Source organism: Pholcus phalangioides, unplaced genomic scaffold (genome assembly GCF_987345545.1).
Source record: "Pholcus phalangioides strain wild (caught in Gottingen) unplaced genomic scaffold, Ppha-v1.0 ptg000027l_1, whole genome shotgun sequence".
NCBI classification, from domain to species: domain Eukaryota; kingdom Metazoa; phylum Arthropoda; class Arachnida; order Araneae; family Pholcidae; genus Pholcus; species Pholcus phalangioides.
In genome coordinates this window covers 12,839,336-12,911,424 of record NW_028301617.1, presented here as the reverse complement: position 1 = coordinate 12,911,424, position 72,089 = coordinate 12,839,336, and the positions used below count along the sequence as shown (strand labels likewise).

At 37.3% G+C, this 72,089-nt stretch overlaps 3 protein-coding genes across 4 annotated transcripts; 1 reads left to right on the top strand and 2 right to left on the bottom strand.

The window, feature by feature from the left end:
• Positions 1 to 2,052: 2,052 nt before the first annotated feature.
• Positions 2,053 to 11,395, bottom strand: LOC149068467 (uncharacterized). Of its 2 annotated transcripts, none has more exons than XM_089251949.1 (2): positions 11,209 to 11,395; positions 2,053 to 5,004 (listed from the first exon to the last, which is right to left on the bottom strand). In XM_089251949.1, exon 2 carries the CDS (start codon positions 4,307 to 4,309, stop codon positions 3,260 to 3,262), a length of 1,050 nt encoding a protein of 349 aa, XP_089108075.1. In that variant the 5' UTR covers positions 4,310 to 5,004; positions 11,209 to 11,395; the 3' UTR covers positions 2,053 to 3,259. The 2 variants fall into 2 exon arrangements, with proteins under 2 accessions (XP_089108075.1, XP_089108076.1); XM_089251950.1 differs by having other exon boundaries at positions 2,053 to 4,998.
• A 34,586-nt stretch (positions 11,396 to 45,981) lies between these two features.
• LOC149068466 (uncharacterized) lies at positions 45,982 to 54,258 on the bottom strand. The gene is made up of 2 exons (XM_089251951.1): positions 54,054 to 54,258; positions 45,982 to 47,260 (listed from the first exon to the last, which is right to left on the bottom strand). The coding sequence occupies exon 2, from the start codon at positions 47,091 to 47,093 to the stop codon at positions 46,098 to 46,100; it is 996 nt and encodes a 331-aa protein (XP_089108077.1). The 5' UTR covers positions 47,094 to 47,260; positions 54,054 to 54,258; the 3' UTR covers positions 45,982 to 46,097.
• A 289-nt stretch (positions 54,259 to 54,547) lies between these two features.
• LOC149068465 (uncharacterized) lies at positions 54,548 to 63,686 on the top strand. Its single transcript, XM_089251946.1, has 2 exons — positions 54,548 to 54,906; positions 58,945 to 63,686. Exon 2 carries the CDS (start codon positions 58,993 to 58,995, stop codon positions 60,685 to 60,687), a length of 1,695 nt encoding a protein of 564 aa, XP_089108072.1. The 5' UTR covers positions 54,548 to 54,906; positions 58,945 to 58,992; the 3' UTR covers positions 60,688 to 63,686.
• Positions 63,687 to 72,089: the final 8,403 nt, after the last annotated feature.

The following is a 72,089-nucleotide window of genomic DNA, read 5'->3' as shown; positions in this document are numbered from 1 at the left end:
GGCAGGGCAGTGTTTCCTCAAAGTGTGCGTTGTGGCTCCTAGGAGTGTTGCCAACCTTTTGTGAGGGGCGTCACGACGAGCTGGAAATATTGTATTTGTGTGCCTATTTATGCTTTGAAGTGGTTCTTTTATGGATGTACAATATCTATACTAAACTATATTGAGAGCCACAGATGGACTATGAACAGGACAAGGGAGGCACGAGCATGACCCCCACAAGGGTAGAGCTGACGGGGCACCAGCCCTGGGGTCCGTGATGATTCCTAATTCTTGTTTTTTTTCACGCATAAATTCATCATGAGAAGGCCCGTGAAAGTCTGTGCTGGGGGCCTGCAAGAGATCCTAGGCACCCTACTCCAGGATATGGGGGGGGGGGAGGGGGCATGGCCACGAGTGACAAACAAAAGTTTGAGAACCACTGCAGTTGGGTGTGGAAGATGGAATTCGCATTAAATCCAAAACAAATAAAAAATAAAAATTTCTCTTTCAGTTTTACCGATATTTAATTACTTTTTTGACGGAACCATCTTATTTTCTTTGTGTGCGTATGTTTTGCTAGAAAAAATATGAAAAGATCGAACTTCGGTAATCTTAGTTCTAGAAATCATTTGAAATTGTAAGTAAGTTAATTAACAATAACGACAGCGATGCGAAAATACAATAATATTTAGTTGTCTGTTTCGACATCGATTCCTTCAAAATCTAATGGGTCCGATGTACAGTACATCTGAATTTAGTTATTCATTGAGTGTTTCATAAAAAAAATGTCCGAAAATAAAATTTTGTAATGTTTTAATTACAAAAATAATTAAGATTTTCTGATGTATTATAATTAATGTTCTTTTTTTTCTATTGTACTACGAAATGAATTCTTCGATTAATAATCAAACCTATAGCTAGCTGGCAGATGTTTTACTAGTTTCAAACAAAACGAGTCTTTCTCAAAGTTCACCTGAGGTATTTTCATCCTCAATAGTCATTCTTTCATAAGTAACTGTAGTTGTAAAATAATCCTCTTTCTCCGACAAGAACCCCGCGCAGCAGCCGTCAACACTCCGTCACTGTGTCCCACCCACGGAATAAAAGAGAGTGAAATGCCTATCCCCCCTACTTCGACCGGCTCTGGTAGTCTGCATGACGGGCCGGATATAGTAGGGATAGAGTTAATATAACCAAAATACAGCAATCCAATTTAAGAGCATGTATCACGAAAAATATAAATAAACAATACGGCCCATAAAGGATATTATGGTTGTCTTAATTAAAGGGTGGATACCTTCTCAATTTATCCCAAAATGTTTATCGTAAGCCAGATGAACAATCATCTGGAAAACTACAAAACAATGTGCCCACAATCTCGGTAAACATTATTAACCAGTCATTTGGCCAATTAATTTCTCCTTTGCCTTAATTTAAAAAAGTTTGAAGCTAATAAAATATATTTTCCGGATTGAATTTTTTTATAAATACATTAAAACTGACTTCACGTTCTCAACTGCGTTTTTGAATTATCAAAACAAAAAAATCATTATAATTGAAATAAGTACAAATTACTTTTCAAAAATTGAAATAATCAGACCAAAAATCGACACGTCTTATGTCGTCATAGCCAGATGACATGTTAATACGATCCAACTTCAGAAGTGATATACTATCACGTAATCACAGGGAAGCACGCAATTAGCGTAACCCAATTAAAACAGTTTCAAACATGGGGAAATATCCAATTTTTGTGCAACAATAGCAAAGTCTCTCAATAATAATTCTGAAGTCATCAATAGATATCTCAAAAATAACAAATCCTTTTTTTTCCTTGGCCTCCTACGCAAGATTTGCTTCCACTATTGGGGATTTCGACCTGGCTCCGTATGCGAAGTGCTTCCCGTACTGACTATTATTTTTTTTTTCTTCCAGTATAAGTGCATTTCATGCCTTCTGGGGTTATTGTAAATAAATAAATAAAGCCGTACCAAAATTACGGCTATTGGGAACAAACTATGAAGACAGAAACTTTAATATAAAGTACTTACATACATTTTTTTAAATATTTTTTTAATTTTCTCGGGTCACTTGATACAATCACAAACAAAAAACGAATATGATGATTCCAATGAAAAAGTTCATAACATGTTAAGTATCTAGCATTAATGAATTCGAAATGAGACGTTTTGTGTGTCCATATTTTTTGAATATAGAAAAAACAACATTGGTTTCTTTTGTAGCATAGGCGGAGATAGACTTGGAAGTCTGTGGGGGGGGGGGGGCACGATGATGATGTGAATTCATATATGCTATATGCATATATACATTAGATCAGTCAACTTCACCTTTGACGCTGTGAGATACACCCCCCGTATCTCCGCCCATGTTTAGTAATAATGTATTGAGATAATTTAGTTTCCATGTCATATGATAGATTCACAGAAATAAATAAGGGGAAAAAAAGCATTCATTTTATTTTGAAAGTAGATTTTGGAATTCTTAATTGAATTCTTTCATTTACTTATTCTTTCCCAATTCAGAGGTTCTAGATTGTCCTTTCAGCATTTTACATAGAAATCTGTCCCAGAAATCAGTTCATATTAATCGAATGTCTTTTTTGAGCGCTTGCAAAAGGTATGAAATTCGTAATGCAATCAAATAGTGAACCCAAAATGGGTTTTCTTCTCTGTGTCTTAGTAACCTAAACTTCAGTTATAATGAAAAATAATCACTCAGCCAATTGAAAACCATTATATCTTAAATGATTGTATTAACTCATGGAATGCGTTCTATTCAAATATTCAAGTTCTTTAAGAGTTTCAATTACATGTATTGATCGCCCTCAAAGCTGAATATGCCGAAATCTGCAACGTATGTTACAGAACAATCAGTGCTACTGCAGAACAATCTGGAAGAGTTTTAGGAAAACTGTAAAAAAACACTTGGAGATTTTTACAGCTGAACATATATATTTCCAGTCAGCTGAGGGCTTGTTGCAAAACATTCTGATTTGGGGGGTTGATCGTGTGGAAGAGGGGCAGGTTCTTCCACTGAAATAATGTAAGACATACTTTTATGCTTAGCATTTGCTTGACGCTAGCAATCATTTCATTTGAACTCCCTTCAGCATGAATAAAATTGTGCTCTTTCAAATGCGAGAGCTGGTTGAAATTTCTCAGAACAAAAATCGCATTCGGGTGACTCCTCTCCCTTGCAGACTTTTTTGTGTTGGTTAACACTGCAATGGTCCAAAGAAGTTTTACAACAGATATCACACTCATGTGACTTCTCTCCAGGGACCACTCTGCATGGGACTACCCGAGCATGGCCCAGGAGCTTCATGAAAATGAGACCTGGATAAAAAATTTTGAAAGTAAATATGTCTCTTCAGGTTGGGGGACTCAGATAAATCACTTAGCTCAGGGCGCTTAAGATGGTCCTGCTTCTCCCCAGTGTGGATTCTTCTGTGTACGTTTAAATTGCCCACTCGAGAAAATGTATTACCACAGATTTCACACTCATGTGGCTTCTCCCCAGTGTGGACTCTTTTATGCATGTTTAAATCATTTACTCGAGAGAATGCTTTATTGCATACGTCACACTCATGTGGCTTTTCGCCTGTGTGGATTCTTTTGTGCATGTTTACATCACTCATTCGAAAGAATTTTTTACCACATATGTCACATTCGTGTGGCCTCTCTCCCGAGTGGACTCTTTTGTGCGTGTTTAAATAACTTGCGCGAGAGTATGTTTTACCACAGATATCACACTCATGTGGCTTCTCACCCGTGTGGACTCTTTTATGAATATTTAAACTGCAACTTTGAGAAAATGTTTTATGACAGACTTCACACTCGTATGGCTTCTCTCTCGTGTGGACTCTATGGTGCAATTTTAAATGGACCAGTTGAGAAAATGTTTTACCACAGATTTTGCACTCGTGTGGCTTTTCGCCTGTGTGGACCTTTTTATGAATGTTTAAACTGCAAGTTTGAGAAAATGTTTTATGACACACTTCACACTCGTGTGGCTTCTCTCTAGTGTGGACTCTATGGTGCAATTTTAAATGGACCAGTTGCGAAAATGCTTTGCCACAGATTTCACACTGGTGAGGCTTTTCTTTAGTGTGCACTCTTATGTGCACGTTCAAATTGCTGCTGCTAGAAAACATTTTATGACAGACATCACATTCATGGGGCTTCTCTCCGTTATGGACCATGTAGTGTGATTTTAGATCGTCTACTCGAAAAAATGTTTTACCACAGATTTTACACTCCAGTGGTTGCTCTCCCGTGTGCATGTTCAAATCGCTGCTGCTAGAAAACATTTTATTGCAGACATCACACTTGTGTATCTTCTCTCGAGTATGGACTTTTTGTTTTGGTTAGAGAGAATCGGTTTTATCACAATTATCATATGCATACAGCTTCTTGCATGTGTGAATTGTGTGTGCCTGTTTAAAGTATCAATTCAAGAAAACAATCTTCCACAGACACTGCAGTTTCATTTCTGTGTGTCTTTTTTATAATGATTTTAATTGCTGATTTGTGAAAATGGTTTATCGCACATATAACAATAGGTGTTTTTTTAGTATGAACATTTCAGTCCAATATCTTTATAGACACTAGTCATTCTCTTTCATCAATGTTTTTCTGCAGCACTGACTCTTATGTAAGTTTTCTTCACAAAGAAGTCAATCAGGAAGTATGGATTGTGTCTAAATTGAAACAAAACTGGCATTGATATAATCTACATCATCCTTGTTATGCAATCTCACAGATGATTCATCCATACTCCTAAAGATGTGTTTGAATGTAGAGCAGACTACCAAATCTGTTATAATTTCTTTGATTCTTGTGAAGTCTGATGTTTTTCCAAAATACTCTTTTTGGAAAAGAGAGGTCAAAAAGATGCTTGAAATCATCTTTCAAATTATCTTTCCAAAATTATCCTCTTGTGAAGATTTGGTTGTTTTAGCCTGTAGATTATGATGAGAATCTTCCATTATCTCTCTCTCTCTCTCTGCAAAAGAAAAAGTATCGTTATTACGAAGTCTAAATCTATTTCAATCAAGGTGGGCAAGGTTTTAAAGTGTATGATATTTACCACAGTGTTTACAGCACTCTCAAAAACCATACATAAAAATGCTTACCATATTTTATGATTTTTTTAGCTTTAAGTTTGGAAAAAAATTTATTATAGAAGATATTTTTTATTCATCATAGAGAAAATTAAATTTATTTTCATTCTCATCTGATATATCATAATAAGCCATATCAACTAGTTCATTATCATCATTAAAGTCATTCTTATCGTAAATTTCATCATTCTCAGTACCATCCATATTGTTGCTCATGCCGCACTTTTGAAAGGCATTTACAATCATTTCTTTATTCACACGATTTCGCAACTTCTCTTCACCCAACTTAAAACTTTATTAATTGTTGGCTTCCCGACTTTTCTTGTTAATGTTCGGTTGGAGTCAACATCTTGCATTTGCTTCATTCCTTTATCATAAATGTGTCGAAAGGTTTGTTGATACTGGCATCCAGAGATTGAAGTTGCCTTGTAAGGCAAAAAAATATGTTATGGCATATAGTCCACATCAGTTTATCGTTCACAACAATCACATTATCTGCACTAAACACGTGGCTTGTGGTGCTACAAGTAATGAAGATTTGAGTTTCAAGGAATTGAGTAATTTGTTAATATCTGTAATACTATCCATGTTCCATGTATAAGACTCCCCCCCCCCCCATTTTTTACAAAAAAGGAGTTTGGAGGGGTAGATGACTTTGCTTAATACTCAAAAAAATCACTAACGAATAAGGCAAATATCAGGAAATGCTAAAACTCCTTATTCGACACCCATAGTGTGTCAAAATGCATAAGGAGTTTTAGTATTTCTTGGTATTTGCCTTATTCATTGGTGATTTTTTGAGTAAAAAAGGAGTTCCTTATACACTTCAAAATACAGTAATCCAAACATTTATATATGACTGATATCACTTTATTATACAGATTTTATCAGCTCAAAACCATTAACTTGGCAAAAGTGCTAACGAAACATCAAAGAAAAAAATCAAATGGCACTTTCAGAGAATAAAATTTTCTGGTAGATTTTATATCTAGACCAATGATTCTCAATTTGGGGCAATTTGAGTTTTTCTATGAAAGTTTGGACCCTTCCGAACTCCCTTCATTTTTTTTATAGCAGTTAAAATTTTTAATCTTTTAACGATTTTTTGATGACTTCTTGATTTTATTTTTCTATTGCAGTTCAAGGGGTTTGACTAAAGGTTCTTAGTGTCTTGTGTTCCACGGAAATTTGCGCCAGTAAGATAAAATCCACGGATGCCTGGTACCAATAAAATGAAGAAATATGAAGGCCGCAAACTCTTTAAAAAATAATATTCTGTGCATAGTAATGTAGAAACAATGAGTTGTTTTCTTATTCAAGCTTACAGACCTCCTAAAGCCTCTCAGAGGACCCCGATTAAGAATCACTGCTTTTGACTAAGTGAAAGTAGATAGAAATTAGGGGGAAGGGGTGTAAAGGCCCATCGTTTTAAAATTCAAAGAACCAAAGCAAAAAATAATGGTTCTCACAATTTGAAAAAAAAAAAAAAACTTTCTTATGGAACTATGAAGTTTCACCTGGGGGGGGGGGGGGGGTGGGGGGTTCCCTGACAAAAGTACAGTGGACATAAGGATTTCAGAGAATATATGGTGATGCATGGTTTAAAAAAGGTTGGGAACCACTGATCTAGACCAGTTGAGTGCAAATTTTTCAGTCTCCAAACCAGATATGCAGTATTTCTATTGTTCGTGGACCAGCCAAACTTGTATGTATAGTGTGATCATATGACATTTATTTTACGGGACATTTCCTTAAATTTGGAGATCCCAATATTTTATAAAATTTCCTATTTTCTCTGTTATTTCCAAAGAGGCTGACTTGAATTTCTGAAATGAAGAGATTTTTCATGGCTTTGTCATAATTATCGAAACATAGTTTACATCATAATTAATTTCAGTCATACATAAACAAATTCATCTCGCATATTTGTCAAATATATACAACTGGTTAACCACACAAATTTCCCCCCACTGCGTGTTGTAGAATCTCCCTACTTCACGCCATCTGTGATTTTTTCAACAATTTTAGTGATAGTTGGCAACTTTATTTGCCTTTAAAATTTTTTGGCTATAATTAGCAACTTGAATTGCATTTGACAATTTTTTATGATAATTTTGTGTACATGTATGGATCCCAATTTTCTGTTTCTTATATTTTTATGGAGGAAATAAGGTCATCTTAAAAATTTATAGTGTTGTGTTGATTGATACTTTTCTACGAGAAAACCTTTGGTGGGCCATAGTTAATAATCTAGACAGTGTTTCAATCTGTTTCTGGCACCTTTCAAGCCTTTGTATCGAAAAGAAAAGGCCACTGTTTTTATGTCATATTTTGTCAATTTGAGGTTCCGGACACTTTTGGATCCATTATCATCTTCAAAAACTGCTCCAGAGTTTCGACGTTCAAAAAGGATGACATATCATTGTTTCTATTCTCGCTGAACGGCAACTCAAATTGACAAAGGTCCCTGAAGAATTTGAGGCATCCCACCTCATCACAGTTCTGCCGAGTACTGTGGCATAGCTCATCGCAAGAGAATCTGAAGATAAAGCATCTGATTATCAACATGTAAAAGGGGTAATCCTGAAACATTTCCGATTATCTGTCAAAAAATTACACCAACCGTTTGCTACTCACAAGAAATCAAAAGACAGTACTTGGCGTGACTACTATTTTGAGTTCAGGTCATTCTTCGAGAACTGGTTAACTGCATCATAACTTTCCATGGTTTAAAGGATTTGATCATCACAGACCAGATAAAAAAGAAAGTCCCTCTTGAATGCAAAGAGAATATAATGGATGAGTGGACAGACGAAATCTCACCCACTGTTCTCGCCGATAAACTGGATGCCTATGACAATATCAGAAGTGTTTTCAACAGAAACAATTTTTCGAATAAACCTGAACAAGTTCATAAAACTACGCAACCCAAAAAATCTGTACCTTTTCATGACAAATTTTCTATCATTTGCTATGGATGTCGTATGCCAGGGTTCATCAAAGCAAAATGTCCAAATTACTTTCTATTGACTGTGAAATCTGCAAACAGTTATTTTGTACAGCTGTCAACCCACAGAGGTTTGGGTATCACTGCCACTGATGGAAATCGAAGTATGTGAAGGTTGGGTACTGATATGCATTGACACAGGTACGACATGCTCGGTTGCGGGGGAACTATTATACAGGCTTTTCCTAAGAAAAACATACCTATGAACAGTACCGCCACCACCACTATTTCTCTATCTAATGGTACTCAATCTATAAAATGTAAATACCTGTACGCATTGGAAATCAAACTGTCAATACTACCTTTTTGGTGTTACCAGAAGCAAAGGGATCATTGCTGGGATTGGACTTCTTGATGGCAGCAGGCGTCGCTGTGGATCTGAAGAAGAAATGTTGGTTTTTCAGTGACACTCTCCATTGCCAATTCTCACTCCACAAGTTCCAGCGGCTGATTGTGCAGTATCGGAATCAGTGGACATCATGCATCCATACCGATTGCGTGTTGATGAGGGAAGAGATCTGTTTCCCAAACAAAAGCGTCAACTTAGCGCCCTGCTAAGCAAACATCAGGATGTCTTTAAACCAGGGGGAGAGCCTACTCCATTCGTTCAACATTATATCAACACTGGAAATAGCCCACAACAGCTGTTCTTCTGTACAGAATGTCTCCAGCAAAGAAAGAGTTGCTATGGAAAGAGAATTGGATACACTCCTCAATCAAGGTATTAACAAAGAATGTGATTCTCCATTTGCTGCCCCAGTGGTATTGGTCCCAGAGCCTAATGGAAGTGTCTGACTATGCGTTGACTATCGTAAGCTTAATGCGAATACTATCCCAGATAAATACCCTGTCAAGTCTTGTATAGGCTTTTCGGATATTTTTTATAATTATTATTTTTCTGTTCATGTGAGTGGCAACAGTTAGTTTGTCAAGCTGGCAAGACCAGTCCAGTCTTGTTGTGTTCCTTTGAAAAGATGTAAATAAAAACACGTTAAGTTTTTGTCGCTCTTCAAATTAATAATTGAACCCGCGATGCTGGTAGCAGTTAATTTCCCCGGCCAGCACGTTTTCGAACTGAACATACCTATTGCCTAGAATGGACGATCTGCTTCACAGTGCTAAGCATACATCTTTCATGAGTTAATGGACTTGAAGTCTGAATATCATCAGGTTAGTGTGTTCCTACCAGACTGAGATAAAACAGCATTCGTATGTCCATTTGGTATGTACCATTTTTACGCATGCCTTTTGGACTTCAGAATACCCTGGCAACATTCCAACGACTCATTGATATACTTTTCGTCAAGGGCTGTAGGATGTTGATATTCTTGCGTATTTGGACGATATCATTGTTTTATCATCCATATTTGATAATCATCTCAGTGATTTGCAATCTGTTTTTGATCGGCTTAAATCCTTTAAGCCTCCCCCCTCGGGGGAGGCCGAAGTGCTTACGTTGCTTCTTGCGACATAGCCTGGGTGTCTCGCGGTTTCTCCAGTCGTTTCTAGTCTTGCTCTTGGTATCATCGTTTCATTCCAAATTTTGTGGACATGTCAAGACCCTTGAATAACCTCATAAAGAAGAAAGCCATTTGGAAATGATAAGGCTGAAGAACAATTCTCCGAGACCCTCAAAAACTCTCTGGTGACTTCTCCAGTACTGAAGCAAGATGATGAAACTAAGCAGTTCGTTATCTGCACAGATGCCAGCTCCTATGAATTAGCTGCGTGTTACTGCAAGGAGAAGCACAGGGGAAGAACATCCTATTGAATACACAAGTAGATTGTTGAATGCTGCAGAAAAGAACTATTTCACTATCGAGAGGGCAGTTGTATGGGCATTGGGTAAGTTCAGAGGATACATAGAAGACGCCGAGATCCACATTGTTCCAGATCACCAGAACCTAAAGTGGCTAATGAACTTGCCATGTGGTAAACCCGCTAGGTGGGCTTTGCTCATATAGGCTCACAATCTGAAAATAGATTACATACCAGGTAGGACAAATGTACTCATGGAGGTTTGTTAGAATGCAATTGCACTCAAGGGCAACTGGGGATAAAATCTCTACCAACACAGGACCCATTTTTGTTGTGCCAAAATGGAAAAAAACTTCTGTTTCATATTCGAAGGAACAGCAAGATTTTATGTTTATTTCTTTTTGTACTTTCACCTCAGATTTGACTCCTCTTCTAGAGTGTTTCTGGAGTGATAAAGTGCATGGAATCAGGGCCGTAATTGGTTTCTCTGCCGCCTGGGGCAAGCATTATTTTGCCACCCCCACAACTTTAAAATTCAATAACTTTGTAACATGTTCTTTGTTTCTCTTAAAACTGCCACCCCCCCCCCCCCCGTTTCAGCCCTGCATGAAATGCAGGGAAAACATGAAGCGTTAAAGAGTTTTCCTTCATTCTTTTTATTTTCCACAGAACAAAAGAAAAAAAAAGCTGTCCAATAGTGCCTGGAAATGAAAAGAGTTCAAGTGTGTGTGTTTTATCATGACCGAAATCGGTATATATACTGTATGTATATATAGGTTCATTTTCATAAAAAACCGCATATACTTGTAATTTCTTTTCCTTATCTTGGTCATTTCACACATACAGTATTTTGTGCGGTAATTCTTTTTAAATACCAAAAAAAGTTATTTTCTACTAATGCATATCTAACTTTTCAACTTGTTTCGGCACATCCTATTATTTTTTACCCTGTAAAATTGAACAGGCCGCACTGCCCCACGACCACCACTGCCTATACGAATGGATTAGCCAACAGGGGCTTCGAATGCACCAGAAATGGCGGAATAGCTTCGGTATAGGGGACACGCCAAGTTGGCGACTTTTTTTCCGGCGATAAGTTGCCAGCGTTGGCGCGCTCTGGTTTGTTGCTGTTCTGCTGGGTTGTCGTTCCAGAATATTCGAAGAATTCTGCGAGGCAGTGGCGCTGGTGCTTGTTTTTCCGTGTTTCTAGCGCGTCTTATTCTATGTATGTAATATTCTATGTATTAAAAACTTTTAATATTCAGCTGAAGAGAAACCTCCAAAATAATACATTAAAACGGTGCTACACGCATATACTGACCTGCAATTGAACTTCACCCCACGGGTGAATTCGCCCACGGAATTAGTGAATTCAACGAAGAAGGGATCCTAATTATATCCCTTGATGACCGGTAATGGCCGTTTAACGGTCAAAATCAGCGAGAGCACGATCTCAACACTTTAAGTAAACATTGTCCACAGAGATGGGAACAACTCTCGCGACGTAAACAAACTGTGAAGTTCGTAGTAGTTGTCGTTTTAGTGGATTTTTTTTTTTTTAATTACTTTGTCTTTTTTCGAGCATTTCTGACCATGATACACATTTGACATATTTTTTGTCATGACCAACATATTTATGCATCGTGAAATACATTTTTATTCATTAAGCCGGGTTTTCCTAGGAATAGGTTTGTTGCGCAGCGTGAACCGAATTAGACTATTTCGCGCCGACAGAAACGTGTTACATAATCACTCTACGCGTTTGTGTTTTCCTAGCGAGGCGCAGCAGATCAAGGCGGCTATATAAAGTATATGGCTTTGGCATCAGCTATTCTGTCGTCTGCATGCTCCGGTTTGAAGGGAAGGAAAAGAAAACACACAAGAGTGAAGAGAACATCGGCAAAACCGCGGCGCACGACGCATTTGACTCCTCCAGAAGCAGTCGGCCAATCACGCCCGACGTAAAGCGCTGTCGTCAGGCGTATTGCGCTCTGTAGGAAAACAGTCGTGCTGCTTTTCTTACTGGTGAGTGTACGGCGTGTCGCGCTGGGCGAATCACGTTGCGCGCGGCACAGGAAACCTGCTCCTAGGAAAACCCGGCTTTTCTTTCATTATTTCATACTATATATGGTCAGATGACTATGGCAATATATTTAAAAGAGACCATTTACTTTTAAGTTTTGGCAACACTGAAGAAAATATACAAACAAACGCGGAAGCAAGACATGCCTTTATAGTAGTAGTGACTTCATTCAACGTTTGTATTTACGCCCTCATTTATCGCGATATTGTTTTTAATGTGACTGATCAGTCATCGGTGCATTAAATATTGCTCATCGGTGCACATGGTTTCCAGTGACTGATTACAACATGTCAGGTAAGCTGTGCTTTTCCCCGGTAATGAAAGTACGTGTAGCATGGGCAAAGCACTAGTTGCTGCCCCCCCCCCACCCTTTTTAAAAAGGGCCCTTGCTTAGATTTTTTTCACCTTTTTCCCCCCTGCATTGCTCGGAGCTTTTACTGTGTTAAATAGGAACAGCTACAGTATATACATAGCCCCCCCCCAGGGCCGTCTTAAGAGCATCATAGGGCCCCGCCGGGCCAAGTGATTTTTCTGTGGCCCTACCTGGTCAATTTTCAGAAAAGTACTTTTCGTTTTTCTGAGGTCCCTCTTAAGGCCTCAGAGCCGTGCCCGGTTGTTCCCACGTGTTAAGACGATACTGCATGGCCCCCTACAAGGGGTGGGCTGACAAGGCTCCAGCCCTGGGGCCCGGGACGATTTTCATAGTTTTTTTGCTTTTCACGCTATAATTCATCATAAAGGGGCCCGTGAAAGTCTGGTCGAGGGTCCCGCAAAAGATCCCAGCCTAGGGGCCCTGCGACACTGTTCCCCCTCACCTTAGAGCGGGGGCCCCCAGACCAGACTTTTCACTGGCCCCTTTATAGTTAATTTATTGTGTGAAAAAACAAAAAAAAAAAATTATGAGAATCGTGCTGAGCCCTGCCAGCCCCACCATTGTGAAGCCATGAGTATACATACCAGTGTTTCTTGTATTTACCAAGGCCATCCTGCATATTCGGGACATGGACCCTTTGTATTTAATAAATTGATGGCATCCGTAATAAGGTAGTCTTGGACCCCTGGGACTTTCACTGCCCCCATATCCTGGAGCAGCATCCCACAGGCTAGACTAGGGTCCCAGACCAGACTTTTCACTGGCCCCTTTATAGTTAATTTATTGTGTGAAAAAACAAAAAAAAAAAATTATGAGAATCGTGCTGAGCCCTGCCAGCCCCACCATTGTGAAGCCATGAGTATACATACCAGTGTTTCTTGTATTTACCAAGGCCATCCTGCATATTCGGGACATGGACCCTTTGTATTTAATAAATTGATGGCATCCGTAATAAGGTAGTCTTGGACCCCTGGGACTTTCACTGCCCCCATATCCTGGAGCAGCATCCCACAGGCTAGACTAGGGTCCCAGACCAGACTTTTCACTGGTCCCTTTATAGTTAATTTATAGTGTAAAAAAAACAAAAAATGTTGAGAATTTATGTAAAACAAAAAATGTTGAGAAGTTATGTAAAACAAAAAATTTTTCTGGTCCTCAGGACTAGAGCCCTGCTAGCCCCACCCTTGTACAGGCCATGGGGACTTCATTCCTATTTGCCTTAGTGCCCTCCTCAAGGGGCTGACGTGTTTCAGCCCGGGACGATTTTTTTATCATTTTTGTTTTTAATACTATGTATTTACTATAGGGGGGGGGGCTGTGAAGATCTCAGCCTGGGGGGCTCTGGCGGGATGTGTTTGATGCATCAACTTCCCTCTTGGTGGAGAAGGGCTGTGTGTAATTTTCTTTATTGGATTTTAGAATTATTCATGTTTTCTTCCTCGCAAGAACCTGTAGTTTACAAACAACAAATAGGGGTTACAAAGGCAATAAATAGTGATGCAAATACCCTTACCATGTCCATATTTTTGCATGTGGACTCTCAAGAAATGAAGGTAAATGCGTAATTGAAATGGACAGTGAAATATTTGTAAATTCACCGAACAGCAGAATTCTCCACACATATAGGCGATTATCATTATTGAGAAGGGTCAGAAGGGGGGGGGGGATGCCCTGGGCAGCAAATTTCAAATGATAACAAAAACACATAATATTATCAGATTTTGGTGAAAAAGCAGTATAAGCACCCTTATTATTGCTGTGCGGTGGAGGATGGAGAAAAAAGGTGAGTGGTGAGAAAAAACTTCTTTTATTTCCATTTCATGGGATTACATTAGACTCGACACTTGTTTGCACCAAGCAGTGCCAAGTCTAATGTAACCCAGTGAAAGGGAAATAAAAAAGTTTTTTTCTCACCACTCGTATTTTTTTCCCATCCTCCACCGCACAGCAATAATCCCATAGAAATCAGAATGATCCTTAGGGCACAAACATATGAAATAATCAAAAATGCACGTAATAAATTGAAATAATCCCTGCGGAATTGAATGGGTGGTAAACTCATACTGTCAAATTTTAAAAAGAATCACGATAGTAAGAAATTAAAATCACTAAAAAAATAAATTCTGAAGAGTTTGAAGTTACTAAGCCTCGGCCCGACAGAAGCTGTTTAACCGGTTGAGCGGTGAAAGTTTTTTCGATTTCTATTTGAAAAATGGTGTGAGGTTATACGGAAAAATACTTGTAAAGTGGCGAAGCTGCTTTATCTCAAGTAGTGCTATCCCCCTCCCCCATCAAACATGCAGGACAACAGAGAAGGCGTGGTTGGGGGGCTCCATCCAAGTGACAGGTTGGCTACACCTATTCCTAAGTGATCCTATTCTTTACTAATACACACTCAACTTCAGTACCTGTTCTTTTGTTACAGTATTGGCTATTTTTTTTCTCCCTGTCGTGGTCACAGAACATATTTAGAAGTTCATTTTTCCTATTGCTGTGGAACCTCGTTAAAATGACACTTGATATAACGATATTTTTCAAGCATTGTTCTGAAATGTCTATACTCTAATGTTAATCGGCTGCCTCTCGATATAGTGATAATCCCTCTACAGCAATATTTTTTCTTAGTCTGCAGACTATCGTTATATCGATGTTTCACTAATTTATTGGCAAAAAGAAGCATTTATATTCTCTAAATGCACAGCAACACTATAACGGGGTATTAGGGATTACGCAACAAAGTTTTTCTTTTTTATTTAAAAAAATATTTAAGCCCGTTCTGAGTCTACGTAGAGTTTCACAGCGTTACAATACTTCATAATCGCACTTCCTTGTAATTTTTTCGTTGCTCTTTCGCTAACGTTGCATGCGACTTATCATTTTGTCATTTTGTGGTATCACTAAAGTATCTTAGCACATTTTATCTGAGCAGTGTGATGCACTTTTCCAATGCATACTCTTCAGTTTAATAGAATAGCTTTTTTACAAGGGAAAAAGCTGCACAGTTTTAAACAGTATGGGAAATGTATGAAAGCAACACACATTATGTGTGATAATGCACAAAAATATACATATATGGTGTACCTTGAATTTCCTAGAAAGTTGAAAATAACAGTAGTCAATGATTTTAATTACATAAACATCAATATTATATCTTATGAGTAAATTTGAAATATGCAATGAATTGGAAAATACCTTCGTTTTTATTTAATCTATTTATACAACACAAAATGATTTATACTTCTCATATAAAAAACTAACTGACTATAAAATATATCAGTTTTATGGAAGGAAGCAATATTATGATGTATGTAATACATGTCATTAATAATTTAAGACACGTTATAAATGCAAATGTTTTAAAAGCCTATTTGAGCCTCGTTTCGCTGGGTGGCATGTTCAGCAACGCGATATATCTTACAGAATTTTTTTTTTCTTTTGATGAAATTTACTTTTTTTGATGATATACTGACCAAACAAAAATAAAAGGTAACAAAAGAAATGGAATATTTGTCAAAATTTTAATTGAATTAATGATAACAACTGCTTTTCAGTGTTTATCGCAATGTAATGTCACATTCAGTTGGTCACATATAATTAAATTTTTAGCCTACGCTTCGCATAAATTACATATGTTATCATGGGATTCTATAAACACATTTGAAGGAAAAAACCAGCATACATACACACATACACGGTTGTACCCGCTAAAACGAAGTTAGAAAAAACAGCGCGAATTCAATATACGCGAATTTCATTATATCTGTACCAGCTTGGAAAATTTATTTTTATTATATTTATATAATATTATAGATGCGATTAAGCGAATAACACATTTTGCACGAGCAATACACATTTTTCAGTAATCTGAACATTCTTAAAATGAATAGATTAAAATAATGTATTTTAATAAAGATTAAAAATTTAAGTGATGACATAATAACATTCCATATGAATAAATATGTCCCGATTATTACTTTTCGTGATATGATTGCAAATGCCAAACGTATTGCATTTAAATCATTTTTGCCAAATAAGCGTGCACAAAATATGTCTTTTATTTTAGTAAGTGCATAAACACCAAACAATTTTTGGTCTATTTTTTTTTTTTTTAATCATTCAAAGAGAATGAAAGAATTATAAAAAAAGGAATTATATTATCAAATCCGGACCACAATCATCCCATTCTTTTTTGCATGCATTGTATGTATTACGAAAGTTACTATATATATCGAGTAGCTTTGTGTATCAAAAGTATACTAAATACAGCATAAGCATTCTCAGGATTTTCTCAAGAATGGGGGAGGGGGGAAATCAATTTTTTTTTTTCTGAAGGGGGGGGGGGAAGTGAAATTGTTACTGAAAAATAACACTATAATCTCGGCCAAAGCTTGAACCCCAAACCCCCTTCTCCCCTTTTCATACACCAACAAAACATTCTGTATTTGGGGGGGATCGTTTCATGCCTTGACGCTGCTCAGAAAACATGTCAATTTCAATATTATTTTTGACAAACCGACATCTATGATTTTTTTCTTTCAAATTTCACATAAAAGAATTATTGCGTAATAAAAGAAATTAAGATGTCGGATAAAACAGTAGATTTTGCTTTTGAAGACAAATTAAACATACAGCACAATGTTTCAAAAAGGCCACATCATGTACGTTTTAAAATAAAGGTCTTGGTTTTGACGTATACAGCGTATGAGCTATTTCTTTATAAAATTTAGTTTCTTTGGTAGGGTGCAATTCACATAGACTATTATTGTTTTCAAAAGAGAAAAAAAAGTCTTTCTGATTGGTATATCGATCTCTAAGATATTGATATACTGATACCTTTGATCGTCAGAGTTGCTGTCGCTAACCATAATTATAAATGGTCACAATTATCACCAAACACTATGCCAACGGGGTGATGACCCTTAATCATAGGAATCGATACATGAGGGCCGGTCAAAGCACAAAATTTGGACATTGGCTGGCCAAACTGCCCAATTTCGGGCTTCACCACTATTATGCAGGGTCGCAACTAGATGCTTGGTCACCCAGGGCAAGTGCGTATTTTGGCGCCCCCTTGTAATGTTGAAGGTAAGGTTTGAGAATGAAATTTGCGCCCCCTCCCCTTTGGTCCAGCGGCCAGGGCACGAGACCCGCCTGCTCCCCCCCTAGTTGCGGTCCTGCTATTATGTGTCGTTATATCAAGAGGCAGCAATTTAACATTAGAGTAGTGACATTTCCGCACAAAACTTGAAAAATATCATTGTTGAAGGATTTATCACTTATCGTTGTAGCGGGGTTTCACTGTATTTAAAAAATTCGTAAAATATAATTAAAACATGGAAAAAAAATACAGCCAGTGTGCATTAACAAATAGCATGAAATATTACGCAAGTCTCAAGTTAAATCTATATACATATAACTTAGAATAAATTCTAAAAAAATAAATAAATTCTGGAAAAAAATTTATTTTTAATTTCATCTTCCAGTCAATAAACCTTTTGTTGGATTTTAGTGGATTGCATATGCTTATTTATGTGTGATTTATTACAGTGAAATCTTGTTACAATGACACTCGATACAACGATAAATCCTACTACAAAGATATTTTTTCGTCTTATTTAGCAATGCCTATAGCCTAATATTAAAGTGCTGCCTCTCGATATAGCAATAATCCTTCTACAACGATATTTTTCATGGTCCCGAGAATATCGTTATATTGAGATTTCACTGAAAAATTAAAATTAAAAAAAAACAATATTTTTCAGAAAAATTTTGACGTACAGCTTCACATGTTGTGAATATAAGTGAGGAAAAAACATAGCTCCTCTTTGGAAAGATAAACAGTTTCTCTCTCTCTTTCTCTGTACTACCCCTCCCTAATTCCATTCTAACAATCTAGCATTTTTACTTTCAAGATACCAGTAAAAAAGCCACACCTTGTTCTGTACAGACGGTATTTATTGTGATGGTCTATAACAGGGTTTAAGCTGGATAAAAAAATCCTTTCGCAAAAAAGCGAAAATTGGGGGAAAAGCTTTAGCAAAATGCTGCAATTCTGATGTAATGTTTGATGGTTGGACGTCTTGTTGCATACCTCCTGTACGCATTTTTGCGAAAGTGGCTGCTACTTTTTGCGCATTCTACGATTTTCTTTCGCATTTTGCGAAAAATGCAAAAGAATAAAATAAATGAAAGAAAAATAGCTTAAACCCTGGTCTATAACCAATTCATTGTACTCTTCAACCGAGCGCTTCATTCATTTGAAGGATTAGGAGGCGTTGACGGTGTCAGTCAAGGTACAATAGGTTAAGGGGGAAGGAACAGGTCTTCCATGACACATATATTCGTCACCACTGCTCAAGGATTGGAAACATTATGACCCATATATTCGTCATTGCCACTTGACTGGTTAACACAGTGAAGAATTAAAAAAAAAAAAATTGGTGCTGAAAAGCGATTGTGTGAGCAGAATGTCCTGCAACAGTGCACGATGGAAGTGAAATGACACGTAGTTCAACAATACATTAGTGCAGAAAACGTTTTGTCCAGTCGCTGACATAGGTGCATGCAAATATGCAAATCACTGGCTGCACCTGTAGACGGAACTTTGTTCGGCACGGGCCTGTGGCCCCTCAAACGTCTTCGCTCCTCCTGCCATTAAAGGGGGCCCTGCCCCCAGACTGAAATTATCAACTCTGTTTTCACCACAACCAGAAACATGGCAATATTATTTCACTAAGCAGGATTAAAGCCCTAGCAGACTGAGAAGGCAATATAATCCAGTTGAAGCAGAATGTAAACAAACATTACTGAGTTGCCACAGTTGGCGACTTTCTGCAGGGGTCTAAATTGCATCCCACCCAAAAGTGGATTTTTTTAAAGTTATAAATTGTATCATGAATCGAAGTTCCTCCTTAACAATAATCAGAAATATAGAAACCATCTGGAAACAAGAAACATCAATAGATATTGTATAAGTTTACTCATATATATTATGATTATCGACCATTTTCAACATCGCCAGAGAGTGTAGCATAGTGCCGATAATGGATGGGAGTATTGCTGCAACACATTCATATATATATATACATTCTGGAAACTATACTTATCCCAATATTGGCATATGTCTGAAGATGATCTTCAGACTTTCCGCTATTACTATGAAGATTTTGACAGCTGGCTGATGCGCATATAAATCCAGGAAAGAAATTATCATTTCTTTCCTGTATCATTTCTTTCTTCTATATTTATCATCTTCACATCAAGCCCCAAAGCAGAATGTTTAGCACTGTTCTGCGACGAGTCCTCAGCTGACTGGAAATGTTCTGCAGTAAAAATCCCCATACATGTAATAATGTTTTTTTGCACTTTTTCTTAAAATTCTTCCAAATTGTTCTGCAACGTACATCGCAGATTATAGCACATTCTGCTTTGGGGACATCAACCAGCTATCATCAAACCTTCATAGTAATAGCGGAGAGTGACACCCTCTTTGTATAAGTCGCCATCTGATGGCAATGCCAGGAATTGTGAGCTGTGGCTTGAGTTAGGTCTGGCTGTCCATATACGGCATTGTTCAGTGTACATGAGCTCTAAGGAAAAAAAGATTCATTGGCTTTAAAATCTAGTGGTCTAAGGTGCTTGCATGGCAAGTGAGAGGACGTGGATTTGTTTTCACACAGGGCCAGTTGAGTTTTCTTTCGTGGATTTATCTTTATATAGGATTTACACTGGATTATACTGGATTTTCTTATTTATTTATCAGCCAGCTGTTGAAACCTTTGTATTGGCAGATATGTTTAACAATGGCTCCATGCTGAGGGAGAAATATTCAGATCGGTTGAACCCATGGTTTGGAAAGGGCTGGAGATTTTCCTTTGGCCACACAGCAATAATTTTGTGCATGTATCAAACAAATGTGTGTGTTTATTGAATTTCTCATCATTTTTTGGTGGTATATTCTTTTTTTCCTTCCATAAGAAGATATAGAGATGATCGACTGCTTTTAAGAAAACTATCCCAGAATGCTCCCGAAGCATTAGAAATTCCCTGGAAGAAAATGCAGGGTTAAAAAAATTCCAAGCGAGTAAAAAATCAGTATTTATGCCTGAAATGTTTTTTTACAAATGCGATTGCTAAATCAGTCTAAGGATGACATAAAATTTTCTGATTTCATACTATTGTGCCTTCCAACATGGGAAGAAGTCATTAAGTTCCCGGCAAAAGTCAAAAACATGTTATTTATGACTTCTTTTCCCCTGCAAAGAAATCATGCTTGACTGCTACTTCACCGCACACAACTTCCAGTGATATCACCGTATGGCAATTTCCAACCGATGGAGTTGAGTGGGAAATGAAGCTGCCATCTATATCGATGTTCAACCCAGAGTTAGTAGGTAAAGAATTTGTTTTCTATATCCCCCCCCCTCCCCCGGATCAAACCTGTGGACCCTGGCAGTAACCTTCATGGTGAAAGAAGAACATCTTACCACTATACTGCTAAACCACACACACTTCCTCCACATTCCTCTGCAGAATTTCTAACAAATTGGTATATGAAGAGATGGTATTTTTTCAGGCTGAAATAATGACTCCACTCAGCGCTTCACACTACTAATGCGTATTATAAGGAATTGAAAAGTGTGTGTCTGGTGTATTGGTTAGCGCACTTGCTCAGTATGCAAGGGGACTCGTGTTTGATTCCCGGAGGAGACAAATCACTTTTCTTTCCAAATATCAGTTTCGGCATAGCATCCATTCAGCTTCTCAAAATTCTCAAATTCAGTTTCTTAAATTGGTACATGTTGGAATGTGTGTAAACATGTTGTGAACCTAACATGAAGTTTGTTACTGTGTAATGCTTGTTATGTGTAGTTCTGCCATTAACTTTTTCTAGCTATGAAAGAAGTGCAATGATTGATTAATGGTAACACTGTAGGCCTGTTGCTCTCTACGGCGAGACTTTTAAAGCAGGAGATTGCCTCAAGCATTTTTACCACTGCACAATTCTGGCACTGTAGGAAATTTGGCTGGTGCCTAAGCCTACTTTTGATTTGTCAAGCCCTGGGAATGTGCACAAGATCCATGGTTTTGTAATATTTATACTGTTTTATGTGATCACATCGGGACTCTGGAGTTTCTGATGATAATAATCGAACTATATCTGAAAGAAACCCAAAAGCAAATACAATGAGTCATAGGTGGGGATAGACTTGAAAGTCTGGGGGGGGGGGCGGCATGGTGGTGATGATGTCAATTCATTTATACATATATGCATTAGATCAGTCTACTTCACCCTTGATGCTGGCGGGGGCAATGCCCCCCCCCCAGTATCTCCGCCCTTGAAATGAGTATATGGCTCGTTTCATGGGGGGAAATGTTGGACAGCTTAATTTTTTTTCCTATGTAAGAACTCCATAATAATCATGTTGGAGATCGATATGAAACTGTGAGCAAAAATGACAGTCACCATACAATCCTTGGGATTCAATTTCATAATTATTGGAAACTTTTTCCTTCTTTAATGACCCTTCTTCTAACAGCTTCTATGGCCCCTTCTCAAAACCATTGCTGATCAAATAAATAATTCTTACTTGATTATCACTGAATAATCGTTATTGTTGCAGGGATAATCCCTTGACTGTGCTTTGAATGTGTATGTATTTTTCACAGAAGATTGCTTAACCCATACTGTGTTTCAGTTGGGCAGTTGGGGTGCCTACAGCTGCGTAGCTTTTATATAGAAATCAATTTTTACCCCAAAAGCACCCTTTGTATGCATTATGAAACATGTGGATGAAGGTTAAAAAAAATCATTATTCACTTAAACTGCAGTTTGAAATTGAAGATTTCTGATTTCATTCGGTTGAGTAGTTTTACCCACTTGTCTGGTTTTTCATTGTAACCTAGACAGGACTGCAAAATATTACTTTTTCGTACAATATCCAAGCTTTGACTGTAAATTATTTGTTTCTGTATTGAATAGTTTTTTATCGGTTAAAAAGACATTTTTTTTAAATCGCATTTGGGGATTTAAATAAATCATTATTTCAAAATCTGGCAATTTAGTGCCACAATTTCTTGCTGCTTATAACTCAAACACTATCCAGCAATCAAGTTCCTTATAATGGCCTGTGGGCAGCATGGCTAGTTTCAACATTTCAGTGTTTCAAGTAAAGATTTTCCAAAACTCTATGAAAAATTTTAGTTTATTCTAATTTGTGTAGAAAAAAGGTATTTTTTTTTTTTCATTTTTCTCCATAGATGTTCCAGACGGATATTGTTTGTAAAATTCAGCAGTGATCATAGCCAAAATCTGATCTCTCCTGTTTCTGATGTAAAACTGTGAAAGTGAAAATCCTTCGCTTCTTCCAATTCTTTTGCAGCATTTAAAGCTGTAAGTAATTATATTTAGGTACCAAAGAGAAATTGACCTAACCCATAGGTTCAATGAGGATTTCGTAACGAGAAATCTGGGTGATATAAACAAAAATAGTAGTGTAGGCTAGTCGTTGAAAACAATTTACAAGTCATCATTTTAAGCTATAAAAAAAAAATAAGGCAACTGGATGCGATAGAATAATACCTAAAATGTTTAAAATAATTTCCAAATATCATCTTCATGTAATGAGAATATTATCAAACCATCAATATTACATGGTTTTTTTATCCCACATTAAAATATGCTATTGCCCATCCTATCTTTAAAATGGGTGATGTGAATGATTTGGAAACTACAGACCCATTTCAATTCCTTCAGTCTTTTCAAAAGTTATAGAAAAGTGCATGAAAAAGCAGTTAATCAGCTATCGTACTCATCAAAAAATTTTGTCATTAACCAATATGGTTTTCAAAAAGAAATAAAAATACAAATATGGCCATAATTGAATTAAATGATTGCATGAATATAAAGGATTCAACAACAGTAAATTATTTATAAGTCTTCCTGGATTTGAGAAGAGCCTTTGATTTTGTGGACTTGGATATTCTAACTAGAAAATTATCAATAGCAGGAATAAGAGACAGTATGTTGAAATGGTTTGTAAGCTATAATAGACAACAGGCCATTGAAATTAATGAAAAAATAATCACATTTCACAGGAAGTCAAAAAAGCTTACCACAAGGGTCTGTTCTAGGGCCATTATTGTTTTTAATGTACATTAATGATTTTTGGAAATTAAAGCTAAATGGCAAGTTGATATCTTTGATGATGCTATTGTAGATGATTTTTTTCATCCACATGTTTTATACGCTGATGCTACAGTACTATATGTTAAGGACACTGAAATAGAAAATCTTGTCAAAAAAAGGTAGAAGATTTGATTAAAATTAATTTATGGCTGGTCACATAAACTAAAATTAAGCATACAAAAAACTTAATACCTATGTTTAAAACCAGAAACATAAATGCTACTACAGAGAGAGACATCAGCATTAAAATTCATAACCACCATTATCAAATAATTAATCTGTGTGACTTTCAAGAAATAAATAGTGTCCCGATATGATTATTTGGGCATAATAATACGCGATGATTTGAAATGGACATTATATGTATATATATATATATATATATATATATATATATATATATACACACACAATGTGAGAAAACAATTTTTAATAAAATGGGAATTTTTACAGCTGTTATATATAAACGTAAATATATTGTCAATAAAAAATTCCTCAAAGATGTGTTTTATGCATGGATGCATTCAACTATGAATTATGGAATTTGTGCTTAGGAGGGAATATGGGATAGGCACATAAATGATTTAAACAATGCATACAATAAAATAAGATCCCAAATGAAATAATACATACTTCTAACCCAAATAAATAAAATGTCATTGACAAAATTACGTGTACATGATTGTAAAATTCACCAAAATAGAAATTCAGCTAGACATATAAAAATGTATTATGTCTCAAGAACAAGTAGAACACTTTTTTTAAAAAAAGTTATCCCTACGCAGCGCCAAAAATTTTGAGCTATTGTCATAGCGTTAATGATAGTGTTACAAAGATTAAGTGTAGCACGATTTGTGGAATTAGCGATTATTGTCCCTCGGGACAATAATCTTCTGTTGCCAAACGGGAATGTGAAGATGCTTGAAGCTTCTGGATTGATCTAGAAAATCTCGTATAACCTCAAGACGGTGGTGCAGACAGTTGTGAACTATGGTAGGCTTTTCTCAAAAATTTGATGCGTGTATAACACGATGCTACAGAGAGAATAGTGGTAGTCAGTGTTGTTGGACTTTAAGCTCAGTGCGAGATTCTTATTTGTCAATCGCATTCTATCTGCTTGTAAATACGTGTAAAATAGTTGTTTTCTGTGAATAAAGCTGTGTCGTCCTGCAAATTGTTTCATTCTCTGCTTATTTCAAGAACTTGTGAAAAGTTATCTGGAACTATACGAACAGTATAGCAAATTCCACATTTCAAATAAAAAATTTGAATTATGAAGCTATAATGCAATGAGATAAATTCATTGTTTAAAAAAATTAAGCTTACATAAAACAGAAACTTATTCTCCGATCTCTCGCTATTACGCATTAATGTTTTTCTTTTTTTTATGATTAAGGAATGCAATATCATAACTAATTATAAAATAATGTCATATGGTGTTGAATTTTAACACAACTGCAAATTATGTATCTCATCTAGACGATGGAAGAATTGTAATAAAATCCTTTCAAGTTATACAAAGTGTATATTTATTTTTCTTTTTATTGTGTTCTTGTAGCGTTTTGTATTTTTTTGTTCACCATGTCTTTGTATTTTTGCTTGATTGTGTGTGAATGTATAATAAAAAAATAAAAAAATCGATCTATCTTTGATTTATATTTTAGGACATTGCAGTTTTGAAAACATTTAGGCAATTTTTTTGTATTGTTTCATTTACTGGTGGTTTTTATAGTATATTGGTATGAAACAAGGAAATTTCATTATGCCTACCTTTCTGAAATGCAGCCTGTGTTTGGTCAGTTGGCTATTTCAAAAACGTATTCACTTTCAACGATTGAATTGATAACGATAATGTAGGAAATAATCGAGAAGCATTCCATTTTTTTAATTGATGGCAACCGTGTTTTTTATTGGCATTGTATAAAAAAAGTTGTCCTTTTTGGTTTTTCATAATTATAGCTTCATTTGTTCCAATTCTTCATTATTATTTTTATTTTGGGTTGTTGTAATTATAAATGACATTCACAGTTGTCTATCAGCAACCTCTGTTGGAAATTTACCTGTTGTGTCCTTGATTTTGTATTTTTGTGTATTAGCTTACAAAAGAAAGTCTTTAGATACAGAGTACTATCATATAAGATAGGCCTAAATACCCATTCACGGGTAAAAAAACATAAGTGATCGATGGTGGATCTCTAAAGTGCTCAAAACTCCCTGAAACCTCAAAGTAGCAAAACATGGCATAAAATATGTCATGGAGTTCCCTCCTTAAATTTGTGCTCTGTCCTCACCAGTCAAAAAGTAGACAAATACATGGTCCCTTAAGTGCTTCAGTTCCTATAAGTTCTCAATGAGGCTGAGCCATTTTTAGATAGAAGCTTTACATCTCGTTCAGGTTTGTATTTACAAAGATTCCCACAGTAGGACTAGATACTGTCACCAAAAAATGAACAGCTGCACCTCTACCAGAATTGGCATAATATCGCTGCATATATGCACCAACACCATGATGTAGGATGGTTCTCTCTGGATCGCTATACACTTTTCCTTGTCTCCGAGCGTGGGATGATGATACTCTGTCTAGAAATCGCTAAAGGAGAAAGGTGTCACCATTGTATTTTTCCATGGCAACCAACAATGAAACTTTTGGCAGGAGAAGTCTACTTGAGACATCACCATCTTCGGGCAAAATTTTTAGCATTTACCTTGAACGAAAATCAGTTAATCCTGTAAAAGAAAGTATTTTTATTGCCAGCTGCCAGCAGTAACGAGAATTGCAGTTGATGTCAATGGCGTGTGTGTTGCATGAATTTTTCAAAAAGTCCTAAAAAGAAAAACCAAGGGATCTGCTCAGTCACGTTTAACAAACTGATAAAATGAACAAAATTAACGGCAGGAAGGACACTTTCCATATTTTCATGGAGTTTCCAATGGTGTGTTGGTAGTGCCTTGTCTCGGAAAGCAGATGGTGAAACACATCTTTTCTACAGCAAAAGCAATATTGAACTTTGCATCTTTCTCAGTCACGGAAATCGCCACCCTAACGTGGCAACAATAAACACTTTCAAGTATCGACAAAATTATCTCCATGATGTGCGTCATTTTTCCCTTTTATCTTGTTTTATTCTCATTTTATACACAATTTTTATACCGTTAATACAGCAGAGTTTAAACCTATCTGACATTAATTTTTCAATACTTCTGGCATTTAATATTTGCATTTCGGTTTGTATTGTTTGTTTTGCAATAATTTTTTTTGTGTCATAGCTTGGTGGCGGTCGTATACATCCAAGCATTTATTCTCTGAGTAAACATCGCTTCTCATGTATTGAGCGTGATAGATCAGATTGATAGATACTCTCCCAAAGTACCAAAGGATGTTTAGAGGTGTCGTGAGTTTGATACCCGGTACGTCCTTGTCAGAAACTTCCCTGACACAGGGGTACAACAGAAACAGCGGCATGGCTACAGAAAAAGATTGCTACTGCAAGGAGTCCTACATCGAGGTTTTATTGACAACCTCTTTTTAGTGCCAACCTCTCAGTGAATATAAAAAAAGGAAAAATTTCGAACGCTGCCGTTCGGAAGCAGCAATAAATTGTAGGTCCCGGTCTAATTAGCCCTTGTGAGCAAAAAATGACTGTGATGCGATGAAAATGATTAATGATGAATGACCCTTATGTTTAATAAAACACAACTTTTAATTGTACTCTATCAACTAGGCCCACTCAATCTATGCATTCATTTTCATTCTTTCCTTTTCCCTATTTCCAGATAGAATCACTCCTCAAGTAATGCTATACCACTTGTTATTGTGTTATGACAAAACAATAATGTTTTCTTTTCTGATGCAAATACTTGAAAGAAATCACAAAAAGATTAAAACAACGTGTGAATTTAAAATGTGACAGAAACATTTTAATGTCTGAAAGCGTCATTTGATTTTTGAATTTAGTGCATTGTTAGTGCTTCTGTCTAGTTGATGGTTTTATGCTGATAAAATCTGTATAATAAAGTAATACAAGTCGTACAACTGTTTGTGTCAAGTATTTCCAATTTCGTAATATTTTATTTGGTTGTATCTTTATTTTGATTTTCCCGTATGGGATTATTGAGACCAGTACTTTAGTCAGTATGATAAATACGGGCTTTTTTACCACACTGTTCAAAACCTTGCCAACCTTGATTGAAATAGATTTACACTTTGTGATGATGGTATACTTTTTCTTTTGCAGATAATTGAACATTCCCTTCACATTTTGAAAGATGAAAGTCGCACCTTTACAACAGAGTATACTGAGAAAAGTTTTTTAAAGCCAAGAATTAGGAAGAGAACTTTACAAGAGTCATACAAACCACAACAGATTTGGTTGTCTGCTTGAAACACATCTTTAACAGTGTAGGTTACTCATCTGCTAGATCACATAACAAAGATGGTGTAGAGTAGATGAAGGCAATGACATGTTCCAGATTCCAATTTCGACACTATCTACAGTTTCTGATCAATTTGAAACTAAAGAAAACTCACATGAGTGTCAGTACTCCAGAAGGACACTTGGAATTGATAAAATGGAATGAATAATAGTAGTTTCTGCAAAAACATCGAACTGAAATGACCCTGTACAAAACGCACATCAGTGTGAAATCGTTGATAACATATGTACCAAATCAACAATTTAAATCTATACAGAAAAGACGCCCACGAAAAAGAAGCCGTGGGAATAAGATTTTGTCAAATCGAGACCTTAAACAGGCACTCATAAAATCACACTAAGAAAGAGTCACATGAGTGCAAATTTTGTTTGGAGAACTGTTTTTGAAGACATTTAAATATGCACAAAACATTTCACACAGGAGAGGAACCATATGAGTGTGATTATTGTGATAATCATTTTCTGACAGATTTGAACAGACAATAGAATCCGCACAAGTGCAATATCTTCAGTTGCATGTTTACTAGCCGCAACAATTTGAATATGTACAAAAGAGTCCACACAGAAGAGAAGTCACATGAGTGTGAAATCTGTGGCAAAACATTTTCTCGAATAGGTGATTTAAATTCACACAACAGGGTCCACATTGGAGAGAGGCCACATGAATGTGATATCTGTAGTAAAGCATTTCTAAACCGTAGCAATTTGAATATACACAAAAGAGTGCACACAGGAGAGAAGCCATTTGACTGTGATATCTGTGGTAAGACATTTTCTAGCTGCAGTAATTTGACTCGACACAAAAGAGTCCATTCTGGAGAGAAGCCACATGAGTGTGATATCTGTAGTAAATTATTTTCTGACCATAGCAGTTTTAATCGACACAAAAGAGTCCACACTGGGGAAAAGCCACATGAGTGTGAAATCTGTGGTAAAACATTTTCTTGCCATAGCAGTTTTAACCAGCACAAAAGAGTGCATACGAAAGAGAAGCCACACCAATGCGATTTTTGTTACCGGAAGTTTTCAACCAGTTCTTATCTTAAGAAGCACAAGCTGATTCATTCTGAAGGGAGATCAAATGAAATCACTAGCATCAAGCAAATTGCTTAGCAACACACATAATGGCATGTCTTACAAAGATATTTCATCAGGGAAGAACTTACACCTTTTCCAAGTTATGGAGAGGGCATTAAAAGGAAAGAATAAAGAAACGAAGCAATGCCTTGGCTGCAGGAATAGCTTGACAAAAGCTGTTTTTAATGTGGCTGAATAAAAATAAAATGCCAGTTAACTTTTGTGAAAGATAAATGGAAATCAAACTCATACGTTGAAAATACAGTAATAACTTGGCTAACGAAGATACATCAGCAATAAACTTCGCAAGCCGGGCATCACTGTGCAGTGAAACTTAACGAAGACAGACCCTTTGTGAGACAGAAACCGGTCTTCAACAGAATCAAAAAAAAAATTCTTTTCATTGATTAATGCTTTTATGTGTGTGTGTGCGTTTTTATAAAATAAAAATCTAAAATGGAATATTATTTCTGCATCTTTCCGTGTTGTACAGGTTTCATTGTATAATACAATAAAAAACAAAAAGCTGTGATCCAGACAGATATGACCATCCCGAAGGTGTGATACAGAGAATCGGATAACCTACAATCACCAACAAAATAGTGATTGGGAGTAGGCAGGCACTTTACCACTATTCAATAATGTACAATCATCCCAAACAGTACAAGCAAACCTGTTGGAAAACAGAAAAATAATTTTAAAAAAAAACCAAAACTGCTATTTATGCATATGCCATATATACGTGATTTTAAGAACTTTGTGTTACAAAATTTCTTTGGAAAATATATCCAGTTCATCTAGTGATAATATGGAGCATGCTGCTACGCTAATCTTTCCTGGATGCGGGAGACGCTGAAGGTTAAAAAGAACTCTTGGGAAATTAATTAAGGAAAAGAAAGGGAATATATATATATATAGTTTTTTTTTCTGTGTACGTGTGAGAAGTTAGCATGAGTTTTTGCCAATCGACAAAATCATGTAGTATTCTATGGATCTTTTATCCATTTACATGAGAACTTAATTATCGATGGAACTTTCTCAATGCATACATTGAAGGATGAAATTGTAGGGCCAGGGGTGAAAAGGCTATTAAAAAAAGTATGTAGCTTTATGTCCTTTCCTGCTCGTTGGCGAAACATTTCTAGTCACTAAATGTTGGTAGGATCTCCAATTATTTCACACTATAACCAGATGAATATCAAAACGTCTTTATTTTACTTCGCACCTCCTAAAACAAACTTCCAGTGCTGAAGCCATATTCCAACTCACGCTCTGTCCTCTGGCAGAAGATAGTTTTCTTCCCTCCTCGCGTTATCAACACATAAGCAAATCATGTTATGTGGTCTAAGGCCTCGGACAGTTATTTGTAAAAATGCCCATACTTAAATAAAATAAATTTGTTACAAGTAAAAAAAAAAATTTCAGTTTTTTTCAGATGTGACGAATACAAAGATAAACAGTTGCAAAAACTGAGGCGACTTTAATTTTCTTGCGTCACTCATCTTGTTTGCATATACCCTTATGGCTGAGCATGATTTCTGGGAGCACCTCGAATAATTCGATGTGGTGTCTTCCACGAAGCCGATTCATAAAGATTGGAAAAGGCTATCTCTTACAGAAAGAGGTAAGATACCCGTTTTAACCCTTTCTGGTGCTGTGTCCCCACATATGTTTACATTGTTTTCTGTGGTTTTGAAAATACAGTAGACTCTGTAACCCGACACCCCAAAAGTATCACAAAAATGTCGACTTAAGCGGACGTCAAGCAGGGTTCCCAGCGACCTGGAAATTCGGAATCGGAAAACGGTCAGGGAAAATGTGAAATATTTGTCAAAAGTCGGAAAATTCTAAATACTTGGGAAAAGTCAGGGAAAATCTTAAGGGGAAAAAGAAAAAACTCAAAGAGGATAAATCTACATTCAAGTGGTTTACCTTCACTTCTCCATTTGAAGATTATTTTTCAAATCCCCAGGGAGAGAAAAAAAAATCCTTATCAGCATTTTCCTCCAGTTGAAGGGTGGGATTTTACATATTGGAAAACAATGTTGGCCAAGGAACAATCTGCCCTCTGAGTAAATAGATGATGGGATCTGAAGTGGGAGACCCTCCTTTCTCCATTGTTGAAAACAAAGCCAACACCAGCTCTTAACTTCTTTTCTATCTCTTCTGAAAAAACATTTTATCCTCTCACTTTTTTTTCCCTGCCTGTGAGTATAGAACCTTTATATGTTGAAGAATGATTTGAATTCAATTATCTCTGTGTGAGATTTCCAAGGAAACTGGTATTGTGTGCAAGATCATATACACAATTTGATTTTGTAAGGGGTGGTGGTGGCAAAATATTAACATTCTGTCTGTAATGTGCTTTTCAATCGTATATTACCGCGAAATGATATACAGTCGCCCCTGTATTTGCGGTTTTTTTCCCGCAATCGTCATTCACGTATTTTGTTTACAAAATTTGAGTTGTGCGTGTTTAGGGTGGCTCATTTGTCTAGTGCTACTGATAATGCTCTGAAAAGACAAAAATAAAAATGATGTGTGGTGAGATTCGATTTGTATTTTATCTCACAGATGGCGGCACTTGTAAAGCCGACGCCATTGGATTGTCGCGCGGGAAATCGCGAGAGAAGCGATCAAACCATCAAGAGCTTAACATGTCGCTCCGTAGATTTTTTATTTCGTCTTATGTTTCGTGTTGTAAATAAATAATTATTTTAAGAAATTAATCAATTATCCTGATCCATCATTTTATCCAAATCACGCAACCTCATAACCCAAAGTATGGTGACCGCGGACTTCAAACAAGTTCCAGTTTCTTCACTGCAGCACGAGGCAATCTACTGGCGTTTCCCGTGAGTGAACTTTCGCTTTCCGGAACTTGACATCACTTTTCCTGGATTTTCATCATGGAAGTGCCGTTCAGGTACCACTTTTTAACCACCATGATCCAGCGCTGTGGTTTATCATGTGTGAAAGCACTTTCGCTCTCGCTGTTCCGAAACCGATAACCGAATCTGTCACAAAGTACAACTATGTTGTCGCGAATCTGCCTCCGGAAAGTGCGGCTCTTGTCCGGGACATTCTCGTTAATCCGCCGGCCACGGATCCGTATGAAAGGCTGAAATCGGAACTGATTAAACGGTCGAGCGAGTCGTCGTCCACTCAACTTCGAAAGCTCTTAACATGCGGGTCATTGGGAGATCGGAAACCATCCGACATTCTCCGCGAATTGCGACGACGAGCGGAATCGCATTCTGTCTCCGACGAATTGCTGATGGAACTTTTTCTCCAACACCTACCGGCATCAACTCAGTCCATTCTCGCTGCTGTCACTCCACTCGTTCTCGAGAAAGCTGCTCAACTCGCCGACAAAATTCATGAAGTGAACCCTCAGCATGTTGACGCAGTTGAGAAACCGCAACAGCCGGATTCCGTCGCGCAACTTCGGGACGAAGTGGCTCAGTTACGCCGCGAGTTGAAAAACGTCCTGCGTTCGCGCAGCAACTCTCGCCAACGTACCTCACGTGCGCGCAGTCCGCATCCACGATCGGAAAACTGCTGGTATCACAAGAAATTCGGCAACAACGCCAAAAAGTGCGTGTCGCCGTGCAAGTTTCAAAAAAACGGGGCGGGCGAGGAGTAATCGCGACATGCTCCTTGCCACAGGCATCTCGTCGCCTTTTTACCATGGACAGAAATTCCAAAATTCGATTCCTGATTGACACTGGATCCGATGTTTCTATCCTTCCGGCATCACCATCACAACGACGCCGCGACGCCACTATGAAGCTCTCTGCTGCTAATGCTTCATCCATTAGTGTTTATGGTCAAAAGAGGGTGACATTAGATTTCAATCTCCGTCGTAATTTCACTTGGACTTTCCTACTGGCTAATGTTTCCACACCCATCATTGGGGCAGACTTTCTGTTCAACTTTGATCTTGTTCCGGATCTCCGACGACGATGTTTGCTGGATAGGACAACAAAACTCAATACTGACTGTGATCTTCACATTGCAGAAGTTCACTCAATCAAACTCATCGAAGGTGACACCATCTACCACAGCCTTCTCAGCAAGTTTCCCGACATCATCAAACCACCACAACCAGGACAACCTGTGAAACACTCTGTCGTGCATCATATCGAGACTGTTGGTCCACCTGTGCATGCCAAACCAAGACGTCTACCTCCTGATCGATTGAAAATCGTGAAGCAAGAATTTCAGCAGATGCTTGACCTCGGCCATTTACGACCATCTAACAGCTGCTATGCATCACCTCTGCACTTGGTCCCGAAAAAGGACAGTGATGAATGGCGTCCAGTTGGTGATTACCGAGCTTTAAATGCACAGACTGTGAAAGACCGGTACAGTGTTCCAAATGTTCTGGACTTTACATCTGAATTGCATGGTAGTAAAATCTTTTCCCATATAGATCTCATTAGGGCCTATCATCAGATTCCTATACATCCGGAAGATGTCCATAAAAGTGCTATTATCACACCGTTTGGGTTATTCGAGAGCACTCGAATGCAATTTGGCCTTTGCAACGCTGCAGCCACATTCCAAAGGTTTATTGACGAGGTCACTCGTGGACTTCCATTTGTATATGCCTTTGTTGATGACATACTGGTAGCCTCGAAATCACCAGAGGAGCACATCGAACATCTAAGGTTGTTATTCGAACGTCTGCAAATATATGGCCTCAGCATCAAGCCCTCTAAATGTGTATTTGGTGTTTCATCAATTGAATTTTTGGGTTACCAAGTTTCTGGATCCGGCATCGAGCCTTTAACAGATCGTGTTGATTGCATCCTGAACTTTCCTAAGCCAAACACCATCACTCAATTACGACGTTTTCTTGGTCTCTTCAACTTTTATCGTCGTTTTGTGCCCAGAGCTGCACACATCTTAACACCTCTACACAAGTTTTTGGAGGGAATAAAAAACAAAAAGAAATCCAAAAGAGCCACTCAAACCAAGCCAGCTGATATCCTTCAGTGGACTGATCCAGCCGAGCAAGCATTCATCGATGCGAAGCAAGCTTTAGCGGGTGCAACATTACTTCACCATCCAATTCCTGGTGCCAAGCTAAGTCTATGGGTTGACGCCAGTGATTTAGCAGTCGGTGGTTCGCTAATGCAATCAAATGGAAAAGGATGGGAACCCATTGCATTCCTGTCCATGAAACTGACAAAGAGTCAACAGAAGTTCTCCACTTACGACCGAGAACTGTTAGCAATGTACACTGCTGTCAAAAGATTCCGGCACATGCTAGACGGCCGTGAGTTCATAATTTTCACCGATCAGAAACCTCTCGTCTTCGCCTTCAAGCAAAATCCTGATAAATGCAGCCCACGTCAATGGCGACACCTCGACTTCATCTCGCAATTCAGCACTGATGTTCGTCATACTAAAGGTGCAGATAATGTGGTAGCTGACGCTCTTTCAAGAATAGAAATCAACTCGATTTCCAAATCACCATTCCTGGATTTTGACCTTTTTGCAACTGCTCAACGAGAGGATCCAGAATTAAAACAGTTACAGCAAGACAACTCTAGTTCACTGACTTTCAAGTCAATGCCAAGTCCATTTACCGCAACAGAACTCGTGTGTGATGTGTCTACAGGCTCACCAAGACCATTTGTTCCAGCGAGCTTCCGCAAGACTATTTTTCATCATTTCCACAATCTTGCTCATGCAGGTGTAACATCATCTACTCAGCTAATATCTGCAAGATACGTTTGGCCTAACATGAGAAGGAACATCAAAGATTGGGTAAAGTGTTGCAATGAGTGCCAACGCTCAAAGGTTCATAAGCATACCAAAACACCTTTAGGCACCTTTGCAACACCCGATGCAAGATTTTCTCATATTCATATCGATCTGGTTGGACCTCTGCCTCCTTCAGAAGGAAAGACATACTGCTTAACAGTAATTGATCGCTACACCAGATGGCCGGAAGTCATACCTGTAGCAGACATCACAGCAGACACAGTTTGTCGTGCCTTGTTCGATGGTTGGATTTGCCGTTATGGATGTCCATCAACCATAACAACCGATCAAGGACGGCAGTTCGAATCATCGCTCTTCAGAGAACTGATCAACCTGCTTGGCACTAGCAGGATTCGTACCACTGCTTACCATCCACAGGCCAATGGCATGGTCGAACGGTTCCACCGTGTCTTAAAAAGCTCATTGAAGGCACATGAGAATCCAAAGTGGACCGTCACATTGCCAGCCATCTTACTTGGTCTCAGGGCAGCCGTCAAGCCGGATATCAAAGCCTCTAGTGCAGAGTTAGTTTTTGGTACATCTTTGAGATTACCTGCAGATCTCTGCATGGATACACCCGGTCAGCTCTCATCAACATACACATATGTACAACAGCTCAGAGAGCGTATGAATAGCATCAAACCATGCAAAACATCAGCTCATGGTCAATCCAAAATTTATGTGCATCCTCAACTGCAAACTTGCTCACATGTGTTTCTTCGAATTGACAAGATCACACCACCTTTGACACAACCATATACTGGACCCCATGAAGTGATTTCTCGTAATGAAAAAAATATCACTTTAAATGTAAATGGGAGAAAGACCTGTGTTTCACTTGACAGAGTGAAACCCGCATTTATCTTTAACGATGTCTGTGTGGAACTTGACAAAAACAAGCTCGAAGAAAAGAAAAATGACACTGTGCCAGTACAACCATATGTCACTAGGTCTGGCAGAAAAGTCAAATTCAGTCCTAGGCTGATAACCGAAATTAATTTTGTTTCGAATTGTGCATCATAATATTTTTTTGCATCTTGTATTTCATGCATCTCATTTATATTATGCATCCGATATATATTTTGTACAGCTTATTGAATTTTCTGCATTTAATTGTACATTTTGTATCACATTTTCATTTTGTATCTCATTTATCGTTCTCTCACCATGTTCCTTCACTGGGGGGAAACTCATGTGGTGAGATTCGATTTGTATTTTATCTCACAGATGGCGGCACTTGTAAAGCCGACGCCATTGGATTGTCGCGCGGGAAATCGCGAGAGAAGCGATCAAACCATCAAGAGCTTAACATGTCGCTCCGTAGATTTTTTATTTCGTCTTATGTTTCGTGTTGTAAATAAATAATTATTTTAAGAAATTAATCAATTATCCTGATCCATCATTTTATCCAAATCACGCAACCTCATAACCCAAAGATGTATTGGCTATGCTCTTGGCGAAAGTAAGTCAATTGCTGCGGTGGCTCACCATTACGGAATCAACGAATCTATGGTGATATATATATCAAGAAAAAGGAATCTGAAATTCGATCAGCTGTAGCTGCACCTGTGGCAGCGAAAACTTTGCATCGCCTACGGAATCCATGTGTTTATCACCGAAAATGCAGGGTTTTTTTTGTGGGTACAAGACTGCTACAAAGAAGGTAGTCCAATTGATTGTAATATATAATTTACTCTTCTATAAAGAGAAGGGCTAGTGAAACGTCTGTTTCATCAGAATTTTATGCAAGTAAAAGTTGATTTCATAGGGTTAAGAAACGATTTGGATTACGCAATGTAAAAATTACTCGCTAACAAGCCGCTGCCGCGGGGAGGCGGCTATTTCCAAAGACTTCGCAGAAAATTATTGAACAGAAGAGTTATCCATCTCAGCAGGTGTTTAACGTTGACGAAACCACTATTTTGGAAGAAAATGTCGCAGAGAACATTTATCATCCAAGAAGAAAAGCGAGCCCCTGTTTTTAAGGCAAGTTAAGGTTAACTTACTATGTTTGTGCAAATCCGTATGGGTACATGGTAAAGCCCACTGTCATTTTCAAATCTAGGATCCGTGAGCATTGAAGGGAAAGGATAAGTCAAAGTTCCCGCACAGTATTTTGGATGAATAATAGAAAAGCTTGCACTAAATATAACACTTTTCCTGGATTGGTTTTAAGTTTAAACGATGTGTCGTTCCAAAAGTCGAGAAGTACCTTAAGAGGGAAGACATGCCATTCAAAGTTCTTTTGATACTCTTACTCTTAGACACCCTGATGTCAAGGAGTTCAAAGCTGATGGTGTGGAAGTATACAACATCTATCATTCAGCCCCCCGATCAGGGGGGGGGGGGGCTAATGCGAGCATTCAAGGCCACTATACATGCCACTCAATGAAGATGATTGTGCATGCAATAGAAGATGTAAATGCAGAAAATATGTTGAAGCAAGGGCGTAGCGAGGGGGGGGGGAACTTGGGAGTCTGGTCCCCCCCCCCCGAAATGTGAGAAAATGACCGAAAAAAGGGAAAAAGAGGGCCAAATCCATTGTTCTGTCACTTTGGCCCCCCCCCGAACGAAATTTCTGGCTACGCCACTGTGTTGAAGGTATGGAAGAATTAAACTATCGCTAATGCCGTTACTGTCATGACTAGAACCATGGAAGCTCTTAAGAGAGAAACGGTCAACTCGGGTTGGATCGCGCTTTGGCCACAATGTGAGCTCCAGGACACAACTATTTTTACAGAGCCAACTGAAGAGATTATAAAAGACATTGTCACGTTAGCGAAACGGTTGGGTGGAGAAGGGTTCAATAATATGGATATAGAAGAGAAGAGAACAGCTAATTAATAGCAATTCAGAGGCATTGACCGAGGAGAAATTAATAAAACAAGCGGTACCAGACGATGATCAAAATAAAGTAGTGGAAGACAAGTTCACCATGAGTAACATAGCAGAAGAGCTTCACAAGTGTATCAAATCAGCAATAGATTATTTTCATGATATAGATCCCTCTATGGTACATTCTTCACACGTAGAAAAATTTGTAGAGGAAGTCTTGTCAACATACTTGATGATATGAAGAAGTAACGGCAAACAGAAATCACAATGTTCTTTCAGAAAATATCACCAACAATCAATTGCTGTAACCTCTTTTACATTCCCTTATACCTTTGCGTCACCCTGCTCTTCTCATGATGTTCAATAAACTGAGATAAACAAAAAAAAATTATGGTTTCGATTATTCACAGATTTCCCGTATTTTCCCCCACCCCCAGAACGTAACCTCCACGAATACGGAAGGCGACGGTAATTTAGAGCAGCTGTTCTCAACCTTTTTTGACACGGAGCCGTTTCTGGTATATAATTTCTATGGCGGAGCCCCTTAGTCCTATTCTTTATTCATTCGTCAAAGTTACTAACTTATTTTCATTGCTCAAAAAAAAAAAAAATTTCGAATTTACTGGTTTTTTTTTTATTTTTCTCGAGGGGTCGTGAGAAAGGAGTTTACACGGAGCCCTTAGGGATCCGCGGAGCACCGGTTGAGAACCTCTGATTTATACTAATACAACGCCACAACAGGCAAAATGCCCAACGAGGTGGCTGAGAAAAAGATGCCCATAAAAATATGGATGTCATATATTTAGAAAATATAGCAACCCAATTAAAAATGCAATTAACAAAAATTGTAAACAATATATACACATGATAAAATATTATACAATGCCCATAAAGAATACTTATGATTGTCTTATTCTAAGTATGGATAGCTTCTCGATTTACCCCAACATGTTTATCGTATTTCTTTTTAAACGTGTCAATTGTGTTACAATTTACTACCTCCGGGGGTAAGCTATTCCATTTATTAACAACTCTATTAGAGAAAAATTCCCTGCGACACCATAGCCTTGCATTGTCCCTCACCTATCGATACTGGTGTCCCCTTGTGAAAGCAGTCGATTGGCGGTTACTAAAAGTTCATGGTCCATCCTATCCATCCCATTGAAAATTTTGAACACTTCGATCATATCTCCTCGACACCTGCGTTCATCCAATGTAAACATATTCAAAAAATGAAGTCTCTCTTCATAACTCAAGCCCCGTGTGCCAATAAGGACACGCGTAGCTCTTCTCTGCACCCCTTCAACCAAGTCTATGTCCCTCTGTAGGTATGATCTCCAGAACATTACAGCATACTCCAGTCCATGACGAACTAAGCCTCGAAAAAGCGGAAGAATAACTTTAGGAGAACGCGAAGAGACCTTTTTGAAAAAGAGACCAAGCTTTCTATTCGAATTTTTGACCACCGCTGAACAATGTTCAGAAAACCTAAGCCGCTCGTCAATGAGAATTCCCAAATCGGTGACCCTGCTTGCATCCGGGATAGTGACACCATTCAACTCGTAAGAGAACCGTGGGTTGTTCGAACAAAAATGAGCGACCATGCACTTATCAACGCTAAACGTCATGCTCCATTCATTTGCCCATTCTGCAATTCTGTTTAAGTTCGTCTGGAGCAACTCCCCATCTCTTTGATTCCCGATTAGCCCCATTAGCTTCACATCATCTGCGAATTTGCTAGTAATCCCAACGATACCCTAATCAAGTTTATCGATAAAAAGTGAAAAAAGTATGGGTCCAAGGACACTTCCTTGAGGAACTCCAGTTGTGACGCCTGTCCAACCAGAGAATTCTGTTCACCATAACTCGTTGCGACCTACCTCTTAACCACGATTCTATCCAATTCAGCAAGTTGCCCCCAATTCCAATCTCATGTAAACGCTTCAAGAGTTTACCATATTGGACCCGATCAAATGCCTTCTGGAAATCAAGGTAAACAACATCTACATTTTTGCTCTTACCCAAAGCCTTAGTCACGTGATCATAGAAGCAAAGGAGGTTAGTTACACACGACTTCCCCTTCCGGAACCCATGCTGATTATCCGACAATACATTGTTCTCGTCTATCCACTTCACAAACTGCCTTTTTTTATGATAATTTCCAAAATTTTCGAGATGGAGCTCGTCAAACTCACTGGACGGTAATTGGACACTGCTTCTCTGCTACCTTTCTTAAATATCAGAACAACATTAGCAAGTTTCCAATCCCTTGGGACGATACCGTCAGCAACATTACTCCTGTATATCTGTGCGACTGGCTCCAACAATTCATTAGCACATTCCTTGACCCTGGGATAGATATCATCTGGTCCTGGTGCTTTGCTTGCACATACATTTCTTAGAAGATTTAGGACCTCCACGTCTTCTACTTGAATATCGTTGAGGGTTTTATTACCCCATGCAACACCCGTATATCGAATATCATTATCTCCATTAAAAACCGACGCGAAAAAGTCATTGAAAGCACTACACATGCCTACATTGCTCTCTAACCTAGAGCCTCCTATCGAGAGGGGGCCAACTGTCCCCTTACATCCATTATTGACGTATCGAAAAAATGATTTTGGGTCAGAGCCAATGTTATCTGCCAACCTAGATTCAACTTCCTTTTTACTATCCCTTATTGTTTTCTTCAACATTCTTCTTTTATCAGTAAACAATGATATGTCACCACATCCACTTTTATACTCTCTGAAAGCTCTTTCTTTTGAAGATAAAGGTTACGCACGCTATCCGTAAACCATAGAGGGCACGATGTACAAACACGCTTTTTTCGAACAAAGGGTATGACGTCGTGCAAAACAGAGGACAGCTTCGTACTAAATTCTTCCCATTGACTTATCACCCCTACTGATTCCTATCGGCCTTCTAGCAAACTAACTTTTTCCCGTAGAGCTTCGATCTCGAGTTCCAGCCTTGCCCTATCCAAGCACCCTTTACAATTGAAACTATCAGCTACTGTACCCCTAGATCAGGGAAACCTCCCGTCGCAAGCTCTACACAACACTAGTCGAGGCATACTAACACTATTGCTAAAGCTAGATAATAATAATTAAAAATAGGAAAAGGAGAAACTTTAACAGGAAATTAAAATAATGTAAAATACATTACTATGCGAAATATTCGTAAGAGATTGTACGAAAAAATTACGTAGAATAGAATGCTCAACACTAAATCACGAAGAAGAAAATATATATGTATATAAAGAATACAACACACTCTAAAAAAAAGTATTAAGCTACAAAGTACAATTTGTACTTATTAGAATTAGCTAAAAATCTCAAATCACTGACACTATAACAATAGGCCCAAGTGGAAGGAAAAACAGTTATTGAGGGTACCCGGGAAAAAGTATACACTGTTGGCTAACAGTAACGTCCAAAAAACTTACGAATTTATATCACAGAAGCGAGAAAACACAAACCTGGCGAAAATACAATGAAAATGAAATGCGGACGAGAAAAATAAATTTAAGTCGATCGAAAATACACAACGAAAATTAAAAAAAACGAGAGCAATATAATAAAAGAAACCACTTATCTCGCAATCCAACGTGTGCTAGAAAAAAAAAGGAAAACACTGCAGAATATGGCCCAAAAATAAACAACACGCTAAGTAAACCTCACGAACGAAGAAAAACACAAAGAAAGACACAAAAATAGCGCACTGACGTGAAGGATAATCCTTCGGTAACGGTTTCGGATAAAACTGCTGCTGGTCGGTGAGCGGAGCGCGATAAAAACACGTCCGTTCCCAACAATCATCGAAGACGAGAATGATGAATTAGAGTGATATTGGATGGTGTAGAATTATACATGTGCGTGACAGTGTACGCCATAGCTGCCAAGTCTCCCGAATTTTTCGGGAATCTCCCGAATTTTAGCTTCATCGCTCGACCTCCCGAAAAGTTCTTAAATCTCCCGAATTTTTACGAAAATCACAAAAATCCCTAATTGTCCCTAAAAATTCCCTACTTCGTTAAAAAAAATCCCCGTTCATGAAAACAATCCCTAAGGAATTTCTTGTGGGGCATGAAGCCTCTTTTTTTCCCTTTCGAAATGACGTCACACGTCGTAAATGGGGAAATTCCCTTTTTAAGGAAGTTTTACAAACCCTCTGATGGTAACAAGAAAGTTGTTTGCCTTATCGTGCAGGGAAATGGCTTAGCAGCCAATAGTCCTGGATAATAATTGAAGATTCTAGTGACGCGCATGTGGTCAAAATTTCTTTTGTTGAAGTTACGTACGTGCGATATAACAAAGCATGAATAATGATAAGCAAAAACATATTTAATCAATTTTAAAGATACTTATTCCGATGAATTTCCTTTCATCAAACGTTCCAGAAGAGGGCCTACTTTTCCTTTTTGTACAAGTTGTGTTACGGACATAAGCATCGGTCATGGAAAGACTGCCATCATCACTCATGTGAAATGAAAAAAAAAACCATCGAGCAAGTGTCACAAAAAGTCAGTGTTCTTCAAAAATTGACGGTGTTTTCCTTCATCTTCCGATGATTTTGGGGTCATTCGCGAAGATTCTGATTGTGTTCACAGCGTTTCTGATTGAACACAATATTTATTTTTACATCATTGAAGTTTTGGCCTCCAATTTCACTTGTTTTTTGCGTAGGAATTTCACATACCCAAGGGTTTTACTTCCATGTGTGTAAAATCCCTATTTTAATTTGACTTCAGTTATTGAGTAGGGATTTTATTCCCTACGCTTTAACTTTTATGTTTTAAAAATCCCTATTTTATTTGGAAAAATCCCTATTGTATTTATTAGGGAGTGGTTTAGCATAAAATACGGGTTTGCGCGAAAATCTCCCGAATTTTAATTTTCAAAAGTTGGCAGCTATGGTGTACGCCCTTTTGGTCAGCGAAATGATCAAGCAGAATTTGCTGGTAACCCTGTCAAGTTAACGCTGTTTCACTCTAAATTTCTGTCCGATCGTTTTGTGTACGTAATTATATACATTCGAACAATTTCATTAAATAGAATTCTAATTCTCATTAATTTTAATTCGGAGTTGCTTCATAATAGAATCAAAACATATAAAAAAAATTAACCTCATGAAAAATAAATCTGTCTTATCATAGTTAAATACATCTGCATCTTTATGCCCTTCTATCATTAGTTTAAGAATATCATTCTTCTAATTTTCAACAGTTTCTTGCGATGCAGATACCCTCTGTCCACAAACTTTCCTAAAAACAATGCCATGGTGCTCTTAAATCGGGTCAACCATCCACTGCTCGCAGTGAAATCACATTGATTAATACTTTTTTGGAGAAATCTTTTTCTCTTGAATTATTGGTCCTGATAATGAGATTGAACCGTAGGCGAAAATAGACTTTATAAGTCTGGGGGACATGATGATGATGTCCATTCATATATACATTAGATCAGTCGACTCCACCTTCGACGCTGGAGGGGGGAGGGGCAATGAATTATAAGCCGTCCAACAGGTTTCAAACATTCATTCTTCACATGCAGCCCCCTCCTCACCGAACGAAAAAAAGGGACTCTTATAGAGAACAAAGAAACAAGGGATTGTCGAAATACCCATGAACAATGTTGAGAAATTCTTAGAACTATTAATACAGGAGCAATTGTAGAAACCAGTCGTGGTAAAGGAACAAAAACCGTAGTCGACTTAAGCGGAGTTAAGCCAAATATTTGTCGAGGTAGAGAGTTTTTCCTACATTGAAATTAGTATTGTGCCAACCAAGGAAATAATAGATGTCGAATTATCGAAATCCCACTGTAGCTGCCCTTTAATGGGTTAAAAAAAAGTAGAATAATTTTTCTAAGATAATGATTAAGAATTTCTTGGTGAACAGCGAATTTTATTCTGGGTTTACTACGTATAAGGACAATTTTGCCGTTTCCTTTAGCAGATTGGCAGAGGAGCATAGCGATCATGTGAACAAAAAAAAAAGTTAACGTACAAACGTTTCACTACAAATGTCCACATTCATAGACACCGGAATCTGGGAGAAGAAAAAAAATGGAATTCTACATAAAATTGAATACGTGAACAAAAATATACTCATCGTTACTAGACCAGTGCACACAAGCTCCAAGGAAAGATTGATATTTGTTGCCTCTGTTGTCTAGTGCGTTCACCCGCAAAGTGAAAGGACGTGGATTCAATTCCTCGCAGGGGCAGTTGAATTTTCTCTTTTCAAAATATATCTTCGCATCAGACAGGATTTGCCTAATAAGTATGCCAAATGTGAAGTCTTTTCTTTTAGTAGAGCCTTGGTTAGTACCACATATGCATAGTATATCAGAAAACCTAAAAGCGGCTTGGGTTTTCTGAACATTGTTCAACGGTGGTCAAAAAAGCTAATAGAATGCTCGGTTTCATTTTCAAAAAGGTCTTCTCGCGTTCTCCTAAAGTCATTCTTCCGCATTTCTGAGGCTTAGTTCACCCTGGACTGGAGTATGCTGTAAGGTTTTAGGGACCATACCTACAGTGGAACATACCTTCAAATGGAATAGCTTACCCCCGGAGGTATTAAATTCTAACACAATTGACACGTTTAAAATGAAATATGATAAGCATTGTTGGGGTAAACCGAGAAACTATCCATACTTGAAATAAGACAACTATAAGTATTCTTTGTGGGTATTGTATAATATTTTATCATGTATACATATTGTTTGTAATTGCATTTTTAATTGGGTTTCTGTATTTTTGAAATATATGACATCCATATTTGTTATGGCCACCCTCGTTGGACATTTTGCCTGTTGTGGCGTTATACTTGTATTTCCTTCTCACTTTTTTTCGAACAATATAAGAGCTGTCTCCGTATTAGTGTGAGCGCCTTCTCTGAATCTCTTAGGGTGTGAAGATAGTGCGTTCGTATTTCCGATTCTGGAAACCCGCGTCGTCTCCGATTGGTTAAAAACCCGAATTTAAACTTTTTTAGCTTTTAAAAGCGGTTGACTAGCGGGAAAAATTTCTTGATGTTTCCAATTCCGGCAATCGGTAGCGATCGGACCAATCGGAATAAGAAAACGCTCTGTTCATTTGCTGCGAAAAGCAGAAAATTCCTTTCCGGTTGAAGATTCCGCTCGTGTTGGACTTAATATTTGAGCTAAATTGTGAGCGATAGAAGATACTGATTTATTGATTAAAAATAAAATATTTGTCAATTTTCTTTCGAAAACTCAAACTTGGTACTCTCGTAAATTTGAAAATATTAAGAGAATCGTTTGACATCAGTTAGTAATTGGGGGAAAAAAAAGATGACGGCATTCACCACGTTTTTTTTGTGTTTGGTTAAGAAGAACTTAATCAAAATATTTCTAATAGTTATAAAATAATTATTCCAGGCCTATATTTGGTTTTTCCAAGGCAGTAAGAACCCGTCAAAGGTAAATACCATACCAACCCTATAGTTGACATGCATCAATGTTGTGATCTGAAGGGATTTTCAATCCTCCAAATCCATCCAACAGATTGATTATTAATTATAAATATTATTATTTAACGAATAAAAGAAGTGTTTAAATTTTCATTATTTACTTGAACCTCTTCCCGAGGTGATTTTACTGAGCTCAAAGTAAGTGGAAAAAATAATCGAGATCTCTCCCCACTTTCATACTTTATGGCAGGGGTAGCCAGCTGTTGGCCACCCCTGTTTGGGTCACCCGCAGGCTGCACACGCACGTTAAAGAATACGACCCCCCACCCCTGCATACACTCTTTTCCTCTAGAATAAGTTAGTCATACCCAATAACACTAAAAATGATATTATAGGGGCTTTAAACTGAAAGCCTCCTTTCAAAATCATTAATAGTTTAATGGGGAAAAAAAATTAAATTTTAATCAAAAATTTCCAAAACATCTGCTGAGAAAGGAAAGGGTGACTTTTGGAAAAATTGCCCCTGAAACGTTGCGGCCCGGTACGATAGCACCTTTCGCACCCCTCTAAGCCGGCCCTGCCCCTCACCAACCCAACGTAATTCCTTCTACGGAAACGGTTTTTTAGTGAAAGAAAAGCTGACGTCATTTCCGTTTCACTTTTTCTGACATGAATTTGAAAATTCACGACCTCCCTAAAGAAGTTTCACTTCAAAAATTAGATACCATCTGAAACAAATTAAGAAATACCATATGACAGAGAATTAAGCGAAGAACTAGAAAAACATGAAAATTACAACCAGAATGCTCTAAATTTTTTTTTTTTTAAATTATAAAGTCTCGGACATGTACACTTTTTTGGAATGACACCTCAAAAATACACACCCAGAAAAAAGATATGATTTTATTATGGTTGATGAAATAATTTAACATTATGTTCTTCGAATGCATTACCGACATTTTTCATGAAAACTTCGATTTGATCCATGATACGTAAATTGGACATCTATGGCTTCTCTCCATTATGACCTCTTTTGTGTTTATTTAAATAACCGATTCGAGAAAACGCTTTACCACAAACATCGCACTCATATGGCTTCTCTTCAGAGTGAACTTTTTTGTGGTTATTTAAATCACCGATTCGAGAAAACGTTTTACCACAAACATCGCACTCGTGTGGCTTTTCTCCGGTATGAATTATTTTGTGTTTATTTAAATCACCGATTCGAGAAGACGTTTTACCACAAACATCGCACTCATATGGCTTTTCTCCAGTGTGAACTCTTCTGTGGTTAATTAAAGTACCGATTTCTGAAAACGTTTTACCACAAACAGCGCACTCATGTGGCTTCTCTCCGGTGTGAGTTCTTTTGTGTACGTTTAAAGCGTCCTTTCGAGAAAACACCTTACTACAAATAGGGCACTCATATGGCTTCTCTCCGGTGTGAATTCTTTTGTGTTTATTTAAATCACCGATTCGAGAAAACGTTTTACCACAATAATAGCACTCATATGGCTTCTCTCCAGTGTGAACTCTTTTGTGTTCATTCAAATCACCGATTCGAGAAAGTGTTTTACCACAATAATCGCACTCATATGGCTTCTCTCCAGTGTGAACTCTTTTGTGTTCTATTAAATGCCCGATTCGAGAAAACATTTTGCCACAAACATCACATTTATGTGGCTTCTCACGAGTGTGAACTCTTTTGTGTTTGTTTAAAGTGCCAATTTCAGAAAATGTTTTACCACAATAATCGCATTCATGTGGCTCCTCTCCAGTGTGAACACTTTTGTGAACGTTCAACTCGGAGCTCTTCAAAAAAGTTTTTCCGCAGCACTCACACTTATGCGGTGAATCTTGAGTACCGAAGTGATCATGAGAAACAGGTTCGGAATGCCTCTTACTGGATGTTGCCGAGATTGGAACGCACCTAGAATTGTCTTCATCTTTGCCTTCAATTTTATCATGTCCGTTATATAATTTAATAGAAGATTCATTCATTTCAAAAGAAAAGAATGATGAAGATTTGTTAAATCTTATAGCAGAACCTTTGTAATTCACCAATTTTCCCTTTTGGTTCAATATTGCTACGAATACTGTCGTTGCTTGAAGACTTGTACAGAATTAGAAGTTTTCTCTTTCAGAGTTTGATAATGATCTTCAATTACCTGGAAAAAGATAGTTTTATCATATTCTCTTCTATAAGTAAACCTATATTCTGTCCAAGATATTGAAATTATGCCCTCAACATATTCAAATACAAGCAATCTAATTAAGAATATTGTACACTAAAATTTCTCTTTTGCGGGCACCGGTGGGACAAAAATATTCGTCCATCAAAGAGGGGTAAGTCTATTTTGGTGGTTTGAAAAACATAGTTTTGTTGTTTACAGGGAAATTATTAGTCGAATCCCGTTTTAACAAATACCGTTATAGTGAAAAAAAAATTTCGTTTTAATGAGCACTTTTCTAATCCCCGAGATAAGTTTACATAAGAACAGTACAAAAACCTGGACTTCCTTTATAGCGACATTTCATTATAACGAAGTAATTCCTCCGGTCTCTTGGAGTTTGTTGTTGCGGAATTCAACTGTATTCGACAGTAAAAGAGGGGTGTCTGTTAAGAGAGGTTTTACTGTATATGAGTCTATAAATTTTTCACATTTCGAGCTAGAAAGTATGTCTGAGAGTGTTTTCTCTAGAAAAGTGTATAACGCTTTCAATTGGGCTCGTTCAAATTAGGTCCGAAACTGCAGGTGGGAAAAAGAAGTAATCCCGGACGCATATTTCGCAAATGCACCGCTATTCCACGGTTACACGATTTTTTTCGGGATTTTTTCCACACAGCCAATCACGTTGCTTCAGTCTCTACGAAATTAGTTAGATTCTAGAGTTAATTCCTTTAACTCTAGGATATTTCCATTTTCGTATCTGATCGCCGAACAGTGGTGCAAACAATGTGAGATATTTTCACCACTGTGTTCCGCGAAAATGTGATAGAAAATCCTTGTTTTTCCTTGATACAAAATTTCTCAAATTTATCAGTGCATTTTTCGATAGCAAATCGACTAAAAATAAACAGATAAATTATCTATCAAAAAATATATCGTACATGTTAATAATCGTAAACAGCTATAAAATGTTTAAACATCTATCTAAATATCAGAACTTCAAAAGAGAAAAAGATGCTAAAAGGAATTACATTTTTTAGAACATTACTATTGGTATTATTAAATTTTTCTACATGTTTTTGTTATACTATTCAATTAATTGATTTATTATAAAATAAAATTTTAAGAGTCGGCAAAATATATTGCAATGTATTGTATCAGCGAAGAAAAATAAAAAGATTTAAATCATTTTCGGACGAGGAGTGAAAAAAAATCAAATGAATGAGCTGAATATTTGAACCTGAGGGGTCGGGGTTCATAGTCTGACACCCTATCACCCACACTAACTCAGTTATCTGATCAGTGCCTGAGACTGCTAACTACCTAAAGCATAGAATTTTAGTGAAGTCCACTGAAGTGTAAAAATTTTGCCTTTTCGAAATGTATTTACTACCTTCATCACTCGCTACCATTAACCACGGCAATTTCATTTTTGCCTTACGCGCGTTAAAGTCAATAATGTTTGTATGGCATACAGCGTGTTAATCGAAGTTATAATGTTAATAACGAAGCCTTGTGACCGAAAGCGCAACAAATCGTACGATATTACAAAAGTGGGAATTATCGTAAACCGAGAAGAGGCGTGATTGGCTGGATAAGGCTCTTCACTGAAAAAAATCGTGTAATCTCGGTGCATTTGCGAAATATGCGCCCCGGTCAGCAAATTTTGGAAGAGAAGAAAAAAGGGCAGCAAAATCATGTTTCACACCCTCCCCTCCACAAAAATTTTAGTTACGATCCTGTTCCGAATAATCAATCAAATGATCGTGATTAAAATTTTAGTTGCGTTGATAGATTCAATCAATATGATTAAAATTCATTATAATTTTATTAAAAATTTCCAACATTTTTTTTTTTTGAATAATCGTAAACTTTGCTTTTTCCAATGAGGCGAAACGACGAAGTATAGCCGGATAATATTAAAAAAAAAAAAAAAAAAAACCACCAATAATTATGTCTTCTGCAAAAGGGTTAATACGGACACTCAATCCTTAGCGGAAAATTAAGTTTAAGCTGGGTTTTCCTAGGAGTAGAACTTAAGCGCCGTGTGCAGCGTGAAAACGCTGATTGGTTAAAACCTGAAATTCAGGTTTTTTGGCCAATCAGCGTTTTCACGCTGCGCGCGCTGTAGAAACCTGCTCCTAGGAAAACCTGACTTTAAGCCGGGTTTTCCTAGGAGCAGGTTATTTGCACCGCGTGCAGCGTGGAAGCGCTGATTAGTTTAAATCAATCCCCTCCTTCATGCTACACACGACACAGAAATCCTACTCCTAGGAAAACCCGACTTTACAAAAAAAAGTTAAACAAATGGGACGTGTCAAACATCTTATGATTTGACCAAAAAGAGGGGAAAAAAAGCATAAAAAACTTTTTTCTGTTTCCATGTACGTACGAAAGATTTCCTCAGGGAAGGGGAGTTCATCGGTTTTTTTCTTCTGAGAGTTTTTTTTACATTTCCCCTTCAAAATAACACCATAGTTTCGGCTAGCGGGTGGGGTTTAGAGTTTACAACCCAAAACAATTCCCAACTCCCGAATACGCCAACACGTGTTACTATATACTATACTTACACCATAGATAACAAGCCTAGCATAAATACTGTAATGATGAGTCAGCAAGAAGGGTCGGGGGCAATTTCTTATGAAATACCGCTGAACAAGTGCATGCGTCCAACAGACCCGGAAAGAAAACTAGGGTCAAAAAGCGTTGAGGACATAGATATAATATAACGATAGATCGCGCATGCGGGGCTGCTTTTCGTCTTCTATATTCTTCATATGTTCTAGAAACCCTGGCTTTCCGTTTATTGCATCTACCCGCGTGACGAGTGGATAGTTTCACGAATGACAAGAAGAAATTCCTTGTTATTCCAATGGCCACTCCTTCGGTAGACACAGGTGAGTGTTTAAAAAATCGCTCGATATGCTGAAATCCTGCTGTGCTTTTGGCTGCAATGAAACATTCATTAAAGGTAGCAAGATTGCTTTTCACAGGTGAGTTAAATTTCCTTTTCTTTTTTGTTTAATATTATTTTGTATAATTAATTGCATATTTTGTTCCACGGAGTGCCGAACTGATAGAGGATTGGCGCACAATTTCATTTCTGATAAAGCTTTTTTTGCTTTGTTATGCGTTAAAATACATTATTTTGATAAATAAGAATGTTTATTGTCATCGTATATTCATTTAACCTGAATATATATTGTGATTAACATTTTTGAAATTAATAATTTTGGGTCTTCGAATGAGAAATATGTTTGGCATTCAAAGTTGGAGAGATTTTGACAATTTGTCAGATGTGTACATTTTGCGTATGAAATGTCCATGAAAATTAAATTTTCAGCTCTTTTGGCTAATTCATAGCCGTAGCTTATCTATTTATTTTCTTGAAGTTTTGGTCATGGCCCAGAATAATTCACATTTTTGGTTTTTCACACTTAAAAATCACAAAACAGGGTCTCGTGAAAAATCTGGCCCAGGGGCGTAAGCAAGGGTTCATTCCTTCCCTCCCCCACAAGCCAACCAAAAATTAGAAAAAATAAATTAATATTTCGGTTAATAAATTTGAAACATTGAAAAAAAAAGTGCTACTTTAACCATTTCCTGTTAATTTAAATGCATTTTGAAGGGTAGTAACTCTCTCTCAAAATTTCTAGGGAATAAAATTTTTGTATCCCTTCCAAAGGTCGATCCTGCGCACGCCCCTGTTAGGGCCCACCATAAATCCCGGCCTAGGAGCCTTGCTGCAGGAGGTATCAGCCATGGTTCTGGCTTTAAGAAGATCTAATTAATTCCCACGATGGAAAATTTTAGATATTTCTTTTTAATCCATCAAAAAGATATATTTTGTGCTAAAAAATAATGTCTACATGCACAATCCTTTACTTTTATGTTGATTTTTTTTTTAGTTCTTGAATGTTACTTTTGGTTTACATGAAGTTTCGGTGTGTAATTACTAATACTTAATTTTGGTACAGCAGGATAATTTTTCTTCAGCAAAATACCATGCTTCGCTCCTAAGGAATTGGGCTGGCACCTAAATATTTTTCGATTTGTCAAGCCCTATGATACAGTAACATTTGTTATAAGCTGTTGCTTGTATTTATGTTTTTCCTTCTTCTTTCAAATTGCTGAATAAGTTTCATGAAAAATGGGACTAATGAAATCATTATTGATTGCAATAGTTATCTTCTAGATTTCCCAAAGACAAAAGTAGAAAAGAATTGTGGGAGAAAGCTCTATGAAGAGAAGATCTTCTGGCAAAGGACAATACATTCATATGCTCCAAGCATTTCGATGATAACAGTTTCGACAAAACCAAATTGGGTGGAACATGGTTAAAAAAGAGTGCAGTAACAATTTTAAATTATTTTGGATTCGTATGAAATGTGTTCAAACAAATGACATTTTAAGAAAGGAAAAAAAAAAGACTTTTTCCGTACGGAAATTTGCTTATTTAATTAAAAGAGAATCAAACTCTGTGTAGATTATATTTTTAACTTATTGGTGGTGTTATCCTTTTTGAAATCAAGAGACTAAGCTTTGAATCTAAAAAAATTGTGTCAAGAGTATTTTTCATATAAAAAGTTCTGTTGAGAGACAAGGAGATAATAAAAAGATCTATACATATATATTTTCAATCATGTATTATCAAAGGCGCATTTAGGAAAAGTTGCAGGGGGCCCCATGCCCTCCTCCCCACAAGATGATCTTAATTTATGTTAATTTAAAAAAAAGCTTTTGAAGGTCATTAACTGAAAATTCTCTGGAAGAAATTAGCTGTGGCCCTTTCACATTTGGTTTGCCCCTCCAAAAATCAATCCTGCATATGCCCTGTGTATTATGAACCAGGAAAAAAAGTGAAAAATGAGAGGGAAAATAAGAAATTTATAACACAAAAATAGAATTTCATCAGTGAAAAGGTAGGCACCGTAGACCTACTGCTCTTGTGAAATAAAATGTGTTTTTTTCCGCATTTAAATAAAGCCCTGAATAATGTGAATCTAAATTTTCTTTACTCTTCATGCACTACAAGGAATGTGTTGCCAAGAATGAAGATAGCGTCAAGTTATGGATACTATGGTCTTGTTATTAAACTCGTCACATTGGGTGTGCATGCTTCAAAAAAGGAGTGGACTGGACAATAGGATGATCAGTCTAGTTAATCTTATGTCTACAGTTGAGGCGGTACAGTTTTAACAGAAGATATTTATCTATTCATTTCTTTCCATGCTGTCATTTATCATGTGGCAACCTGGACCAGAAGACCTATTATGGTTGGCTCCAATCTCTACTTTAGCAACAACAAATTGACTTTTTTCTTCTCTCTTATTTATCATTGCCTGTCAATGAAAGGAGAACGTGATGATTTACAAAATGATTCCATGATGGCCCTCTGAGGAATTTTTACAACTATCTTAGCCATAATTATTTGAATTTAATGAGTTCAAAATTTTTGCTTTCATAAAATTGACAGTGAATGTGAAATATGCTATTGGGTTCATTACACTATTTACAAGCACAAGGAAACTTTGAAAAAATTGCAAAAAATCTTGAGAATTCATAAATTTGTGTTTTGCAAATAGTCAGCTGAGGAGAACCTCCCTTTCCTGAAAAAGAATGCTTGGGCTCCCACATAAGTTAAAACATCTCTACATACGTAGGGCTCCCACTTGTCCTACTTTTTGGTAAAATGTCCTACTTTTTGGTAAAATGTCCTACTTTTCCTACTTTTTACCAAATCCTATCAACAAAATTTGTGTAATTGATTTTGATTAAGGAGGGAATCAGCGATATATTGCCAAATATCACAAATGTTGTAGATCGCAATTAATGATTCTGCCAAAGCAGAAATTGTATCGTTCTTAGGGTTATTTTTTTAAGGGTTGTATGTGGATCATTTGATACATTAATTTTTCTTTTGCTTAGTTTGAGGGTTCAAGAAGTAGAACAGCAGTCATTAAAAACTTCTGTCTGGATGGAAAAATAATTTTGTATTTCCTACTTCGTGATCTTCAACAGTAACTAGCATTAATCATTCAAAGTTATGTCTACATTTTATTTATAGGTGAAACAACAGTTTGCATAACAAAGCAGTTGGGCACATAGGCCTATTCTAGGTTTTGCGATTCTGATGATACCCAGCATTCAATTTTCTGTATTTTCAGGGCATGCAGATGCATAATCAATATTTACGATGCTCAGCAAAGAACTAGAAATGAAAGTGCTGCATTTTTCAAAAACAAGTTACACTGGCATTGAACAGTAAAATTTGAACAAATCCCTTCAATAAAAGGATGGACACTGCAGTAAAACTATCTGATCCACCTTGACTTATTTATGATACCTTGTAATTTACACATTTTGCACTGTGCTTTTGAAAGTGGTCTCAAAAGAGTGTCATTCTTAAAAATAAAAACTTAGATGTCTTCCTAATTTGCTGTGTGCATTGTTGAAGAGAGTTGACAGAGTGGACTGTAGAATACGGAAAAAAAAAAAAAAAAAGAGAATGTAGTATATATTGTGTGGAGAGACAGAAAGGAATTATCTGTGGTTGCTAGTACCGTTTTGGCCAAAAATTGTTTACCAAGTAATTTGTGCATTTTGCGCATTTGGCTCAAGTCAATCTTAAAGGATATTCAAATAGTGTGTTACGAAAAAAAAAATTAAAATTTCTTAAAAATAATTTTTAAGGGATTTTTTTTTTTATTATGCTATATGATTATGTTGCCTTAGGGGTACCCTCCTACGTCCTAATTTTTTGAGTGGGAGCCCTGATACATCTACTGACCTGTTATTGAATATGAACTTGACCACGAATCAATCCGTCCACGGAATTAGTGAATTCAAGCAAGGTGGAATAATAATTATATCCCATGAAAATCAGTTATGACCATTTCTATGATCCCTTAGCGATCAGAATCAGCGAGATCACGATCTCAACAGCTATGCACTACTTCTTCTTTATGCCTGTCAGGTAAACATGTAAACATCGTCGACCGTGACCAAGAACTCTCGAATAAACAAAGGACAAACTTCGTAGTGGTTGTTGTTTTCTTAATTTTCATCTTCATTACGCTTTCTTTAAAATTATTTTCAATAAAATAAATCTAATTCAATTTCCTCAAAGTTTTTATTTTTTTTTTTATTTCCAGACCATCATTCCTTCCAGTATTTTAATTTGATTCACCGACACAAACGCCAACGTTCAAGAAACCGAAAAGCAAACTGAGTTTCATATATAATTGAAGATATTCTTTTGGCAACACTAGCTCAGTGCAGTCACGGTCGACAATCTTTATTGACCAGGCATGGCCAGTTGTTGACTACAGGTTGTTTTTCTCTGTTGATGCCGAGACTGGTTTCTGTATTGCACTTCTTTGTTGTGCACAGTTCTGTCCTTCCTGATCTCCTTGGCAACATTGCCAAGCATTGCCATTTGCACAACATTGCACTTTGAGGACATGAACTAAAGCAGTCCTGGAGCCCTACGCTAACGTCCTAGAGGACGTTAATCTGCATCTGAGGCTCCTATTTAGCAGCCGTTGAATGAGGATACGTATTGGTCAATTGTTCTCGATGCACGTGAACGTTAGGCTTCACTGATATTGCTTTGCCTTCGCTATTGCTACCCTGCAAAATTGGTTCGTTATTTTTCTACTTTTGAGATTGGTCAATTAAAATTAATACATTATGCACCCATATATTAACTGTAGTGATTTCTTGCGAAAGTATCTCAGAATTCTTTCTTAAAATACTAAGCTCAAAAAGTGTCAAGGGCTAATGCCCAATATACGATATATTTGTGGTTTTTTTTTTAATCGCCAAACCAGCTTTGGTGCTATGCTTTACGATTACTGCCGGAACATCCAAAAACAATTAAAAACTCATGGAAATTTAGAAAAAAAAAAAAAAAATCCCTTTCCTTTTCATAGGCGGAGATATACGTGGAAGTCTGGGGGGGGGGGCAAGATGATGATGATAATTCATATATACGTATATACATTAGATCAGTCGACTTCACCTTTGACTCTGGGGGGGGGGGGGCTGGCGCGCATCTCTGCCCATGTCCCTTTTCCATCTTATCATGAAAAATAGGTATATGTATGCAAATTGCTAGCCTTTTTAAAAAAAAAATGCAGGGTGTGTCCGTATGACTGAGAACCCCCCCCCCCCTGGTGTGGTGTTGACATGGTGTCCCTATGACAGCAATGGTCCATACAATATTGCTTGGCCGACGCCTATACAAGGGAATGCGATGGCGAAGTCTATGTTTGTTCCATTTCATCTTCATGAAGAGGCAGGGGAACAGCTGTCGTATGGTCCGCCACTTGGCGATTATTTGGCGCCACACATGTCTGATGGCCCGACGAAGAGTCGCCAAGGCCGTCAGACACTACGGACGCCGAAAAAAAACCCATCAGCGTGCAAAACATAATAGAAACCACCAAGCATAAAAATCGAAAAAAATATCAGTTAAAAAAAATTACACCTGGCCCATTTTTTTAATAATAAAAAGATCGGGGCATAAGGAATTCCGGGCATAAATATTCTATGTATTAAAACTAAAACCCGGACCCATTTTTTTAAATAAACGGATCCGGGCATGTTGAATAAATAAATATTCTATGCATTAAAACTAAAACCCAGACCCTTTTTTTTAAATAAACGGATCCGGGCATGTTGAATAAATAAATATTCTATGCATTAAAACTAAAACCCAGACCCTTTTTTTTAAATAAACGGATCCGGGCATGTTGAATAAATAAATATTCTATGCATTAAAACTAAAACCCAGACCCTTTTTTTAATAAACATCCGGGCATGAAAAATTCTGTAGGTTCACGTTAAATAATAAACCGATAAAACGGAAGGCATGGCAATGGATGAATAACTAATAAATACAACTAAATAATAAAACGGGTATGATAGAACCTGAGCAGTAGATAATAATCCACAATGACGTAAGCTACAGAAGGAAGGAATAATAATCAAAGAGAGAGACGCGCTGGAAATGGAACAACGGCTGCTTAGAATTTTTGAAAAAACGCGGTGAACAAAAGAAAAAAAAAAAAAAAAATCCTGTTTGGCGAAGCTAGCGCCATCTAGTATCGCCCAACGAAACCGGAAAAGTGTAAAAAAAATACAACAACCCAGAGAAGCATTATGATGATCTTGGCGACTTATCGCGAGAAAAAAGTCGCCAAAGTCGTGGCGGACCATACTGCATCTGTTCCTTTGAGACAAAAATATGATTTCCATGTAATGGGTAAATAATATTTTAGTGGCTTATATGAAACTACCACTAAACCAGACATGCACCGCATACATATTTCTCTGTGGAACTTCTAACAAATTAAATTGGCATATGTTGGAATGTGCATAATGTGTTGTGAACCTGACATGAAGCTTGTTTCTGTGTGTGCTGGTTATGCATGGTGCTGCCATCAGTTTTTCTAACTATGACAAGTATTATGATTGAATAATTGTATCATTGTAGGCCTGTTGCTCTCTGTGGTGAGACTTTTTAATGAAGAGATTGGCCTGCATTTGTGCTTTGAAGGCACTATTTCACGAAAACACCAACTCTGGCCATATCACTATATTGAGATTTACTGCCTGAACAAAGTTCAGCCTACAGGTGCAGCCACTGATTTGCATATTCGCATGCACCTATGTTAGAGATTGGATGAAACGTTTTCTGTGCTAATGCATTGTTGAACTACCCGTAATTTCACTTCCATCACGCGTTGTTGCAGGATGTTCTGCTTACAGTCGCGTTTCAGCACCGATTTTTTAAATTCTTGACGGTGTTAAAAAGCTTCTGTTGGGCCGATGTCTAGTAACTTCACTCTTCTGAATTTATTTTTCTAGTGAATTTAACTTCTTGTTGTTGTGATTCTTTTTAAAATTCTGTAGTATGAGTTTACTGCCCATTCAATTCCGCGTGGATTATTTAAATTTATTACGTGCATTTTGGATTATTTCATATGTGTGTGCCCTAAGGATTATCTCACGTGTTTGTGCCTTAAGGATTATTCCAATTTCTATGGGATTATTGCTGTGCGGTGGAGGATGTAAAAAAAAAAACAGGTGAGCGGGAAAAAATGGTTTTTTTATTTCCCTTTCGCAGGGTTACATTAGACTCGGCACTGCTTGGTGCCAAAGCAGTGCCAAGAAGGGTGCTTATACTGCTTTTTCACCAACTTCAATTTTCAAGTGGGAATTTTATTCCCTATGCTTTAACTTTTATGTGAGTGGAAAATCCCTTTTGTATTTATTAGGGAATTGTTTTACTATAAAATACGGATTCACATGAAAATCTCCTTAATTTTTCATTTTTAAAAGTTGGCAGCTATGATCTTACCACCATGCCACTTGGGTGCCTGTGCTTTGAAGCTGGGAACCACTGAAAACCAACTTCAGCCAACCACCACTGTTTCGCTGGTGGGTGAATATTTGTTACTAAACCACACACCCCTCGTTCATAATCCTCTGCAGAACTTTTAACTAGTTGGTACATGTTGAGACTCAGTGACTCGTTCATTTCTTCAACTTTCGCATTCAAAGATAGTTGAAGATATTTTGAGTAGCTTCCATGAATATAATGTCAATGCTCTAAATATTTTTGTGTGTTGGGAGTCCATAGCATTCTTTTGTTCACATATGTTTTCAAAATATTTTTTTGTAGAAACTCATTTCCCTCCACAATTATAATTAAAAAGTCTTTCAAGTTTCATAATTTGGCTCTGTGTAGAAATGAGGTGGTCCTCGACAAAAACAATCACCTTAACTACAATGGACACATTGCATGCCAAAGGAAAATAATGGATGAAAAAACAAACAGTTTATTGTTTTATTTAGCCCTCTTATATCCATGATTAACAGCCAATCCCCCACCCCGAATTTGATGTTCGAATATAACAGCCTGTAATAATTCTCGCACGTGCACTAACTGAGTTACATAAAATAATAACCCATGAGACTGCAACAAAATGCGCCCATGAATCCATGAATTTCTTTGCTTTAATAACCGTGAAATCAATATTCACTAATGCAATAGTTGTCACACTGTAATTTCCTGGTGCCGTTCGTAGAAGAACATTCCAAAATATTTCATGGTTCACAATCACATTGATAAAATTTTATGTTTCCTCCGTTCAAGGTGGAATTCACTATAATTTTGAGAGCGCTGTTTAGGCCTTTATATTAAATTTCCTGTGTGTATAAGAATAACAACATCACATTTCAATAAATAACAACTATGTCAATTTTGAAAATAATATCTGAGAAAGAATTTAAAAAAAACCATTTCTTATATACGAGAGAGGACATCTGGGGTTCGTGGAGTTTCGGCGACAATACACTAATGTAAACAAATGGAATGAGAAAATATTTGAGTAAAGTTATTTCTGTAAAAAAAAGGTATAATATAACGGTTGTAGAGGGAACAGTGGTAAGTAGGTATACTTCTGTGTAAAAAAAACCCATTTTTTTTAGTATGTTCTGTGAATTCTTTTCGCATTTGTTGTGAAGTTGCCTGAATTCAGTCTCTTCAGTTTTTTTTATATCAATATTGTGCGCTGGTAGGTAACAGGGAATAAAATTCAAGTTTTCTGTAGCATAAAAATGTGTTCTGTTCAGAGGATACCAATATTAATGTTCTTTTTTTTACCCCCTAGGTACCAGGTGAGTTTCAACAAAACTGTTTTATTCGATACAACATTTGAATGAAGTGGCTTAACACATCTTGTCCAAGTATAAACATCATATTTAATCTTGAAATATATATATTTTTAAGGATTCTGTTGAACATTGAAGATTTGATTCTCGGGCTTTGTGTAATATTAACTTTTCGGATTTCACACTCAGTAACTTGTGTCGAACTAGATAAAGACTCTGCGAACAGTATCCCATTCATGACAACATGGATTTCACCAAATGAAGAATTAACAGCTACAGAGAAACAAAGCACAAACAATACAACCATGAATTCAATCACTCGCAAGGACCTCGGTAGCGAAAACTCCTGTGAAAGTAATGTCTACAATGTTACTCAAAAGTCGCATTCAAAAACAAAAACTTCAAAAAAGCATGATAGTGGTGTTCCAGTGCAGAGCATTTCTTCTTGCTCTACATCACGAAACCGCAAAGTCATTTCATCGGTTCCTTTAAAAAAGGACGTGGGTGTTCAAACCGAGAAAAGACGCAAAGGTGTTCAATCAATTTTTCGAATTAAAAATTCAGATGGTGTTCATACTCAGGGAAAGCAATATGAATGTGACTCAAGCAGTAGAAGTTCTTCTACTTCTAATTTAAATGCACATAAAAGGGTCCACAATTGGGAGAAGCCACATGAGTGTGATTATTCAATTACTCATGTGGACCCTGATGATCCATACGAAAGTAACAGTCACGGCGAGGATGCAACTCAACTAACACATTCAGCTGTGCACGAATATGTTGCTTCCATACACAACTACTGTCTACCATTTACATCAAGCTCTCTCAAAAGCAATGAGAGCATTTCGTGTAGAAAAATGAGCAGGGACGTTCATTCGCAACTTTCAATCAAAAATGCAGAAACTGTAAGAAAAGAAAAAAATGGACATGCAATGTGTAATGGGCATGGATGTATATGTAAAGGATATGAATGTAAAATATGCAGTAAACGATTTCTGAGATATGATAAATTAAAAATTCACAGAAAATCCCATGCTGGGGAAAAGATACATGAGTGTGATATCTGCTGTAAAAAATTTTACAGAACCTCACATTTGAAAAATCACGAAAGAATTCACACCGGGGAAAAGCCGTATCAGTGCGACAGTTGTGGTAAAACTTTTTCTGATTCAAGTGCTTTGTCCAAGCACAAAAGAATCCACACCGGGCACAAGCGATATGAGTGCCGTGATTGTGGTAAAACTTTTTCTTGTGCGAGTTCTTTAGGAGTTCACATAAGAATCCACACAGGCGAAAGACTACATGAGTGTGAAATCTGTCATAAAATGTTTGCCCAAGCTGGGGCTCTAAAAAGTCACAAAAGAGTACACACTGGTGAAAAGCCATATGAGTGCAGTTACTGTGGTAAGAAATTTACTGTTTCATGTTCTTTAGCCAATCACAAAAGAATCCACACCGGGGAAAAGCCATATCAGTGCAATTTTTGTGGTAAATCATTTTCTGCCATTGGTGACTTAGCTAAGCACAAAAGAATACATACAGGGGAAAAAAGATTTTTGTGCGACGTTTGTGGTAAAAAAGTTGCTGATAAAAGTGCTTTACTTAGTCACAAAAGAGTCCACACCGGCGAAAGGCCATATGAGTGCGAGTTCTGCCATAAAAAGTTTTCTCATGCATGCACTTTGAGAAATCATATTAAAAGAATCCACTCTAAGGAAAAGCAATATGAGAGTGTTGATTAGGGTGAGAAGTTCTCGTCAAGATCTAGTTTTATTGAGCATAAAAACTGCCACATTAGCGAAAAGCCAGTTAAACGCAAATCTGGAGAGAGTACATTTTACCAGTCTAATAGCCAAAATGCATTCAACCTCAGAGAATTGTCATTCGGCAGCAAGAAACTGTTTTAGGTGGTTATAGCACTCATCTGGCAAATGAGGGATCCACGTTCGATTTGCGGTAGAGGTGTGATACACTTAAGTTCTGCTCGGTTCGAAGGAAAGAAAGCAAAAGAATCTATATTGGACAAAACACCATATAGATGTAGATTTTACTGTTCATGCTCGCTGAGTCAAAATCATTTGGTATGATGATTGAAGTGAAAAAATTTTGCAGTAAATAATACATGTTGGTGTAGGTGAAACTATACCTATTTGAACAAATGTTTTCAACGCAAATGATTAAACTGAGCTTTGCAGCATATAAATGCAAGAAGTGTTATCCAAAAAAATTATTTTCATGAGTATTTTTGTAATGAGGGTTATTTTTTCCTCTATCTCTCTGCGAGAATATCATGAATGTTTATGGTTTTAACATTTATAATTTGAACACTATTTGCTTTGTAAAGTACTATCGGTGGCTTATAATTTCTTCAAGTCATCCATTCCTTTGACATCATACCTAAAGTTTTCAATGCAGTCGAATTGGTTTTATTTACTTTCAATGCTGAAGCATTCAAATGTAACTGTGATGCAACAAGACATGCTTTGTGATCAGCTGATGAAAGATGTTGAAAAAAAAAGTAAATGACTAAACATTTGCTGGTACTGATTGGCATCCGTTTCCACCATGGAGGTATTATGAAGTGGAGATGGTGTTAGGTCTGTCACATCTTGCCTTCTGGCTGAACAGGGTTTAAGCTGGATAAAAAATTCCTTTCGCAAAAAAGCGAAAATTGGGGAAAAAGCTTTAGCAAAATGCTGTATAATGATTGATGGTTGGATGTCCTACTCATTTCGTACCTCCTGTAAGCATTTTTGCGAAAGTGGCGGCTATTTCTTTCGCATTTTGCGAAAAATGTGACAGTAGCTTAAAGCCTGTGGCTGAATATATTCTTTCTGTAGGAAGCAGCCCATCTCGTACTGTATAATGCCACCAATAATGGAGGCCTCAGAATTTTTGAAAATTCTCATAGAAAAATATTGGGCACTTGCAATGTTTGAGATGAACAGAAAACATGATAAATGGCAGAAAAAAGCAATCCAGAATTCTTTGATTTTTTGCCACATTGCCATTTTCACTAGATAATACTTCCATGGTGTCCACAGTTAATTTACTTTCTTGCATACTTTGAAGAAGGGTCGATTTGTTTTTTCATCACATTCAATTCATTGGAATACCATTTAGGTGAAAATTTTTATGTGATTTACTGTTAAAAGACATGGTTTTATCGGAACTGTTCATATCATCCGTCCATGTTTGTTTCTCATTTTGCCTGCGGATACCACCATTCAAGTTCAATTAATAATAACTGAATAAATATTTGTTTAATAGGCTATTCAGCAATGTCATGAAAGCATGAAATTTTTATGAGATCTGAATTCTTTCTAACTAAATGGTTCTGTTCCTTTTTCACGTGTATATATATTTCACTTTTCTTTATCACGTGTATATATTGTTTATAATTTTTGTTAATCGCGTTTTTAATTGGGTTGCTGTATTTTTGAAATATATCACATCCATATTTTTATGGGCATCTTTTTCTCAGCCACCTCGTTGGGCATTTTGTTGTTGTGGGGTTGTATTTGTATTTCTTACCGATATACTTTCTGACAAATCTTTTGGGTAATGAATTGTTGGGGGGTCAGTCCCACAGATTTACAAGAGTAGTGTTGCTAATGGTTTCGTCCCAAACAGTGTTATCCAAAAGAAAATTTTGAAGGGTAATTTCACTCCTCCAAAATTTTAAGGGGTAATTTTGTAAAATGAGTATTTTTTTCACAAAAAATAGCATAATACTATACTAAAAAATGCACTAACTTGAAATTTGAAGGATTATTTTCACTCCTCTATGAAATTTGGAGCTATAAAATTGAATTTTGATGTGTGAATCGCGCGTCTAGATGTGTATTGGGAGCACTAGTCCCAAGGGATTGGAAGCTTGCTAGTGTGGTTCTGATATTTCAAAAAAGGTAGTAGAGAAGCTGTGTCCAATTATCGTCTAGTGAGTTTGATGAGCTGCTTCTTAAAAATTTTGGAAATTACTATTGAATGGCAATTGGTGAAGTAGATAGACGAGAATAATGTATTGTCAGATAATCAGCTTGGGTTCAGGAAGGAAGAAGTCGTGTATAACTAACCTTTTTTTGCTTCTGTGATCACGTGACTAAGGCCTTGGGTAAGTGCAAAAATGTAGATATTGTTTACAGAAGGCATTCAATCTAGTCCAACTTGGTAAACTCTTGAAGCGTTTACATGAGACTGGGATTTGGGGGGAAACTTGCTGAATTGGATATAATCCTGGTTACAACCAGAGTTGTTAAATTTGCTCCCCGGGTAGATACCCCCCCCCCCTCCTCTGGGCTGGGTTTTTTAGCCTAAAAAACCGGAGTTTTTGGGGAATATTGTTTGTTTTCGAAGAAAATATGTTGCTTTCAGGATAAAATTTTAGTTTGAGGTTAGTTTATGTGTTCCAAAAATTACTGCATAGTGCAGTGTTTATAATATGTATATTTGGAAATATTTTTAAATGATTTTTTTAGGAACAAAAATGTGATGGTAAATGATTTCTTGGAATGACAGACTTTTTTATAATTCTTCTGACTACGTTTTCTTATGTAAGCATTTAGGTATGAGATTCACATATTAAAATATGTTACAAGAAACTGCAAGCAGAAAATGTAATCACGGACCTTCGTTTAACAAATATACCTGATATGTAATATAAGCATATCCACAGAAATGATTACTTATTTATAATACACAATAATTTATAAATAAATTGAAGCCTCTGTGAAGAAGTGAACCAATGTGTATGTAAACTGAATTTTTATTCAAAAAATATTTACATGTTTGCGTTACTTTTTTATACATTTTATACAGGTATATCAGACTTGCATAACTGAAATATTAAGAGATAAAAGTAACATTATCTCATAAGGAAAAGAAAATAACTTCGTGAGGTTCTTGAATGGAACATTGGTAATAAACACCTTCAAGTGAAACAACAAAAAGTATAGTTTTTCTCCGAAAATAAAACATAACCAGAAAATAAGCCTCAGCTTGAGACTTAAGCCTTTTTCAACTAGCTCATACTAGCCCAACCCCGAAAATTGGCTTGTTAAAATCGTCAACCAGATGAAGTCATTCTTAGGCCTGTTGCTATACATGACAGGTTTTCTTGTATAAAGTGACATTAATATGCAATAATGGTATTGACATTTGTGTTCAATGATAATTCAAGTTATTCTGTAGTTTTAAGTTCCTAAAAATGGCTAATTTGGACAAGTGGAAAACACCTCCAGAGAGTAATGAATCCTCAGAATGGCTGCTTTCTCCTCTTAACCAGATCATTTTTTAATTATTAATGCTCTTTTAAAAATATACCAAAAATGTATATTTAGACATAAGATGTACACTGGTGTAAGAAATTAAGAGAATTTGCAGGCTTGGTCGATTATCTCTAGAACTACTGTACCGATTTTAATGAAATTTGATATGTACATACATTGAAATAATACAAAACAAATAACCATTCAATAATTGTAATACACACGCATGATCGTGCGTAACACTCGTTGGAGTCGGAAGGTATGAAACAGCGGTTGCAGAATAAACAAAAAAAATGTGTTAATAGGGGGTATGGTCCCCTCTTACAGATATACAGGTCTCGTAGCGTGATTTCATACTTGAAATAAGGCAGTTTATCATTTCCTGTGGCAATTGGTCCCGTTCGTTCAGCAACGCTGTTTTCATTCCCTGGATGGTTCCCGGAGGGGGGTTGCAATTGCCCTCCCCAGAACGTCCCAGACATGCTCTATAGGGTTAAGGTTTAGAGATCTAGCTGGCCAATCCATCCGACGAATATCCTCACTCTCTAGAAAATCTTCGAGCAGAAGAGCTCTATGTGGCCTCGCGTTATCGTCCATTAAAATGAACTCAGGGCCAACTGCACCCCTGAAAATGCGAACATAGGGCTCCAAGACCTCACACCAGTCACAGTGCCTCTTTCAAAGACATGGAGAGGTGTGCGGCCATCGAACATGATGCCTGCACAGACCATTAAACCTCCTCCGCCATAATGGTCGATTTCGCGGACATTGGAGGGTACGTAGCGGGTCCCTGGTTCTCTCCATATGAACGTACGGCGAGAATCGGTGCTTAGGCTGAACCGGGACTCATCAGTGAAGAGAACGGTCGCCCATTGATCCATACTCCAATCTCTATGCACCATGATAAACGGATTCTCCTGTCCGTAGAAGTGAGCGGGACGCAAACAGCAGGTCTTCTTGCAAACAACCCTCTCTCATGAAGTCCTTTGGAAACAACGCCATTTGTCGCTATAATCGACAAATGGCGATCTTCTCTGGCCGTCGTGGCTCTTGGACGACCTTGCCCAGGCTTTCTCTCGATGAATCCGGTATCCTGCAACTGTTTCCATAAGTTACACACGACGCTGGGCGTTAAATTGAACTCTCAACGAATCTGGACTTGAGAGCCTGCTTCTAGCCTCCCCACAATTCGCCACCTCATTCCATCATCTAAACGTTGGTGGTTACTCAGTTTTACTGTTACAATTTGAAATTAACCAATTGCTGCAAAATAACACCACGAAATTCGCCGAGGAGTGCTAGCGAACGAAATGCGTCTTAACTTACGCATGCTTATAAAGCCTGTTTCTCTACTGGCTCCGCCTACACACACGTGTACGCTTACGTATTTGACGTACAAGATTTGCATTTTTGTCTAGAAGCAGTGGTTTTACATTCAGTTCAGTTCTTTTCATGAAATTCGATAAAATATGGAAATTCTCTTAATTTATTTCCCCAGTCTACATTATGGTGGGTCGAAAAAAAAAAAATTATTTTCAAATCGCTATAGTGCGAAAAAGTTTGCCTCCTTTAATAAAAAGAAACATGACGTAAAAGAATTTAAAATCTGTTGGTATCTTCCGGTCGCTCATCGAACTGAAGTTTATGAAAATTGACGAAATTGAACATTTTCCTTTTTTTTTAATATTACTTAAAATTGAACGATAGACACGCAAGTTTTTTATGCTTATTTTATGGTTCCATAAAGTAAAGTAAATTAAAACAATTCAATGTTTATCACAATGTGTTCGAAAAACGAATTGGCAAAGCAGCTCTTTGCATACCACGATGAGGTGACTGCACATCGTGTTTAACCAATACCTTCTAAAGAAGGTGTTGGTTTAACCCACACCCTATCCAATCAACCACCCAAAGTAGGAGAATGTGTGTAATTTACATTATAGTTACCTAAATTGATTAGGATTTAGTGGTTCACAGTTTCTTCTATTGTTTCTTTTTCAAGTGTTCACTTTTGGGAGAAATTAGGCATGTCTAATTTTGATAACAGCGTAGAATTGATGTAACTATATGTAGCTTTATCTCCACATACTTTAGTTGATTCGGTAACAAGTCAGGCACATCTCTCGACTGCCTGAGTGGGACTGGAGCACATGTGAATTGCAAGTGGGAAGACCACTACAGTGGATCGTGCGTCTATTCTATTTCAATAAACTCCCTTTCCGTCATATTTTTCAGCATATAGATGGTGCCAGGGCCGCAATTAGGGAGGGGAGCAGGCGGGTCTCTTGTCCCGGGGGCTACACCCGAGGCGCGAAAATTTTATTCTGAAAACCTCTCCAATATTACATGGGGACGTCAAAATGCGCGCGCTTGCCCGGGTGACCAAGCATCTAGTTGCGGCCCTGGATGGTGCACCCACAGGGCCAAAATCTTTTTCTGGGCCCATTGGGTAACAGCTTACTGGGGTGGAGTGTAATCAAATAATCATGAGATTATTTGATTCTAGAAGTAACCAGAAAGATGCTGAGCAAAGACTAGCAGTACTGTATTTGTTAGACATATCCAAAGCAATAAAGTCGAAACATTGTCCAGAGGATTTGCCAATTCGAGATCCTGGTCCTCTGTCACGATTCCACATCAAAAATAAAAAGAATTTTAGCGACGCGCTAAACATGTTTTTCTAGCAGTTCAAACATTGCGGTATTTATTTGAAGACTTATAAGTTGTTAATCCAGTAATTGAGCGCAATGCGTTCTTTGCAGACCCTGAAACATGGGCGGAGATGTGGGGGGGGGGGGGCGACCAGCGTCACAGGTGGAGTCGACTGATCTAATATATACGTATATGAGCTGACATCATCATCATCGTGCCCCCCGGCAATAATGACCTTGCCCCCCAGACTTCCAAGTCTATCTCCGCCTATGTTTACTATTGGCTATGATCATTGATGATAGACAACACATTCGAGAGAGATTGGGTATAGAAGAATTTTAAAAGTAAGATGATACGCCTGTGAATTAAAAACTATTAGCACTTCATTCTAACAGACCTGCCAACTCTCCAGATTTTTCATCCTTCCTTCCGCTCTCCGGATTTGTGAAAATTTCTCCGGATTTTGGCAGAAAATTAGATGTTACGCGAGCTTTTACGTCGTCGTTAAGGAAAACACCCATCGAGCAGCCGTAAAAAAAGTCTCTGTGACCGCATTTGAGCAACTGGCAAAGACGTCGTTTTCGTAGCGTTTATCGGCAATCATTTATCAGGGGCATGACCTTGGTTGCCGAAATTCTTGTATAATCGTTATTGTATGCCAAAAACAGCCGTGCGGTAAACACGTTTTTTCGTCCGCAGCTTTGTAATTTGAAAATTTTTTAAATCGTTCCTTCCGATTAAACATCTTCAGAAAGAAAATATAAAATTTTAAGCTATATACAGCTAAATATAAAGCTTTTAAGAATTCATATACCCAAGATTATCAATCGCTGATAGCATCCACGAAAGGAAACACATATTTTATGAACAGTATGTAGATGTGATTTCTTTATTCCGCATGGAAAGACTGACATGGAATTATATTCTTCTCAGGGGCAATGCAGAACCTGCCTTGGAGGGGGGGGGGGAGAATGTAACTTTTTCTTAATTTATTGAAATTTTTTTTTTTTCCGAATTTTTTTTTTTATGAACTTTTTTTTTGATCGAGTCTGAGTGTCGGGGAGGGGGGTACCCCCCCTCGGGAGAATCTCCGGATTTCAAAAGTTGGTACGTCTGTGCTAAGCTTAATTGTTATCATTTTCTGTTACATTTTTAATTTTCTCACTTATATTTTCTTCTGATCCCTTGATTAACCGGCCGGACTACTGACTGTAGTTTTTTCCGGCATGGCCACGCCCTTCTGGGCACTGAGCTTACATCGCTAATGTGACAGATCCTGATTCTGCTCGGTTTGTTCAGTTCAGACACTTCATGCTACCTAATATTAACTTTAAAGCTACCGAATTACCTTCAGATTATTTACTGGAATATTGGCCTGTTGTATCCTCCCCCAATGCTATGGGAAATATGTAATGATGATACTATGTTCATCAATTCTGACACTAACAATCAGAGCCATCAAAAAGTTTCCTTGTCACACTCGGACAGTCCACAGATGTGCCAAACTTAGATGCCTCAACCAGTGCCGTTTTAAGGCATGGGCCCACCCGGGCACTGCCCCGGGGCCTCAAGAGAAAAGGGTGCCTCACAAAAATGGGATCTGGTTGAGATTTTTGAAAATTTGCCTGGTAGGGCCTCAGAAAAATCATTTGGGCCCATAATGCTCTTAAGACGGCCCTGGCCTCAACTAAAGTATGTAGATATCAAGCTAGAAATGGCTACATCAGATCTACACTATTATCAAGATCAGTTACGCCTGATTTGTCCCAATCGTCAGATTTTGAACGTGCCAATTTTGGTAAATAGCCACAACTAGATGCTTCGTCGGCTGGGGCAACAAGGCATTTTGAGCCCCTTTGTAATGTTGTAAGAGAGGTTAAAGGATGAAGTTTGAGCAGCCTCTAATCCAGCGGCTCCAGACCCACTGCTCCACACTAGTTGCGGCCCTGCTAAAAGTTTCTACATTTTTCTTAAAAAAACTTTTCCAGATCGTTCTGCAGTGCCACTAATTGTTCTGCGTGTACGTCGCAGATTTTGGCATATTCTGCTTTGGGGGATTATAAGAAACATTAGAATTGAGTATCGTTGTAAATAATCAGGGCCGCAACAGGCGCTGGACCAGAGTGGGAGCAAATTTCATTCTCAAACCTTACTTTCAACATTCCAAGGGGGCGCCAAAATGCGCACTCGCCCCGGGTGACCAAACATCTAGTTGCGGCCCTGTAAATAATAGTCGAAATTTTATTTTATTATAGTAACATACTAGGGAAACAACGTAACTGTACCCAAAATGAGAAGTGGCCAACAGCTAGATGCGTTTCGGAACTGTATAATGTTCCTTCTTAAGTAGCAAAGAAAAATTAAACGATAAACATTTTTCCACTATGTCTTGAACAGCGAGTAACTCCCGGTATATAAGGAGTATTTATCTTTTAATTTTTCTTTGCTACTGAAGAAGGAACTTCATACAGCTCCGAAACGCGTCTAGCTGTTGGTCGCTTCTCATTTTGGGTATAGTTACGTTGTTTCCCTCTGTCACCCAAAAGGTGTTTCATTTCTATTTACTGTAGTACTTCGAAAGAATTCATAGTTATTGTAAGTATCATCAGAATTCGGTATCATCTATATACAGGGTGTCCTGTAAGTGCTAATACCGCCTTTATCTCATCAACCATCCATTGTAGAGGAACAATTCTAATTCAAAAAATGCTCAAAAGGTGTTCAAAAATTACCCTGTACCAGTTTTGAGAGTTAAAATACAGTGTCTCACAAAATAAAAAAATCTAAATTTTTATACTATTTCCCCTGTCCTCTAACTTCCAATTAGAAAGTTGTTGCCCTGTCTCTCCTGATGACAGCAAAAATTCCTTTCGAGATATTCGAATTCGAGAAACTCAGGAAACTTTGGAAAGAACAGCGTTAAATGCGGAAAAATCATTTTACCCGCATTTAACGTTGTTCTTTCTGAAAAAAACTGATTTTTTTCAATAGAGCTGAGCTCAATGCTTTATTGATTTTTTACTTGGATATAGAAACCGAACAAAAAAACACGCGATTTTTTTTTGTTTAAGCTTCTACATAACACATTTTTTTTATTTTAAACCTTTATCAAAACATGTTCAAAAACATCATAAGAGTGTTTGAAATTTAAGAAACACTAATGTTATGTCAATCTTAGCTGCTCTGTGTTTTAAGTGATTCTTTTCTTGATTTTAATTTTATGAACATTTTAAATTACAAAGTTTTTAAATTTTGATTTCCTTAGGGAAATTTTTACGGAAGAGAGTGCGCCCCCCCCCCCCCGAATTTTCAAAGTTTCGATTATATGATTTTTGCATTTATACGACGCTTTGACCCGCTGATTCGGCGGGATGATTGAAACCTAATTTATACGGCGCGTCGTATAAATGAAGCTATGGTGTATATGGAACCTGAGCCAGCACCTCCTAGAGATAGAAGGCTGCAAAGGGGTTGTATAGTTATAAACTAAATAAAAAAACCAACTTTTTATACCATCTTCGTGTGCCAAAGAACCCAATTAAGAAGTTGTTGCTCTGTCTTTTCCGATGGCAACTAAAATAATTTCACGTTTCTAACTGCAATATTCACCGAGATATGTGAATTCGAAAAATTGAGGAAATTCGGGGAAAAAAAACAGCATAGCTTGTCACCGTGTCATCTTCACCGTATCGAAATTGAAGTCAACAAACTGATAATTTTCTTATTTGAAAATCTGATTAGGGGTCATTCAAGTATTACGTCAGCATCGAGGGGAGGGAGGGGGTTTCGGATTTGCTGACTTTTGATGATGGGGGGGGGGGGGTTGAAGGTTGCTTACGTCGTCATCAACGACCCCTTTTTGAAGATATGAAATATTCTAAGCTGCTGACGAAATTTTGCTGACGGGGAAGGGGGGGGGAAGTCAAAAATGGCTGAAAATCTGCTTATGTAATACTTGAATGGCCCCTTATTTATATTTGTCGACGGGCTTGAAATCCTGATAATGAATCATTATTATGTTCACATGAACAGTTTTGTCACTTTGTCACTGCGTTACGCAATGGCAAAATCCGTATATACCGGGTGACTCGAAATGTTACGTCGTCCGCCCAAGCAGTTTTTTTTTGCCTTGTAGCATTTGCAGCGAATTCACAATGGCACTAACAATTTTAAAAGGGAATTAAAATTAATTTAATGCTCTAGAATACTTTAAGAAATTCATTTTTAAAAATATTATTGGTGCTGCTACCTACTTTCAAAATTAGAAGTACCTTATGTGGTGATGACGAAAAGCTCAGCTATAAAAAACTAAATTCTTCATTCAGCTACGCTCCTTATAAACAAAGCTTATAAACTGACCAGAAAGATCAAACTTCCAGTTCAGTAATTGTTTCAAGACCCAAAGAGACATCCAAAACAAAGGACCTCCACACAAGCAGACGACAGGTAAGATCGTAAAAAGTGAATTTTTCCACTCTCCACGTTATAGTAATGTGCTGCCATCTAATGTCAAATTTAAAAGTGACTCACCTGGTGATGATGAAGTTCAAAGTGAAAAAAACTATATGCTTTATTCCGCTCAGTTCCTTGTAAACAAAACTCGTGAACTGAACTGGGAATTCAAACTGAAAGTTCGATTATTTTATTTGAGCATGAGGAGACGTCCAAAACATAGGGCCTCTTAATGAGCAGACGACAGACGGTTTGTTCGGTTCCCTACAAGCTAAGCTCACAAACAGAACTGGAAGTTCGAACTACCAGTTCGGTTATTTTTTAAGGACACAAGGAGAAGTCCAAAACAAGTAACCTGGAGAGAAGCAGATGACATTACTGGTGGGACATTACTGGAGGGAGAATCCAGCGACCGCAGCGACATCAAATGCAAGGAAATCGCGTGACTCGGTCAAAACAAACTTCTCGCCTGGCAATTTGCACATAGAAATGTACAGTTCGGTCTCTAAATATTGGGTTTTAAAGATTTAAAAGAAGGATAGAGAGAAGAACTCATCTAAAGGTGAAAAAAGGTTAAATTATTTTTATTTAATACTGGAATCATTTCTTTCATAATTTCTGGATTTTCCTTCATTATTTTTTGACTATTCTTTCATTAATTCAGGAATTTTTTTCCTTCATTAATTATTATTTCTTTCATTACTTCTGAAATAATTGCTTTCATCAATTCTGGATTTGTTTCTTTCATTAATGCTGGAATTATCTCTTTCATT

Bases quoted from the DNA above. Each gene is read 5' to 3' on its own strand.
- LOC149068467 (XM_089251949.1), bottom strand. From the start codon at position 4,309: ATGTTTTCTAGCAGCAGCGATTTGAACATGCACACGGGAGAGCAACCA.
- LOC149068465 (XM_089251946.1), top strand. From the start codon at position 58,993: ATGAAGTGGCTTAACACATCTTGTCCAAGTATAAACATCATATTTAAT.
- LOC149068466 (XM_089251951.1), bottom strand. From the start codon at position 47,093: ATGAATGAATCTTCTATTAAATTATATAACGGACATGATAAAATTGAA.